Genomic DNA, 71,598 nt, shown 5'->3' with positions numbered 1-71,598 from the left:
TATTTCAATTAATACATTGAATTAATAAACTAATATTATATCAAAATAATAAATTAGCCTGCAAGAGCATTTATGCTCATTTAACTACTGATGCAGTAACGCCAGCGCTTTTGTTCTGCTTCTGAAAACAGAAAGGACAGACTTGTTATTGAAACAAGGGCCATATGGAAAGAGATCTGTTACAAGTTCCATAAAGAGTGGCCAAGGGAGCTGAGGTTGTTTAGTTTGAAGAAGGCAGATGCTGAGGGGAGACTTCATTGTTCTCTACAACTTTATGAAAGGAGGTTGTAGCAAGGTGGGGGCTGGCCTCCTCTCCCAGGTGGCCATGTGCTAAGATGAAATGAAATGGACTCAGATTGAAACAAGGAAGGTTTAGATTACATATTAGGCAAGGTTTCTTCACCAAAAGGGTCACCATGCACTGGAACAGGCTGTCCAGGGAAGTGAAGGAGTCACCATCTTTGAAGGCATATGAAAGACATTTGGATGAGGAGCTTAAGGACATGGTCTAACAGTTGCGTAAAGAGATGTTAGGTTTTGGTTGAACTCAATGATCTTAAGTATTTTTTTTTTCAGCCAAATGATTCTATGATTCTCATTTTGATGCTAGACTTCCTTTGTAATACAGAGCAAGTAATTCATTCAGGGTGTATCTCAGTTTCCTCATTTGAAAAACCAGCATTAATAATACCTCCTGGCCCATATGGCTATTGAGAGGTTTGGTGAATTGGCTTTGAATAGTGCACTGTAATCTCTAATGAAGTGCTCAGACGCAAGGTATTATTTTGAACAGAGAAGAGCTATGTGCCATACCTCTCCTCTCACAATTTTCACGCCACCCACACGAAATGTTATTCTAATGACACACACAGTGTGTGAGGGAGTGCAATGAACGTTAATAGAACTCAAGAACTGCAACTACCAGCGAATTGATTTCTATACTGCTTGCTTTTCTGATTCCTCCTTATTTGGTTTTTGTTTAATTAGCTGTATTTAAAGGCATGTTCAGAAAAGGGATGATTTCCTGCCTTTTCTAGCTGCTCAGTAAGATTCCATAGAATATTATGGATGCCATATAACTTGAGAATGATAAACAGTAGAATGGGTTTGTTTCTTTTGGGGTGAGCATTTGTGCTTGAAAGGTTTTGAGATTTGAATATGAAAATACACCACCAGCTCACCTGGCCATATTTCAAAGTGAATTTTTCTGAAGCACCAAAGAGAAATCTTTCCAATTATTTGTTCATATCATCATATTTATGAATCCTGCAGATTCAGTCCTTTCAGTATGAAATATCATTAAGGAAAAAAAAAAAGAAGTATGAAATGCAGTACAGAATCTCATTGATAACTTTTCCTTTTATTTTAAACATGAATCCCATTATGTCCAGCAACACTGGAAGATTACTCTTTCTACTAGATATTATTTCAAAGCATCTTCCACCTATGGGTTCTTTAAAAATGAAGTCACCATTCACTCCTGTGTTTTCAGAAAGTGTTGTCACAGTAATTGTGAGCCATGTCAGCTTTGGGGCTCTCACTGAAAGTACAGTGTGCTAGTTTGAAGCAGGGTAGAATGTTTTGGTGAAAAGAACTAGATCATAGGCTGTGAAAGGAAAACAATGGTGATGTCTAATCCCCTCAGAGTCTTGCTGAAGAAGAAAGGAAAACATTAGATAACACTCTTGCCATTTTGTCTCACTTTCTGGCTGGGCACTGACTGAGCTGCATCTCCCTAATCTCACCTCCCACTCACCTTTGCTTCTTAACCTCTTGGCTGAACCTCTTTTCTTCCTTAGGATTGGGGTAAGGTTGAAAGGGGCAGGGGGAAGGTGCAGGGGTGGTTGAGAGCCCCTCCTGGGGGCTCAGGTTTCTGAGAGGGGAGTTGTATTTATGTATTATCTTTTACCTTGTATATTTCTGTATATAACTGTATATACTGTAAATAGCTGCTTGTATATTGTGCTAGCTGTAAATAAATAGCTTCATTTATATTCCCAGAGCCGGCTGAGACTAGTCTGGGTAACTTCTAAAGTGTGGGGGTGTGGGGTACACCCAAACCATCACATACAGCCACTCTGTCAAGGCTCCTGTTCTGCCTGCTAACAGGGAACTACTCATGGAATAAAATTCTGGCTGTGCTATGCAGCTGCTGAAGTCAAAAGATGCTTCTAAAGGGCTAACATTGGCTCTTCTTGTCCTCTCCTACTGGATAGTAGAGTCTTCCTGTACCACAAAGAGATCTAGAGATGCTGAAACGTGAAAAAAAATCTTTTCCCTAGGCAGCAGAGTGGCACAACTCTGCTTCTGTCCTTTGCACTGGGCATCTCCATGCTTCAAGAACATAAACAGAGCTTGTTGTGGTCCATGCCTCTTCAGAACTTTCAGGGATATCCTGCTTCCAATCTCCTTTTGGTGGAGAGAGAGAATCAAGAACACTTCTTAGTATAGATAAAACATGCAGAAGACTCAAGTGCAATGTAACTTACAAAGGAACTACAGGAGAGGTGTTTAGTAGAGCAGCTGAGTTTCATGGACTGCAATTGAGACCTGGATACATTAACTTCCGTGCATCATTAATTAACAGCATTATTCTTTGTTATTCTTTGTTTCTTTCAGATACCATTGATGAAAGATCCTGGTTGGATTCGAAATGTTTGGTCTCGCAATCTAAACGTAGGAATTCAGTTATTCATTTGCTTTTTAACTCCAGTGTGTGCAGGCCTAGCTTGAAGCCTGGGGGAATCGTGTGAAAAATAGTATAAGGCAGTGGTTAACCCTTGTCCACCTTCTGGTACTGAACTGAGCATGTCTAATTGTCACCCTTTGGACATTGTGTTACTGTATGCACCCTGTGATATTACTATTGCTGTGAAAGATTAAGTGGCTCTGCGAAACTGGTGGCCCTCACATGTGGCTGGTATCAGCAGGATGAGGATGGAAAAAGCATAACAGTTTGGAAATTTGGCACCTGACCTGGGCAATAAGCACAGAATTGCCAAGCCTGGGCCCCCCAGTTTAGGAAGGACACTGAGATGCTTGAGCGTGTCCAGAGAAGGGCGACGAGGCTGGTGAGAGGCCTCGAGCACAAGCCCTACGAGGAGAGGCTGAGGGAGTTGGGATTGGTTAGCCCGGAGAAGAGGAGGCTCAGGGGTGACCTTATTGCTGTCTACAACTACCTGAAGGGTGGTTGTGGCCAGGGGGAGGTTGCTCTCTTCTCTCAGGTGGCCAGCACCAGAACGAGAGGACACAGCCTCAGGCTGCGCCAGGGGAGATTTAGGCTGGAGGTGAGGAGAAAGTTCTTCCCTGAGAGAGTCATTGGGCACTGGAATGGGCTGCCCGGGGAGGTGGTGGAGTCGCCATCCCTGGGGCAGTTCAAGGCAAGGTTGGACGTGGCACTTGGTGCCATGGTCTAGCCTTGAGCTCTGTGGTAAAGGGTTGGACTTGATGATCTGTGAGGTCTCTTCCAACCTTGGTGATACTGTGATACTGTGAAATGTGAGATGCGAGACATGTTCCAATCCAGTGAAAACACGCTCAGACATCTCTGATGCTGCTTTCCTGGAAGGCAGAGAGCACATCTGTGAGGGGTGGTCTTGGGACACAGGAATGCACTGAACAGTAGAAGCACATAGGAGAATTAATGAGAGGTAAAGAACAGCACTTCCAACCACAGCTGTAGAACTGCTATTGCTGAGTGATTGGAGAAGGAGGGAAAAGAGCCTGATGATTTTCTGTGACTCTGGACTGTATTCTTCAGTGACCTACTCTTACAGTGATGGTGGAACATAATATGCAGAGGCTGCCACGTCTGAAATCACAGGTAGGATCACAGCACCAAGCAGAGCTATGTAGACATATCCGCCTGGCTGAACTATTGGAGTCACTGTACAAGCTTGCGTAGGTTTCACAGACGTATTAGCCCGGGTGGAGTCTAATGTCAGCATAGCTGTACTGCTATTTCATGTAGATCCCACTCAGGTGTTTCCATGCAACCTACACAGTGCAGTGTGGGAAATACTCTATGCTTTAGGGAAGAACCCTTCTGATGCAGGAGTCTACATGCACGGAGCTCCTTGGCATGGTTGGTAGAACTTGGCAGATTTTCAGTTTGGGTCTGGCAGAGGTAGGTCAAGATTTTTGTGAAGGATGTAAGCTTTATGGTGAGTTTTATATTACAAATGTCATGCAAATTGGACAGGTGGATAGGTCAAACGTGCAGTATAAAATGATGGTGAGGTTGGTTCTTATGGCAGGGGGTAGGTTTGGATATCTAATTAAGTAGCTGTGCAGACAGGAAGGTATATGGGAACTCAGGAAACCAGGGAGGGAACTCCAATTAATAAAGTACAGTATAAAATCTGAAAACTAAACACATGTGAAGCAGTGCTACAGTTGTGATCTTTCCTTTCCAAACTGTGGGGACATTCAGATCAGCATTCAGGTGAGATTCTGAACTAGGAAGCCAAAACACGTCATGTGAATGTGTTCAGCACCTTTGAGAGAATCGAGGGCAATGCATTCTTGCATTATGCTTTAAGAGTCAGTTCACATTTTATTCTGGGAAAGTTATTGTTCAATATATTATTATTGCACCATTTGTCTTAGTTACCTCATAACATGGTACAGAAGAACATGAAGAAGACGAGGACGAAGAAGTTTGTACCATGGATGTGCTGTATTAAAAATGCACTAAAGAGAAAGGAGATCATGAGAAAGCAGGAAATCACTAACAGTAAAAAATCTCATAGATGTTGCAGACTTGTTTCTGCTAAGCTGTGCCTGTGTCTGCACAGCCATGTTAGCAGTGTGAAACAGAAAGTGGTAAAACTGTATCAAGCAGGCTCTGCCACAGGAAGTAGAATTACACTGGATAAATTTCATCTGACCTGGGCAAGGTAGACAAACAATCAGCCTGATCCCAATCTCATGCCAGCAATATGCAAAACACAAGGGTGAATGAGCTGGGCTGTCACCTGGGGCTGTAGGGGAGGGGCATCTGCTATCAGCAGGATGACAGCACATGGAGACTTTTTTGTTTGTGAACAAATTGCAGTGTGGGGGTGGGCATGGGAAAAACAGAGTGTCTGAAGATTTCAGATCAGAAGCAGACATGTACCTTGATGTGACTCTGAGCTACCTGTGGGTATGACTTTGATTTTATTCTATTAAATAGATGGGGTTTTTTTTTGGGGGTGGGGTATTTTCTAAGCAGGCCTTTGTCTCTTGCACTATGCAGAGCTTGATACAAAGCACTATCTGCTTGCCTGCTCCTAGTCTTGCTTTCAAAAAAAAATTCCACCTGTTTGAAATCACGAGCAAGACCCTTTGGTTATGTAATAGAGTTCACTGGCTTGAATGGGATTATGTTGCTTTGTGTGAACTGAGCATCAGGCCTAAGAGTTGTCAGACTCTAAACTCACTGGGACAGGAACTCTTTGTGCATGATATGCTGAACACAATGCCCTGACGTGGGAATAATAGTAAAACAAGCTGAAGTTGTTTTTGTGGCAGAAGCTCCTAGGTTTGACTGTTCATGGCATGCAGGCTTGTCTGCAGTGGATAAAGTGCACAGTAAACTGTAACAAGGGTAGCAGGAACGAGGCAAAGTCTCTGATGAATGCTCAGATTTGCATAGCAGAATATGTAAAGCTTACAGACCGCCAGGACAAAGGCTTTCTATTCCAGAATATTCGAGACATAATGAAATGGATTCCACTCAGTTCATAGACTTGTTTTAAGAAACATCTTTGCCAAATTAATAGAACAGCAATAAATGATTTTCACAGGATGTCAATTCCTGACTGCTGACATTTTCCTCAAGATTACTCTGAAATTATTCTGGAGCTGGTGAGGGGCCTGGAACACAAACCCTGTAAGGAGAGGCTGAGGGAGCTGGGGACGTTTAGCCTGGAGAAGAGCAGGCTCAGGGGTGACCTCATTGCTGTCTACAACAACCTGAAGGGACATTGTAGCCAGGTGGGGGGTGGCCTCTTCTCCCAGGCAACCAGCAACAGAACAAGGGACAGAGTCTCAAGTTGTGCCAGGGGAGGTCTAGGCTGGATGTTAGGAGGAAGTTCTTCACAGAGAGAGTGATTGGCATTGGAATGGGCTGCCCAGGGAGGTGGTGGAGTCGCTGTGCCTGGAGGTGTTCAAGTAAAGTCTGTCTGAGGCACTTAGTGCCATGGTCTAGTTGACTGGCTAGGGCTGGGCGTTAGGTTGGACTGGATGATCTTGGAGATCTCTTCCAACCTGATTGATTCTATGATTCTATGGATTTTATGTAAGGGTAGGACCTAAAGAATGATGCATAGGGCAGGCAAAGTTGATTACACATTCATTTGCAGTATTTTAATACCAGGCTAACTAAAACAATTTCAACTTTCTGACTTCAACACTGAATTAGATTTCCTTACAATGGATTGTTGCTGCCTGAGAGCCATTCAATTACATCATGCTTTCTGCCCAGATTACATAGCCATAATTTCCCTTTAAGAAAGGTGTTTCACTTGCAAAACCTTTTGTGCATTTTATGCTTGATGACTATTTTATATTTCAGAGTCTTTGTTCAAATATTAATATTTAAATGATGAAACTTTCCATTGGGGTAAAACTCTAGTTTTTTCTCAGCTTTCAACACAACAGCAAAAATCAGAACAAGAAAGTATTTTCTTTCAATTCACAGACTATAGCTTCTCCATCAAATACTTCATTTGCCAAATCCACATTGGCTGATAGATTCTTTGTCATAAGCCTAGTTTTCAAAATATGCTTTTTCAGACTGATGCAGATGAAATGCTGTTTAATTGCAGTTCATAGAATTAGAGAATCAGTCAGGGTTGGAAGGGAACACAAGGATCATCTACTTCCAACCTCCCTGACATGGGCAGGGACACCCTACCCTAGAGCAGGCTGCCCACAGCCTCAGCCAGCCTGGCCTTAAACACCTCCAGCCATGGGGCCTCAACCACCTCCCTGGGCAACCCATTCCAGCCTCTCACCACTCCCATGCTCAACAACTTCCTCCTCACCTCCACTCTGAATCTCCCCACCTCCAGCTTTGCTCCATTCCCCCTAGTTCTGGCACTCCCTGAGAGCCTAAAAAGTCCCTCCCCAGCTTTTTTCTAGGCTCCCCTTCAGATAGCGGAAGGCCACAAGAAAGTCACCTTTGACCTAAGTTCTAAAATGACATTAATTTCTATATTCACAGATTGTAGTGCTATAGCACTACTGGAGAGTCTACACTCATTTTAACACAAAGAATATTTCAAAGGAATGATTTACTACTGAAAGACCCAGGGCATTTTTCCCTACTTACAGAACTTTGAACTTAAAACTGAAATAAAATGTAGTACTATTTTAATGATTTTTTTCAAAGCTAATCACATCTATTGGCACACCAAATGCAGAAATCATAAAAATGATGCCAATTCCTCAGATAATGTCACATAGACATGCATGTGGTTACAGAGGAGGTAAAGATAAAAACTATGAAACTGGAAAAAAAAATTGCAACTACCTGAAGGGAGGCTGTAGCCAGGTGGGGTTGGTCTCTTCTGCCAGGCAAGCAGCAACAGAACAAGGGACACAGTCTCAAGTTGTGCCAGGGGAGGTCTAGGCTGGATCTTAGGAGGAAGTTGTTGGCAGAGTGGTTGGCATTGGAATGGGCTGCCCAGGGAGGTGGTGGAGTCTTCGTCCCTGGAAGTGTTGAAGAAAAGCATGGATGAGGCACTTAGTGCCATGGTCTCGTTGACTGGATAGGGCTGGGTGCTAGGTTGGACTGGATGATCTTGGAGGTCTCTTCCAACCTGGTTGATTCTATGATTCTATGATCTTTAACATACCTGACAGACATAATGAGTTCTATTTAAGTCCTCAGCCTGAATCAGGAAATTATAACAGTAAGATTAACCAGGGAAAAAAATAATTTTGCCTAAGCCAGATATATTTTAAACCAGTATCATTGTTATATACAGTTCAATTTTTGCTTGAATAAATTCTCTCAAGCATTCAAAGGATGTCTGTACTTTAAAACCAGAACAAGAGCAATCTTTGGCATAAACCATAACCACTAACATCCTCAAGAAAGGCATAGGAAAGAAAATGCCTTTTTTTTTTTTTTTTGTGGCAGGTTATTCCAAAACAGTATCTCTCCTCTCCCTGTGAATCACCTGATACTGAGTCCAGAGGTTAAAAGTCAGCAAGATCTGAAATCTGTGCTGCCAGATTAAAGTGTCCTCACAGCTCAGCACACAAGAATGAACGAGGAGGCAGTGTAGAAAGACATGAGGTCCAAAGTTCGTAGGCAGATTTGCACCCTTAACTTGTACCCTTATGATGGCCTTGCTGTTACAGAAAGACTTGGAGAGGGAAAGCAGGAACCCTTCAGATAGAGAAGCAGGATCCACTTCTGCTGTGGAGGCTGAATTAGGAAGAGTGCCCTTTTAAATTATATTCATACACATTAAAAAACAATCACACAAACAAATAACAAAACCTAACACCCAAATCTGGTTAGATTCTCCCCTTTCAAATACTCAAGACAGTTGAGTTTTAGAAAGAGGAAAGAAAAAATAGGGATTTGGTCATGTTTTCTCCTTCCTTCCCTTCCTTCCTTTTCCTCTTTCTTTCTTTCTTTCTTTCTTTCTTTCTTTCTTTCTTTCTTTCTTTCTTTCTTTCTTTCTTTCTTTCTTTCTTTCTTTCTTTCTTTCTTTCTTTCTTTCTTTCTTTCTTTCTTTCTTTCTTTCTTTCTTTCTTTCTTTCTTTCCTTTCCTTCTTTCCTTCTTTCCTTCTTTCCTTCTTTCCTTCTTTCCTTCTTTCCTTCTTTCCTTCTTTCCTTCTTTCCTTCTTTCCTTCTTTCCTTCTTTCCTTCTTTCCTTCTTTCCTTCTTTCCTTCTTTCCTTCTTTCCTTCTTTCCTTCTTTCCTTCTTTCCTTCCTTCTTTCCTTCCTTCTTTCCTTCCTTCTTTCCTTCCTTCCTTCTTTCCTTCCTTCTTTCCTTCCTTCTTTCCTTCCTTCTTTCCTTCTTTCCTTCTTTCCTTCTTTCCTTCCTTCCTTTCCTTCCTTTCCTTCCTTTCCTTCCTTTCCTTCCTTTCCTTCCTTTCCTTCCTTTCCTTCCTTTCCTTCCTTCCTTCCTTCCAAATTAATAACATAGGAACAAAAAGGAGAATTTATGCCCCAAACTTACAGAAGCCTCCCCTACCAATTCACTGGCATGGGAGAAAGCAGACAGTGTCTGCCTGCCCTCCTGACAGGCTGATCACAATCCTCTAATCTATCTCTTTCTTGAGAGGAGAATAAAATTCTTTTCATTGAGTTTATATGACAGACTAAACTAATGACAGTACCTGAGATAATGAAGAATTTTTTCACTTGAAAGACAAGTAAAACTTCTTCTCATAGCTACAAACACCTAAAAGAGTGCCCCTTCCTTCAGCAGGAGCCACACACTGAACAACCACCTTTATTCCCTGCTCTGCAGAGAAGTGAAGATATGTTTTGTCAGAGTGAGAAGGGCCAGACATTGTTACTTTTATGACAAAAAGCTGAATTCAGACACTTTCTGCTCTCAGTGGACTTACACAATGAACTTCCAAATGAGCTCTATTAGCACCTCCCTCACGTTTAGTCTACCATAAGAAACAGCTTTATGCAAATTATCACTTTTATCACCTGCGTATCTTCTGTTGGCTATGGCTGCTACATCTTTGCTACAGCACAGTGAACCACTCAAGATGTCCTTCTTTTTGACCAGTACCTTTCAGAAGCTGTTTGCTTGGATAATTCAATATTGGTAGGCAGTCTGATGGAGAAATTGCAGACATGAGGCTAAGAGGAAAGCAACAACCTTCTTTACAGGAGCTGGTTTTCAAATAACTTTTCTTCTTCAGGACTAGGATTGCTGTTTTAGTTTGCAAAAGTTGAAGGAATAGTAAAGAAAAGATGATACTCTGGGAAGTCGAGTAGCTTTGTTTGAAGTTCTGAAAGCATGTTTTGTTCTAAACAAATAATACTGATGATTTTGCTTTTGATTTGCTGTGCTTTGAAAACAGTATTCTGGGCCAAAGTTTTAGTAGTCATGAATAGATAAAGCCCCTAGGGTTTGGGCTGGAAAGCATTTAGGTTCAAAACAGGACAGAGAGGTTTTCCATGGAGCTGTGTATGATCTCTCGCTTCTTGTATGTGTGTGCATTTAAACATCAGTATGTGTTTTGCCTGGGCAGAGTACAGATCTGTATTTGAACATGCCTATGCAGGAATTCTAGGCTTTGGCTGAAGGAAAAAAAAACATGTTGATGATTTCATTGTTATATCCTTAATCTCATACACTGTGATTGCTTTGTTTTATCAGAGCTCAGGATTTTCTGAGCTTCTTTAGATCACATTTCGAGAGCTCAGGCTTGGTTGTTCACAGATGCAGAGCTAAGTTACTTTACTGGTAGAACTGGATTTCCAGCAGAGTTGATCTATTTAGCTTCTTTGTTTCCTAATTTAAATATTCCTACACATTTTTACTTTGGCCATCTTTGGAACACAAGAGTCAATAGATGCCTGTTTCTCAGAGCCAAGTATTTTGCATCTGAGAACTGAGTTGTGACTGTGGAAAGAGCTGCTGGGATATAAAGCAAGCATTGAGGTTTTCACATTTTTGCAAGTTTGGATGTGAACCTAGAGGGAAAAGAGAGGCTCCTGTGAGGACCTTCATCAGCAAGAATTGTTAAATTCTGAAAAGGAAAAGGAAAAACTTTGGTAGTTCATTTGCTACAGCTTCCAGCTTTTGGACTATGTTTTCAGTGAGGGAAGAGAAACTGTGTGTGTATCTGTCACAAAGCCACGTGCAAAAGTACTCAGTTCAAAATCGTTTGGTTATGCAATGCAATGACGGAAGGAGAGCTGATAAGTGTATTATCACTACAGACGAGCATTTGGGTACAAGACCAGTGCCTCCTGCTTACCTCTATTTCCAGTTGCAATAGCTCCTGGGAAATCTCAATCCTGTATTTGCTTATTTCATGTAATGATCCTCCCAGTTTCCCTTTTCCCTTGTTACTCCTGCACCTCATTGATGATTTAAAGTTTACTATAGTACTTCTGATGACATCACAGTCCTCCTGAAGGCGTTGCCATTATCTCACCTCTTGACAGGTCAAAGAAGGAAGATAAAAAATTATTGCAGAAGCATATTAGCTAATATGCATGACTGTCAGCAGGTAGTTATGATATTCTTGAACTGTGACCATTTGGAAAGCAAAATCTGAAAAGCTGAAGTGGCCAAAGTGCAAAGGAGCACAGGCAGGGCAGACTTGATGGATGGTGCAGGCCAGAAACATCTGATTAAATGTAACACATTCAACATACTGCTAAAAGCAGCATGGTCTCATATGGAACAAAGCATGTTCTGTTGGTGGTTGCCTGGGAGAAGAGACCACCCCCCACCTGGCTACAACCTCCCTTCAGGTAGTTGTAGACTGCAATGAGGTCACCCCTGAGCCTGCTCTTCTCCAGGCTAAAAAACCCCAGCTCCCTCAGCCTCTCCTCATATGGCTCATTTAGTGGAAGAAATTTCAGACATTACTGGTAACACATTAAAGAAATATTTTGTTTGAGTGCTTATTTTGCTTACTGGCAACATACTTGTCAGGAAAATTTATAGTCCCAAGCTAGAACTGAAGATGGCTTCCCCTACCCCTCACCCCACAATGAACTTATGCAATGCTCTCTAGGAATCTGTTCTGGAATTTTATTAAACTCTTCTGTATTTGTTGATGAATTTATTTACAACTGAATTTTGTTAACTTAGAGAAGATTATGCAGCTCAGATTGCTTCTTACTAGTAACTAAGTAACCAGTTCCACAGTAAGAGCCCGGATCAGAAGGCTATAGCTAGAGTGTCACAACTGTACAAACATAGAGTGAATACGCTAACTATAGATTCTTTGGGACAGAAATTGAGAGTTAGGTAATAATTGACTGACACAAACTTACTAGCATAGAAGTGGAAAGAAAACCTGTCACGAGCAGGTCCTTCAATGGTTCGTGGACTATTTAAATTCAAATCTTGGGAAACAAATTATGCTGCTCAGCTCAATGCCTCCAGAAAGAAATCTGTCAAAGGGGTAAGGTTACGGGAAGAAAATGGTCCAAACATTCCTGAGTGTCTTGGGAATAACACCAAAAGGGACTGTTCTTTTGCAAGGGCATAGCATGCCTTCTGACCATAATCCCTCAGCCACCTAGTTGTGTGTGTAACTTCAGATTACTTTTTAGGAACCGTTCCAAACATACTATGTTACAAACTTTGCCTTAGGTCAAGCCAAAACCACAGCCACGACCGTGCTAAGGTTTGGGTGGTATGGAAGATTATGTACTTGGTGCTCTATAGAGAAATCACTGGTGAGATGTGTTATGTCCTGAAGTGCAGCTTCAGTAAGGATTTCAGAATCAGTTGGCAGAGGTTGTTTCAGAGAAGTAATTTGAGGAACACTGCCCTGTACCATGGTTACACTGTCGTGAGGACAGAGTACAAAAGCACAGAAGGACGAAGTTGGTGTCCTGCTGTTAACAGAAGCTTGCTGTTGCTCTGTAAGTATTTGGCACTTTCCCCAGCACCTTGTGTGTATCCTGGTTATATTTACCCTGCTCTGTAGGAAGATAAAGCATAACCTCACACATGGAACCAGGAAAAAATGTATTACATTATTCCGTGGGTTATTTTACATCCAGCAGCACATGGCTGTGCGTGATAAATGACTAAACACAATGCAGTGTTTCCAAAGCTGAGGCTCTACTTTCTGGATTTCTGAAAGCAGCAGGAAAGGGTAGGTATTTTCATTGTAGTATAGTGGTGAAGGACTGTAGTTGAGCAATATATTAGAGCAGTCCTGGAGAGAGATAAGATGGAGGATACCGCCCACTCAGAGGGAACAAAATAAGTGATCATGTTCCACAAAAGTGTGGCATCCAGCACAGGCAGAGCTTCTTGTATTTACAGCAGAGAAGGGATTGTTTATCAGCACTTCTCATTGCCTACTGACTGCTCACTGACAAGAGATCAGGTATGATGTGCTTGAGAAATGAAAGTGCAGGTATTTCTGGGCTCTGTTGCATATTGCCTTGAGCTCTGTGGTAAAGGGTTGGACTTGATGATCTGTGAGGTCTCTTCCAACCCTGATAATACTGTGATACTGTGATTTCTTCCTCTTTTGGATTGTAGTGTCTGGGCAGAAACTGTTTTTACTGATTTTTTTTTAATTCTAAAGCTGAGTTGAACTCTGTGTGAGTGTGCAACTGGGAATGGAAGATAGTAAGAGGTAGGAATCCAAATCTGTGAGTGTGCACCAGGCCCCATCACACAGTGGCCCTGGTGTAGCTGTGCACTCTGGAGCCAACATAGAGACAGTTAACAGAAATACAGGAGGAAAGCATCCTGGAGAAAAACAGTTTGAAAGATTACAGTTAGTGATGAGCTAGTGGAGATAGAACTGAGATTTTTACAGTATAACTGGGAAGTTAACAGAAAAGTGAAGGCTTAAACGCTTGGCAAGGAACTCGTACCAGGCTTCAGCTGTGTGTACATTTTGGGGACCAGAACATGTAGATGCATGAAATCCAGCTCCAAAAAAAAAATGGTTTTCAAGCCCAAAATTAGTAGGCTGTTCTTCAGCTAAGGGACTTTGATTTTTTTTTAATGTGTGTGTGTGTGTCTGTGTGTGCATCTCCTTTGTGTTCTTTTTTTCCCTCCTAGTCTGTTTCCTGCTCATTTGTTCTGCTCTTAGTGCCGTCCTCTTCTGCCTTCTGTAGAGACTTGGAAAAGCCTAGAAGGTTCCTCTATCACTGAATTTCACCAAGGGTATCTACTTCCCTTTTTAGCTGCATAAGTCACTCTGAGTGAAAGGAGGTTACATTATGGCTTAAGTGGAAGCGAACCACTATCAGATTGTGGAACTTTACTTCACCACATTTGTTTACAGCGATAGAACATATGAGGCTGAAGTAAGCAGCCGTGAGCTAATGTGTTGTGGGAACCTCTAGTCTGACTTGCTGCATTTCAGACCCAGTTCAGGGACAGCGATCTGCTGGAGAGGGTCCAGTGGAGGGCTACAAGGATGATTAGGGGAGGGGAGGGCACTGCCTTATGAGGAGAGGCTGAGGGACCTGGGACATTTTAGTGTGGAGAAGGGAAGACTGGGAGGGGATTTAATAAATGTTTGTAAACATCTGAGGGCTGGTCAGAAGTGTGGGGGGGACACGGACACACAGGCTCTTCTCACTTGCTCCCTGGGATAGGACAAGGAGCAATGCGTTTAAGTTGCAGCACAAGAGGTTTCACCTCAACACAAGGGGGAACTTCTTTACTGTAAGGGTCCCAGAGCACTGGAGCAGGCTCCCGAGACAGGTTGTGGAGTCTCCTTCTCTGGAGACTTTCAAGGCCTGTCTGGATGAATTCCTCTGTGCTAGATTGTGCGGTCCTACTCTGGCAGGGGGGCTGGACTCGAAGATCTCCTTGGATCCCTTCCAACCCCTAACATCCTGTGAGCCTGTGACCTGCCCATCAGAGTGAGCTGAACGCTTTTCTTTCCAGCTCTCGACCATTCCCATCTACGAACCTGAACAAAGACGCCTCCTTTGTTAAACATGTCTGACATAGACACTAACGAGCTGGTAAAAACCCCAGTATTTCCGTGATTATTGTTTCGAGATTGAAGCCGTGGCTTAACGAAGGAGACACAGATGCTACCTCGAGCTGTCGCCGCTGCCCGCTTGGCCTCGCAGGCTGCCCCGCAGCTCTCCGGGTGAGACCTTGAGAGGCGAGCGCGGGATGCCCTTAGCGCACCAGCCCCCGCGCTGACGCAACGTCGCAAGGCCGCGGCTGCTTACCACGGCCCCGCCCGCGGTCCCAGCCCAGCGCCCGCTGCGCCATCACCCGGCTACCGACTCCGGTGCGAGGGCGGCGGCAGTGTCGCTGTCCGCTTCCCCCGGCGGTCCGTAGACGGTAACTGAGCCGCCCGCGGTACCGCTCACGGCCTGTGACAAGCTCAGGCTCAGCCCCAATCCCAGACCCGGGGCCATCCCGGGCCGCTCTCCCCGCCCTATCTTTGCGCCACGCCCCGCTGTGCGTTCCCCGGGCTCTGCGGTCCCTCCTCCGGGGCGGCACCGCCGGGCAGCCGGCTGTGTCCCCGTCCCTGTGGCCGCAGCGGGCGGCGAGCACAAAGGCGGCGGCAGCGGAGAGCAAGCCCGCGAGAGGCGGCAGAGGTGGGTGCTGGGGCTCTGCGCGGCCTCTGCGCTGACAGCGGAGCAGAGAGAAGGGCAGCACTCTTCCCTAACGCCGAGCTGGGCGGCGAAGGCCAGGTTTGCCCCGCCGAGAGCTGAAGCCGCAGGAGGCAGCGGGTCCAGGTCCCTCCGGCCTGGGCGTCCCTCCGGACCTGCCGGGGTCTTAGGGCTGCTGTCTGCAGCAGCTCCTTTTGCGTGGCGAAGAGTCTGGATTTTGGGAGTTAGAAGATGCAGCGGAGCTGTTCGGTTCATCTGGGGTTGACAGTGCGTTGTGCGCGGGGTTAGATGAAAAGAGATCTGATGCCTTCCGGCTTTACCTGCAGAGGGAGCCGGGCAGCGGCGGGGAGGTGTCGGTTTGGGGTCCCTGCCCTTGCAGAGCTGCGTGAGCTGGTGAAGTCCCCCGGCCCTCTCTGCGCTACTTCCTGTATTACGTTGAGGATGATGTTTTGTGTGCCTGTGGCTGGCGACTGCTGATGCAAATTAGTGCCACTGCTTAGCTGGGGCTTTCCCTGTGATGGAATAATGGCAGCGGTAGCAGGCCAGAGGGATTTAACGGCAGAGCAGAGCCCGTCTGGCACTGGTGCATTTGCCTCGTGTAAAAATTAACTTTCAGATCTTTTGGTTTTCTTTTATGTGACAAAAAGGTACCCTACGGCCCCTCCACCTCCCCCATTCAGAGCAGCTATTGCTTCTCCTGTTTATTACTGTATCTCTTTTACTTTCAAGTGGAGAAAGAGAAAACAAATCTTGTGGAGAGTGGGGAGGAGACAGAACTGTAATACTTTTGTCACCTCCATCAAAAAGAGGCCTGTACTACTAACAGAATGCCGGCATTGATGTTGCGGACTAAATGACAGATCATTTTACTTTTCATATGTAAAGTGGTTGACCTTGGTAGCTGCCATCTATTAACCACTGATTTGGTTCACAGTCTGGAGAGTGTTCTGGAGTCCTTCTGTATATTTCATTTTCTGTTTGGCTTTATCTGTGTCCCTGCTCTCTCAGCAAACAAATACTGGCAAATATTTAGTGTACATAGATAAAGTTTTGCTGTGATGAGTGTACCTAATTAGTAGTCAGATGAATGTACTCCTAATACAGTAAGTCAAGCCTAATCCTGTGAAAAGAGCTGGAGGAAAAGTGGGGAGACAGTGAAGGAGATAAGATGGGAAAGACCCAACATGATTGTTATGATTTTAGGCATAAACCCATGAAAATAGCTTCTAATGGTTTTAGATAGTTGCTGCTGTCCCAATAGCTGCAGTTCACTAGTGCAAGAAAATAGACTACTTAATAATATGTACTTACCTGACTCAGCATAGAGGGTTGGGAAAGTTTTATTTTTGGACCTTTTCCATGCCTGAGTATGTGCAGGTGCACACATTTTTATCTATGAACACACAGCAGTCATAAGAAACACAACTGAAACACAGTAAGAGCTTACTTTAAGCTCTGAGAATGTGGAAAATGTAAAGTTATAGCCTAACAAACAAAACTTGTTTTTCAATCCTACTGAAAGAAAGGATGCCAAGTCACATGAGATATTAGCATAAAGTACAGCTACTGCTGTGTTTCCACTCTCATTTGTGTTCCTCCTCTGACATCAGAACAGTAGAACAGAGCAGCACAGTATGTGTTCTACCATATAGTCTCCATTTCTTTTAAAGAAGTTCTTTTTCAGGCATCAGCTTGTATTTTTCACTTTATTGTGAAGTTTGATCCTATTTATTCAGTGTCAGCATCAGCCTTTGTGTACATTCCCTCAGTGCACTGTTGGAGGAAGCACTGTATAGTTGGGAAGCTGAGGCACAGGCATATCAAGGCAAATGTGGAAGGTTTCCCTGGAGATCTCTGGGAAACAAGGCAAGTTTTCAGACACAATTCAAAGATTACCTGAAATGTCAAAAGAGGTGTCCTCGGTACTCCACACCTCTGACTCTTTCTTGGCTTCTCTCTTTAGTCGATGCTAGCAATTGTATGGGTATGTGGTGAGTCAAATCACCCCACTGGTGCAGCTGGAAGCTATTTTTGCTTGGCTTTAGTGGTGTTAGTTTTCAGTGCTGACACAAGGGCAAGATTTGGGAGAGTTGGCAATCTGTGGTTGGGAGGTTGGTGTGGGAACCGTACTTGTACACTTCAGCTCAACATGAGATCATTCTCTTGGACTCTTGAGTGCCAATCCGATACCCTGACTGTGGGACTGTAGGCCAGTCCTCCCTTCATTTAAATGTGAGGATTCATTAGAGGCAAGTTTTGAGTTCTCAGTTTGATTTTTTTGTTTTAGCTGGTCTTAAGAAAGTACTCTGCCCTTTACAGTGACTTTGGTAAGTATTGGACTGAGTCATGGATTTGGAAGGTAGTGCAATACCAGAACTAAGTGAAATCATCTCATAGTCAAGATCCCTATCTCTGAGTGGGTTCTGGGAGGGACTGACAGCTTAAAAGTTTGACATCTGCTCTCTTTGACTCTAATCATTATAAGAAGTCATAGTTTTTGGCACTGCTGTTGGCTATCTTGGAATAGGAGTCAAATAGTTCCTAATTGAATTAAGCCTAGAATAATCCCAACCCTAAAATATTTCTGGAGATTTGGCCAGTGGGAAGCAAAATGCTTTTAGTCTGGTGTACAGCCAGCCTCATGCTGTGTGTTTTGTTTTCTGATTTGGCAAGTACAAGTGAATTGCACCTGTCTCCCTGTTGACCAGATGTATTGTCAAATCATCTGCAGAAATGCAGTCTGTCTCCTGCTTCTGTGACTGTGGGAAAGTCTGGAAATACTGTGCATATAATCAGGTTTGTACAGAGTTTGCCCTCCTATTTACAGAACAACTGGAGTCATGCTGCTCAGCAGAGTGCTCTGAAGTTCTCCCTCAACAATTTGTTTAAGTTTGGGTCATGGCTGCATATGGTGCCCTTTGATGTCATATGTCCAGCTTTCCTTTCCCAGGAAAAAAAGGATATGCAAGGAAAGGGTTTGTCTATGTCTCAGTCCGATCAGCTTGGCATGCTGTAGTTGTGATATAGCCACAGTGATTGAACCTGCTTGAAACCAATGGGAATCAAACACTCTCTGAGATTTAAGCCTTAATTTCTTGCCCAAGTTCATATGGAAGTCTTGTGGAAAATTAGAGACACTCCTCCTAAAGTCCTGTGCAGTGTCACTATAGAAAGTAAATCCGGGCTCTGATTTTTGCACTGAGAAATGCACAGCTTTAAGGTTCTGGCTAGTTTACTCAAAGTGAGATGGGAGTTTGTGACAGTGACCTTGGGTTGGATTGATGTAGACACTGAAAAACAGTTAAGAAAAAGACTCAAAAGTTCATAGTGATTTTCATTTTCCAACCTGAAAGGAGTTAAAATGTTAAGAAGTTTGAATGTTAGTCACACAGCATTAGAGACTTTACAATGTGTTGACCATTTACTAATAAATTAAATAAAAAAGCCATATAGGGAATCTTCATCTGAAGTATTTCCTTTGCTCTACGTTTTTATCATGAATTTGTCAAGAATATGCCAACAGTAAAATTAATTGCAGTAGAGGGAGTTGGTCTTCAGTACTGCAGAGTAAATTGAATGGCTTCAGAATGAAGAAAATGAGCGCTTGATATGTAATGAAAGAGTGGCAGTGAGCACTTACCTGGGAGTCTTTGAAATACTCTCATTTACTTTTTTTGTAAATAAAGAATACTCTTGAAGGGTCCACAGTCTTGATTCCCAAATATACTGCTGTCTCTCACAACTTCAAAACAGAATCCAAGGGAAGCAGATGGATCAGATTTGTGTTAAGTTCACCTTTGCTGTGAATATTCCTCTCATGGCCTACAAAACCGATGCAGAGTCAGAACTGTGGAACTCAGGAGAAGGGGTTAAGAGAGACCTAAATGTTACATCCCTGCTAGTGAATGAAACCATGCCAAAGTCTTTTTTTGGTGGTCAGACCAGATAGTACCTTCTGTTCACATCTATTCTATAAAGCACTCAGCCTTTAAGAGAAGGTGACTGCTCCTAAATTAGCTGTTGGAATAGTCCCTAGTTATTTATCTCATTAGCTGTACCTGGGAATCTCTGGGAGAGTGCTTGTTGGCCCGTTTCTAAAATGTACCAGAAGCAGATTTTGTAATTCAATACACTTCATTAGAGATGATCAAATAGTAATGGTTGGGTCTGTGACGTGATACAATTTTTGGTTTACTGCTTTGGACATAGACACAGTGACAGTCTCAGTTCCAAAGATTACAATTGCCTGTTTCTTAACCAGTCCCAACAGGTGTTTGTCCTGCTTTTTTAAATTTTGTGTAATGGAGAATTCAAATGTTCTGGAGGAAGTGTCTTGCAGTTCTTAATTACCCCTACAGCAACCTATCTAAATATTTTTCTTCCAAAACTCATCTTTAAAGAATGTTGAGTAGCAGTCGTATGCCTAAGTATGTGGATATTCAACCTCTTATTCATTGTATTGTAGCATCTGAGGAGACACTGGGTCTTGCAAAGGAAAATAGGCCTTTAGTTGCTATGACTTTCAGTATTTTGTTTTACAAAATATGGTAAAAAAAAAAAAGGAAATAAAATGGGAAAGAGCTGGTCTGTAAAAAAGGGACACACAGTATCATATCATATATCATAGAATCATGTATCATAGAATCAACCAGGTTGGAAGAGACCTCCAAGATCATCCAGCCCAACCTAGCACCCAGCCCTATCCAGTCATCTAGACCATGGCACTATGTGCCTCAGCCAGGCTTTTCTTGAGCATCTCCAGGGATGGTGACTCCACCACCTCCCTGGGCAGCCCATTCCAATGCCAATCACTCTCTCTGGGAAGAACTTCCTCCTAACATCCAGCCTAGACCTCTCCTGGCACAACTTGAGACTGTGTCCTCTTGTTCTGTTGCTGGTTGTCTGGGAGAAGAGACCAACCCCCAGCTGGCTACAACCTCCCTTTAGGTAGTTGTAGACAGCAATGAGGTCCCTCCTGAGCCTCCTCTTCTCCAGGCTAAACAACCCCAGCTCCCTCAGCCTCTCCAATTACTAGCTTTTCCAGTGGAATTAGGACATCATCTGGTATGCCTGTATCACAGAAGTGGATTATTTAGATGGCAGTGCATTTGATCTCACTGTGGCATCTAGGATTTTTAAGAATTTATTTAAGTCAATCTTTGCTAAGTTAATTAATAAGGGAACACTATTTATTTTTCCAATGATTTTTCCATGGAATGGTCAATTCAGAAAAAAATGACTGCTGTCTTTAACAGTCAAAAGAGTTGGAGATGTTCTGAACCTCCTGGCAGGTGATGCTAGAAGATACTTTTAATTTCATAACTGATGCATAATGTAGAGCTGTGTAGTGTCTCCTGGCAGAGAACACAGGCTCAAGCCATTTGAAAGCCCGGACAGAAGTAGTACAGACTGTTCTTACTTGTTGCAAGCTTAGATCTAAAGGATTCTGAAAGTTTTTCCAGAAGCAAGAAAAATATTCTCTGCCATGTCCACTAGCATGGTACAAGAACAAACGTACTAAATGTAGTATAATAACAGATAGACACTGGGGGCTTAACCCATGACGTGAACTTGTGTTTATTGCTGAAGCTGCTGCTGTCTGGTTAGTAAGTGAAAGACTTCTTGGAGTGGCCAGAGTAAAATGTTACTGCAAAACCACACGCAGTCTCTTTGGGCCTTGAGGAATGTTGTTTTCCTGGAGTGCTGACATAGTATGGACTAACTTTACGTTTGGAATATAAACTTAAAAACCTCAGACTCCAAACAATCTCAGCTTTGTTTGACTTGTGTAAAAGGTGGGATAAAGGGTTTGCATCCATTAGAGTTTAGTTTCTGAACTCTGCCCCATTTTAACTACAGCATCTTTTATTCTCTACATTTGAAATAAAAAACCAAAAACAACAACAACAAAAATTTCAGCTAGTTTCCTGAGGAAGTGGGTTTTATCTCATTAACCTCCCAGCCTGTCTTCTAATTCTGCAGTGATTTTTATTGCACAGACAGGTTTAGCTCAGCTTAAAAGAAGTGTCCATCATCAGCTGACAGTTTAAATGTGGCACTTTCTTTTTAAGGAATAGGAGATTTTCACTGTGTGGAAGCAAGCTGTGCTGTGCCACTTGGTCTCAGAGGCTGAGGATGGTGTCTAACTTTTTTGATTCACAGATATAAAAATAATCACTGTGTTTTGAGACAGGGAAGGCAGTATAGCTAAGAACAGAAATAGTTGCAAAGGAGTTTAGAGGATCTGCTGATGTAACTCGTTAAGAGAATGTGTGAGTCCTCATATTTGGATTGTTTACTCATAACTCTCCTGAACAGTGAAGTGTTATGAACTGTCCCAGCAACTTCTTCCCCACCAAGGAAGTTGTGGCAGTTTTGCAACTAGAAATTTTGTCACTTTAGCAGACCAAGCATTAACTGGGACGAACTACAGCATGCAATTTCGAGTCTAATTGTAGCCTTCTTTAAATTTAATCTTAGCTCAGTAAGAAATATGTTTCTTATTGCACATCAGGTTTGAAGAGTCTTCAGCAGCAATGGAAGTATTTTTCCAAAGCATAGGATAGTTTGAAAAGTTTGCCTACATCTGTCACCCTGGGGGCTTGTGTCTGAACTAGGCCTGTGCCTCTGTGGTGCCAGCTGTTTAAAGAATTCTGATGATGGCCAGCAAGATAAGTAAGGGGCTAATAGTTTATGACTCGAGTGACTGAGCTAGTTCTGTTGAGTCTTCAGGATATTCAGTTACCTGTAGAGGGATACAGAGGAAAGAGAGACAGTCTTAAGAGGTATGCAGTGATAGTGCAAGAGGCAGTGGATGCAAGTTGAAACAGAGGAAATTCAGATTTGATATTGGGAAGAAAATTTTCACTGTGAAGACAGGCAAACAAAGTAGCAGGAGTGCAGACAGGCTGAGAAATCTCCATCCTCGAGTACATTGAGAACTCAACAGGACCATGATTATGGACAACCTGCGTCAAGCTGACCCAGGTCCTTTCAGCAGACTTCTGGACCCCGTGACCTGTAGATACCTCTTTCCAACCTATTGTTCTGTGGCAGAGTGTAGGGTGCAGAACGAGTTTCAAGTGCAGTTCCCTATGAAACAGCTTACTGCTGGATTTGGAAGCTGTGTTTCTATTGTGCAATAGGAGCCTAGAAGTGTTAATAACAGTTGAATGCTGGTAGAACTAAATATAATTGCTCTTTCTGCCAGGAAATTATTGTGTATTGACTTTTCAGTAGGTGATACTTTCAAGATGCCTCAGTTAATGGCTGTTCAGAAGTCCTTCTTCAACAGTATTTAGGGATTTTAATATTTAGTATTTATTCTTTCACTCTTTAAAATCTTGTATACTAAATACTTCAAAAAAGAAATCTGTTTGGTTTCCAAAGTTAGTGCCTAGTTTTAACCTTAATATTTTTATGATTCAGCTCCCCATTTGTCAGATGGGGAGACTATTCTTGCTTTTCAGGGGCAATGCATGTGATGACTATCATAAAGCCCCAAAAGTTCTAAATAATTATTCCTTCAGAACATTGTCTCCTGGTACACATGTATTGTAATAGAAACAGAAGAAAGCAAAGCTTCAGTCCATCCTACGCTGGGAACTTTAGGAACCTCTCCCCGAGATGATCATTAATTAGAACATCTGTGCATGAAGAAACCAGCCTCATATATAGCATTTCCTAACTTTCAGGTTTTTACTGTAATGGCTTTGCTGTATTCTCTTAATAGTTTTTTGTTTCTAAGTAGAGATCAGAGTTAGAGCTACTTTTACAGCATTTCACACATCTTTTTGTTGGTTATGAAAACACAGCTGAAAGAGTCTCTATTGTAGCAGATGCTGCTGCTGGTTAACACATGCCACACAGCTCAGCGCAGTGACTGTCTCTCAAGCACTGAGGTCAGTTCTGTCTTCATTGCCATCAGTGGGAGTTTTAGCCTTGCCTTTGCTCCAAGTGGCTTTTTTATTGATGTCCAGGAGATGTAGTAAAGAACTTGTATGTGAAGTGTGTGCTTTAGACTGAACGCATAAGTACTTTGCTGAGATTGCTGTCTTGGAATCTGCAAGAGGTGTTAGAAAAGTAGTGGAAACAATAAACACTGGAAGTCCTCAAAATCTGTACTCCTCAGGAAGGTATTTAATTCATATTTTGAGAGCCCTTAAAAGATTTTTTGAACTTTTAAGTATGTCTAAGTGTGCATGCTGTCTGGTCTAGAGGACTAAGTGTATTAATGGCTCACAAATAGGATGTGCATTAACAAGTAAAAGCAGGAAACTAAATGCTAAGTATTAAATAAATTCAGGAGCAGGGCAAATAAAGCCAGTCAACACATGCCTGATTTTTAATAAACGTGCTGATACTAAAAGACTGTTTTAAAAGAAGAACAGTAAAGCTGCATTAGGAAGCACTTTGAAGTTCAGATGAATTCTGAATTGAAAATTGGTTGTCAAACCTTAATGCATATCTCTTTTGCATATACATCACAATAATATTTTAATGAGAGAAATCTCTGTGAAGCTGGAAAACAGTCTTTGCCTTCAGTGAAAAATTACATCTGTTTAAAAGCATTCACTTGTCCTGCCTTTGTAAGCTTGTGGAAATGCAAGAGAAAAGTGTATTTGGTGTTGCAGGCACAATACATGGTACGAGGAGATGCTATTTTGGAAGTAATGCTTTTCTTCTCAGACATAATTGGAGATATTTATGAGCTGCAGAGTCTAAAAGTCTGACAGTTCTATTGAATGCAACTGATTTTATGAGTGTTGAAAGGTTGTTACAATTCTGTCACTTTCAAGGGTTTCCTTTGCTTTTGTCTTTAAATAATTCTCTACAAACATGTGTCAGCTGTAGATAAATTAGGTGGGAAAACCTGCTTCTAGGGAAAGTTGTTAATTTGTGGGATAGGACAATATCCCACTTCTGGAAACCTGGTCTTACAAATGTCCCTAAAATATAAAGCAGGGATTAAAATCTTACTTCTCTTTTTGTCTTTCAGGTCCAAACCATGAATTACGTTGGACAGTTAGCAGGGCAAGTGTTTGTAACTGTGAAGGAGCTCTATAAGGGTCTGAACCCAGCCACATTGTCAGGATGTATTGATATAATTGTCGTACGTCAGCCAGATGGAAATCTTCAGTGTTCCCCTTTCCATGTGCGCTTTGGGAAAATGGGAGTTCTGCGCTCCAGGGAGAAAGTGGTAAGAAAATCAACAATTTTGATTTGGATATGTGCTTCCTGTGAGTTAACTCTGTTGGCATGGAAGTTACTGAATGTTCTGTGATATGCTAGTCGAGGGTTTCTTTAGATACTCTTTGTGAAGTGCTCAAATCAAAGGGAGGTTCAATTAAAAACATTGTTACTGATTCTTGCATTTCAAAGTATAATTTGCTAGATATTGACTATAATAGAAGATTAGACTCAACCAGGTTGGAAGAGACCTCCGAGATCATCCAGTCCAACGTATCACACAGCCCTGCCCAGTCAACCAGACCATGGCACTAAGTGCCCCATCCAGTCTTTTCTTTAACACCTACAGGGATGGTGACTCCACCACCTCCCTGGGCAGCCCATTCCAATGGCAGATTGCTATCTCTGGGAAGAACTTCCTCCTAACATCCAGCCTATACCTCCCCTGGTCCAACTTGAAACTGTGTCCCCTTGTTCTGTTGCTGGTTGCCTGGGAGAAGAGACCAACCCCCACCTGGCTACAGCAATAAAAATGAAATGAACCATGGCACTTGTAACATTTATTTTCAACTAAGCAGAATTTTAATGTGCTAATAGTTAAGAGTTTTATCAGATTAATAGCTAATCAGATTAATAGGTAATAGTTATATCAGATTTTGTTAGTGACTGTATTAAGATCCTTTTGTTTAACATGTCCAATGATAGCTACAAAAAGTGAGGTATTATTTTCAAATAGCAGAATGTTGAGGTTAATTGAAGCTACAAAAAGTGCTGAGGACCTTGAGATAAATATTACCAGGCTAACAAGGCTGAATGACTTGGCAATGTAATAGCAGAGGTGAAGTTGCCAGTGAGTAATGCAGGACAGAGTATTTTAGGAAATAATTCTGTAACATCTATTGTAGCTTATAATGTAGCAGAAAGATCCTAGTGTCATCATGGATATTGTTCAGTTCTTACTTAATACCAATATAAAGGATGGATAAACACTGAAAATGTTACTGTGCTAGTAAAATAATGTGTCCTGAAATACAACATAAATATAGCCTTGTCCAGGAGCTGTTATAAGCAAAAAGAGAGATCCTCTTGAGAAGAAATGGAAATATTTGAGGTTGTATAGTGGTGAGATAAGTGCACAGAAAAAATAGACAACCTGAATTGTGTTGAGGATGTAAACTAAATTTCCTTATTTTTGCTTCTTATGGTGTAAAAAGAAGTCTGTTAAATGAATTTTAAAGACAGCATATCAAGAATTTGCATGTGGAAGAACTTCTTGCACAATTCTCAATCAGGCTATAACCTGAAAGAGCAATAAGATTTGTGTGGCGAGTAAAGCGTTGAGAATTACCTTTAAAAGGATTCAGGACTTTATGTAATGGTTATAAGCTTTTCCCAGTAGAAGAGCAAGACAGCAATTACTGTCTTAGAGTTAGAAAACCATTTTGACATTTGATGGCCTTGAAGCAGAGAAGGTCACTATTTTATGTTTATTATTATGAATTTCCTACACTTCCCTGAGAAGCATTTACCCAGTGATAGGGATAGGATAACTGCACAGGGACTGCTTACCTCAAATAACTTTCTATTTATATAAGAATGTGTTTTCTTTCAGGTTGACATAGAAATTAATGGAGAGGCTGTAGATTTGCACATGAAACTAGGAGACAATGGAGAAGCCTTTTTTGTGCAAGAGATGGATAATGATCAGGTAAGAGTCAAAACTATTAAAATTTGTTAAAATTTAGTTCCCACTTTTCAGAGCCTGTCTTGAGTTTAGGAATTTTGTTGAAAAAAATGTACCTTTACCCATTTTATAGTTTTGAAAGTTTTTTGACTGTTTTCCACTATGGACATTCAGTACTATGCAGTTACTATTTTTTTGTTGCTGAGATTTAGAAGAATCTAAAGAAAATAATAACATAACTGAAAAATAAGTCATAGTTCATGTGCATGACACAGTGTGAACAGAAAGAACATGTGCAGAGTTCACATGGTCTAAAGATGTGTACAGCAAAGGTTAATGGACTGTTTTTAGCAGAAGTTTTTACTTTGAACAAATGCACTCAAAAAAAATGCCAGTAAAATTGCACATGCTCTGTAAATACCTGTGCACACAGTAATCCTGGTACTTACCAAAGATGTGATCTTGCAGCTGTTATTCATGTAGAATTATATATAAATGAGAATATTTGCTGTTGAGCCGTGGGATTAAATACTGGCCTGTGTAAGTTATGGTCACGCTCATTTTGAATGTGACCTCTGGAGAAGAGGAGGCTCGGGGGTGACCTCATTGCTGTCTACAACTACCTGAAGGGAGGCTGTAGCCAATTGGGGGTTGGTCTCTTCTGCCAGGCAACCAGCAACAGAACAAGGGGACACAGTCTCAAGTTGTGCCAGGGGAGGTCTAGGCTGGATGTTAGGAGGAAGCTGTTGACAGAGAGAGTGATTAGCATTGGAATGGGCTGCCCAGGGAGATGGTGGAGTTGCCGTTCCTAGAGGTGTTCAAGAAAAGACTGTCTGAGGCACTTAGTGCCATGGTCTAGTTGATTGGACAGGGATGGGTGCTAGGTTGGAGTGGATGATCTTGGAGGTCTCTTCCAACCTGGAGGAACTAATATGTTGCATGTTTTCTTTTGCAGGAGGTAATTCCTTATCATCTCTGCACGTCTCCCATTCTATCTGAGGGAACTGCTTTAATGGAAGCTCAGCTGAAGAGGAACTCTATAGACAGGATAAGAAATCTGGACACCAGTGCATCCTCACAAGTACCAGTCCAGTCCCATGGATCACAGCCTTCTACTGAAACAACCCAAGTCTGTAACTCTATGAAAAAAAGAAGGAAAAAGAGGAGGAAGTCTAGCCATAAAATAGACAGCTTAAAACGAGAAGATGTTGGAGACACATCAGAAGATGAAGACATGTTTCCTATAGAGATTAGCTCAGAGGAAGAAAAAGAACCAATGGACAATTCAAGGTATCACAGTAAAACTGATATATGTAATGGAAAACTACTGCTGAGTTAATGCTCCATTCCATACCTTCCAAAACTAATTCCTCTCTAAGTCAATAGACATGGGTGATGTACATGTTTCCTTAAAATCTTTAGGCTAGAAAATGTTTGTTAATGTTGATATCACGATTAATGAGACTTGTGAAATTTACATTGAAAACATAAGTCCTCCATCATGCTATGACCTAGAAGGTGTAAATCAGATAACTTTTTTCTCTCTCCTTTTAGTTCAGATTATACAAATTCTTTGCAGTAGAGTTTGTTGTAGTCTGAAGTGTATAAGAATTCAGTAGTGGAGTGTGGTTTTTAAATATTACACCTTTCCCTATGTGTAGGATCCCTGTTCCAGATGTGTGTGTTGATGAGGTATCTGACAAAAAGGCTCCTGCAGTGTCTACATTTTCCCAGTCTGCCTCTTACCCTCATTCAGATGGAGAGTGGTCACCTCTTCAAAGGTACATTCTCTGATAGTACAGTTGTAATTATCTTTCTCATGCTGTTAATGTACTGTATGCAAGTGCTATATGAAGTCTTACTAAAACTCTTACTATTAGATATGGTCACTGTCAGTGCTTAGCTGAGTGATTTTCTGTATTTATAATCAGATAGTGTACAAAAACTTCAGGTTATCTTTGTCTTTGATTCAACAAATTCAAATCCACAGAATCTGAAGAATAAGCTGGATGTTAGGAGGAAGTTCTTCCCAGAGAGAGTGATTTGCCATTGGAATGGGCTGCCCAGGGAAGTGGTGGAGTTGCTGTCCCTGTAGGTGTTAAAGAAAAGACTGGATGGAGCACTTAGTGCCATGGTCTAGTTGACTGGATAGGGCTGGGTGCTAGGTTGGACTGGATGATCTTGGAGGTCTCTTCCAACCTGGTTGATTCTATGATTCTATGAAAGATGATCTACTGAATTGCTGTTAGACATGTAAATATTTGTTGTGTGAAAACAACACATACATTAATTTGCTTACTCCTTGTAATGTATGTGTCTTTGTGTGTGTGTATGTACCATATACCTTTGATGTCAAATCAAGATGAGTTTGTCCCTCCTTTCTTGTGTTTGAGTAACACTGTCAAGAAAGGACTTTTTTTTCTTAATGTCCATTGCATTGCAATTCCAAAGTAGCCTCTGCACATGTACGTGTGTCCTTGTGTGCAGTGCCTAACATCCTCATGCAGACTATTGAAGTGGAGCAATATTTGCAAGACCTCATTGCAACAAGTCTAATCAATATTCTTCCTATGTAGTTGAGGGGCAGAATAAGGGAGAACCAAGAGAGTATTCCAGAGCAAGGGTTTAATTTAAATGTTTTGAATTGCATTCTGGAAGAGACTTTCTCCACTGACTGTGAACCTCAATGCAATTAGCTTCACCAGCCTGGTGATAGCATGTGTCAATACCCTGCTCCATCAATGGCTTTTTTGAACTGTATGTTCTGTTTGTTTCTTGATTGCAGTATTCTGGATTTTGAAAACTCTACGTGTAAATTCAGCATTCATGTAGCTGCACAAAGAGCTTATGTTAATCAGCACTTGTGAATAATGTCATCCTGTTTGTCTTTCTGCCAACATGCTGTGCTGTCCAGTAAGCCTATAGATTGCAAAGGGCAGTCTTCTCTTCTCACTGTTCCAGCAGATGGAGGCCTATCTAACTCTTGCCCTCAACAATCTTCTCACTTTTCTCCTCCAGACAGGTAGAATAGTTGTCCTCTCTCATTTCTGGGCTGCTCTTTAATTCTATTAACATATTAATAATACACTTCTAACACTTCATTAGTATGTGAACTTTGCTGAACTATAGCTGCATTTATTGCTAACCCAGACACTTTGAAAGAAAGTGACACTGAAAACCACTTCCTCTGCTTGCTTCTTTGTGGGCATTGATTGGAGGTAAGTTACTCTGAATCATCTGTTGAATGAGGATGGCTAATATAAAACCAAGTCAGTGAAAAACTGGAGATGATTAAGAGGTTAAAAAAAAAAGAAATAAAATAGGAAGACTTTAGCTAGTGAAAACCTAAATTGCTCTGAAGACTGACATTTCCATGTGGCTTTTAAAATCCAGTACATGTTTTAATGACATGTTAGTCCCATGGTTTTCCAGAGTTGCTTTCACTTAAATTGCAAAAGGAAAACAAAGGCCTTATAAATTCTTTTCCTTTGCTCTTTCTTTGGGGAAAGGAGAGTCTTTCTGTATGCTGAATTGGAATGTGGGAACATCTTAGCATAATGATGACACAACAGAAAAGGCATCTCATTTAAGGTTTAGGAGACCCAGACTTAAGATTTTGTTGTAGGGTAGAATTCCTCTAACTCCAGACTCTTATCTACAGAACTAAAAGTGGATATAGACACTTCTAAATTATATCTTAAATTTGAGATGTCTCATGCTTACTCAGCCAAGCCCTTTCTCTCCATTAAGACATTGGAGAGAAGTCGTGGAAAGTCAGTTAAAAAGTTTGAAGTAGGTGGCTGAATGTGATCTCTGCAGTTCTCCATTAATGCTGAGGAAGCTTTGAATAATAAACAATGAGCAATTTAGCCTGATTTGTCTCAACCTGAATGCTGTACTAGGTGCCTAAGGCTGTCTAAAGCTTTCTCAGCTTCTAGGACTGCCCTCTTTAACCTGATCATGTTGCAGTACCAAGTCAAGGTGAGATCTTGGGATATTCAAGGCTATTTCACGTGAAGAAAGGGCAGGGACACAGGTTGAGCTAGATTAGTGATGAAGCCACTCTGGGTGGCTTCATGAACTTTGCTCTGTAGGTACCTGTTCTGCAGTCTGCATATACAGCTAAATAATCTTAGCTGTATAAAATTTCTTGTCTGAGTAAGGTACTGGCTGGGTTGCAACTGTTTTCTTCTATATGAAATAAGAAATTCCATTATGTCCACTTCAAAGAAAGTACAGAGGCTCTCAGCTATGGCTGTGACAAGCATATGATGTAGGCTTCACTCCTGACTGTCTTGTCCTGGTTTATTTGGCCTCAGTGAAGACAGGACTTTTTCCCAAGCACATCTTTGCTTTCAGTGGGAAATACTGCAAATATCAGCTTCATTTGCTGTTGCAGAACTGCCAACTACAGGCCACATTCCTTATTCTTTGTCACTGGATTACACTGAGTGCAATTGTAGCTGTTAAAGAATACATAGGATTGTGAGGCAAACAATCAACATTTATGAGATGTGAATCCAATATGCTGATCTAAGTGACTGAAGTTTTAATTCTTTATTGTGTAATGTTGACAGGATGGGTGGCTCCAGTTTCATCTGCAGTATCTCAGCAATATATGTAAGGCAAGAGAATTTCAGCTGGGCTGGGTCAGTGCTTAATTTAGGGACAGGGGAACCGCAAGCATAGATCAGCCCAAGGCAAACATCTTGGTGGTATAAGAAGACATTTTGAGTCTGATCCATGGATACATTTGCAGGATATTATTATTACTGGGTGACAGATTCTGCATGGTCTTGGTATTGAGTCTTACTGGCTCCTGGTGCAAGCATAACATAATTCAGAGTTGAATTTGATCTAACCAAGCTGGGGAAAAAAAAATAAAGGAATGTGATTGTGAGCTCTATTAGTCTTCAGTCTCATTTGACTTTGGTGGCAATAGTATGAATTGAATACCAACCAAAATAGTGCTAGTGCAGGTAAAGAAGGTGATACCTGGCATTACATGTAGAAGCAGACATACTGTGGCTCACACACAAAAAATTTGGCTTTGTTCAGGGGATTCTGAGTGAAATTGTGACTTGCATTATGCAGAAGGCAGAGTCAAAACTGAAGTTTATGATTCTACCCTTGAAATTACTGAATCATTATTTATTAATGGATGACTTGCATCACACTGAACTTGAACATGTGGAAAAATATCTCACAAACAGATACTTTGCTAATCAGTTACTAAATATTTTGAGTAGTCAGCAAAATAGGCTTTTTAAATGGAAAGAGCTCAAATTCTTTGTCTAGTTTCCCTAAAAACATGCATCCAAGGGTAGAACTGATCAAGTTAGTAGAAGAAAATAATCAGCTGTATTCTTTAGATTATTTTATTACTTAGTCAGGATAAAGTATCTTGTTGATGTGAGTTATGTTTGCATTTCACATGTGTTATAACAATACTAACATCATATTAATCTGCTGCTGCTAGTACCATCCCCATTCTTTTTACAAGAACATAAATCCTCCTGAAATGTTCAGGTCCAGTGCTTTTGTTCCATCTTTTTCAGCTTCTCAAATGCTTTTTCTGTGACAATGCTTACTAAAAAATGGATGAGACCTCTGAATGCCAGTTTAAGAGGATTCTGAACTGTATAAACTGTTTTCTTCCTGCTTTTACACTTTCAGTTGGCTAATGATTACTTAGATCTTCAATGCTTTGGCTTGGTGGAAAGTACTTAAGGCATCGTGGTTACTTCTGGGTTTGTAATAGTTTATGTTTATTTTTCTTCAGCCCATCGGATTCAGGCCCTTCTACTCCTAAAAGTGACTCAGAACTAGTCAGTAAACCTGTGGACAGAAGTGGACTGAAGAATAATCCTCAAATGCATTGGGCTTGGGGAGAACTACCCCAGGCTGCAAAGGTATCCAACATAATTTGTTTAATTCCTTGTAGTATCTATTGTGTTTTAATGGGGTATGTGTGTTTATTCTAGTGCACACTGCTAAAGAAGGAATGAATCCTGCTTTTACATAAAATTGCAATGTTTTATGGAAGGAAATTGTGCTTTTACTCTGCAGGAGGCACAGGAAAGAACTTGTGCTGTGGCTGCTTTCAACACCAGTGGCATACAGTAGAAAATGAAGAAGTGCCTGAGACCTAGGCTTGTAGAAATTAGAAGCTTAACTAATACATACTATCAAACCCAATCTCATTTGGGAAATCACTGAAAGCCTGGATGAGGCACTCAGTGCCATGGTCTAGTTGACTGGCTAGGGCTGGGGGATAGGTTGGACTGGGTGATCTTGGAGGTCTCTTCCAACCTGGTTGATTCTATGATTCTATGATTCATTAATGGTGTTAGGTGGAAATGAGATGCTTGTGTTAGTGGTGTGGTTCACAAGAATTAAAATAGCTTGCTTGAGCATATAAGTATTCTGAAACACCTGCAGTTCTGTGTCTTTGTAGGCTGGGACATGCTGTTCTCTTGGCTGAGTCAACTGGCTTGATGCCTGCTGCTTGAAGCCAGTTGGCCCAGTTAGATCTGTAGTGTTCAAGCAACATTGTCTCCCAACATTGTCTCCCATGGTGCACAGTAGCCACGTGCAGTTGTGTACATTGCAAATCAGTCAGGTACTGCCTGGCTCCTTATGATAGCTATGGAGTCAACACTGATACAGAAAAGGGAGACTTAACTGCTTCTGCCTGCTAGAGTGTAAGAAATAAAAGTCAGTTTTAACAGAATACTGCAACTATGGGGCAGGGCTTGCCCCTTCTGCGGAAGGTTGGCTTCTCTACAGAAGGGAATGCAGGAGTGACAGAGTCAGCAACAACATAAAGAAACAAAAGTCCTGCTTTGCAAGATAGGGAATTTGGTATCCTCCTCAGAAAGAAGACTTCTACATCTGTCTGGTTTTGCTATAGTTATGATGATGCTATTGTAATTTGTCTTTAATTCATTATCGGTATATAGTGAAATAAGCAGGGATGGGAATCCAGAATTCTTAATTCCTTCAGAAGAGCTCTGGCATCATCTTTAGTAAGCCAAAGATGAGCTGTCCCATCACCTCTGCATTATTCTCTGGCTTACGTACTGGAGAAGAAAACTGGGAGCTATTTTCTGTACATAGAGAACTGACTGTAGTGCACTGGTCCAGGCAGGAGTCTCAAAGTGACGTTTTCAGTCATAGAATCATAGAATGTCAGGGGCTGGAAAGGACCTTGAAAGATTATCTGGTCCAGCCCCCTTGCCAGAGCAGGATCATTTAGAGCAGATGACACTGGAACATGTCCACATGGTTCTTGAATATCTCCAGAGAGAGAGACTCCACAACCTCCCTGGGCAGACTGTTCCAGTGCTCCATCACCCTCACAGTGAAAAAAATCCTCCCCTAGAGTTTTATTTTAATTCCAGTGTCATGGATTACCATACTGCCTGGTGTGTATTGTAAATCTTATTTCTAGAGGCTTTTCCCTCTTCAGTCTCTGCCTATGTGCCTAGCCAAGCTATTCAGAATTGGTCTGGCCATAGCTGAACTGGGACATGCTGTGGATGATGTTAACCTTTATGTAAGCATTTGTTTGCTATGATATGAAGGTTGTAGCAGCTATAGAGCTGCTGCTGCAGGAGCTCAGCTCCCCTCTGCAAGAACAGCTCCTGTCCCATGCTCAGAGATAAAGAATTGTTAGTATTAAGTGATGTAAAATCTGATTCGAGGTTATAGATGAATGAAAGTATACCCCTGTCTGGGTCATTGAGAGCACCCTGATTGTGTAAGGTCTCCAGCCTGTGCTCCCTTCATGTGTTCATCTGGATTACCTTCTGAAGAGCAGCTAGCATTTGTGCAGGAAGGGAGATGAGTAAAGTGGCATCTCTGATGTGCTCTCAGGCAGCTGAGTGGGAAATGGAAGACTGTAGAGTGCACTTCAGAGCAACTTTTTCCTGGCCCCAAGATAGAGATGCATGTTTTGCAAGCCAGCACAGAGCAAAGAAGTCCTTTTAAGGCTGCAGCTGTCAGTTAAGCTGGTGGCATTCTGGTCTAGTTGGTTAACTTCAGTGAGATCAGATTCTCGAGGTAACAGAACTCTGTCTGTTGAATTTTTTTAAGAGCTTTTCTTGATAGCAATCTGTTTTCCTCACAGGCCAGTTCTCTGGGCAAAGCAAAGGAACCCAGCGTGGTGGATGTAAATCCTTCAGAAAGTGCTCACTTCCGAGTCATCCAAAGTTCTGTAGAGGAGTTCAGCTCTGTGTCCCCTCTGCCTGCCCTTGGACAAGTAGATGCAGCAACTGCTGATGAAAGTGAATCTTTACCAGCTGAGGCAAATAAGCTGACAGAGTCTCCAGGAGCAGCTGTACCACCTCTGTCTGCCAATGAAGAAATAAAACAAGCTGCAACTTGCTCAGCCCAACTAGCTAGCAAGACAGATTCCCCTTCTAGGAAGAAAGGTAAAGCTCTTGATTCTACATTTTTATATGATTTTCATCTTTAATTATAATGAAGCACCTCATTGTCATATAAATTAATCTGTGCCCTGAAGGCACTTTCAGATCTGGAAAAGAATAAACTTTGAAAAGAATCTTCAAACCCTGAACTGGCATCAGACTGTTCACACAAGCCATGTAGTAAGATAGAAGATTTGTCTTGGTCTGGGATTTTTGGCAGCTCTCTGCTGCCCAAAACTGCAAAACTTGCTCCAAACTCATCCACATTTGACAGATTGAGAATTTCATTTTTTGGTACAAGTACACTACAGATCTGCAGGTATACCTGCTCTGAATACTCTTTGAGTTGTTTCATATTGCTAGTAATTCTGGAAACTCTCTGCCCTAGTACAAATGTGTAGCATGGTTTTTACACAACCAACAGATTTGCCATGAAGTAAGGTGCCTTTGTTTGACATGGGCAATTTCAGTTCTGTGTGGTACAAATTCTGTCCTGAATTTGTGAAATATAACTCCATCCCCTTTTCTCCTCATTAATTTTTGGACTTTATGTCCATGGTATCTTATTCTAAGTGTTAACAACCTCCATATGACATATATTTACTTACATATGTTTAAGTTTAGAGCTCTGATTATTCAGTGATATCTAAGTCCTATGTAAGCCTAGTTTGTGCAGCTGCTTTTTAATCAGTAAACATACAAGTTTCTTAGCCCCATTTCCCCATGCATTCCACCATCTTTGAAGACAAAAATGACTTCCTCTTCTTTTTGTGCAGCTGCTTTATAATCAGTAAACATACAAGTTTCTTAGCCCCATTTCCCCATGCATTCCACCATCTTTGAAGACAAAAATGACTTCCTCTTCTTACCAGTCAGTCTTACTTGCTTTTCTGATGTTGGAAATTGGAACAGAGAGAAGTTGTAGGTTTTAGAATGAATTTCAAATCAGGTTTTGGTCTTACAGTAGTTACTTATCTAGATGAACCAGCAACAGGACAGTGATGACTTTCTGTTGTTAATAAGTTGTCTTGTACTCTGCAATGGTGCATGTGCACATACAACACTTCAGTTATATGTGCTAAATAGTGAGTCATCTCCTTTGCAAGCCAGTCATAGGGTATTCATGACTGTAGTATAATCTGTTGAGTTAGTGCTCTTTTTTAAGTGGTGACTGAAGATTAATTTTCAAGGACTAAATGCTCTTAATTGGCTAACTGTGATCATAGGCTTATGCAAACAGCCTAAAAGCAAAGTTTTCTGTGTGATGTTATCCTGCAGCAAATACTGACTTCTAATTTCCAGTGGTTTTGTCTGGAATAGGGAGTCTTCAGCATATCTCATAACTAGTCCCTGCTGTCCCAATTGTATATTCAAAGCCTGAACAATGTATGTGAGCAACTTGTTTTGAAGTTTTTGGCAGTACCATTTTATACAAATTCAGTTCACAAACTGTTATAACTTGTCTGGTTTCTCAATCTTAAAATGAATATTTAAACAGTAATAACAGTTCTGGCTTGTTACTCAGAAAATGCTCATTAATAGGCTTATTTGTGCCATCCCTTACAGAAAAACGAAGCCGGCATCTTGGTACTGATGGTGTCTATTTAGATGACCTCACTGACATGGATCCAGAAGTTGCTGCACTTTATTTCCCCAAGAAGTATAAGTCCTTTGCTTATATTTTTTTACTATATAAAGAGCTCTTGTCACCTTCCAAATTTAGATCAAACTCCTGATTGCCAACCAGATAGGACCTGTTATTTTTTTTCAGAGTGCAAGCATAAGTGAATGCAAAAGGAAAAGAAGACTCTGTAGAGAGGAATATTGGATCTTTTGGGAGGCTCTGCATTTGGGCCTGAGAAGTGTACTTGAAATCGATTTTTCCATTTTTTCAATTAAGCATCATGTATTGATTGTGGATTGTTCTGTAACATGCACTGAAGCTTGTGAGTGCTACTCACGTGCCCTGGGAGAGCCATTGGCCTTGAGATATATTTATCCCCATGTCCTTGCTTATTACTGTGAAGAACATATCTTTCTGTATGAGCAAAAAGCTGTTGTTCTGCTCTGGGTGATCACCTGTAAATATGGATGTTTTGGAAGACACATTGATAGACTTGTTTATGAAAATATTGCACCCTCAACATACAATTTCCAACTTGTACAGATCTTTATTAGAACCTCTTATAACATTTATAGTCCTCTTTCCACATCATGCTCTAGGCATGTCAGAGGTCATTGAGCAACAAATAAAGCAGCTTTATTTTTCTTGCTTGCTTGAACTCAGCTGTTGTAATATTAGCATTTCAATAAAACACACGGATTATTACTAGGGAGAAAAAAGTTGGATTTAAAATTCCTTTCTCAAGTGCATTCATATAAATCTGGACTGGAAAGCAGAGTTTGATGAGCCTGAACTTTCTGATAATAGTAAGCACAACTATAGATGGCTTTTAAGTGTGTCTGATGATTTATTGTTTCTTAAAATGTTTATCTTATTAGTTATTTTTGGAGTATATTGTTTGTATATGCATAAGTACACAAACATCTACATCCTTTGTTTTGCATTTAGCTATCAGTTTATATCATCAATACAAATTAGAATACAGTTATATAGTAATACAATTATATAATCAATACAAGTCGAATTCAGTGATTCTATGATTCAAATTAAGCAATAAACTAATTTGTTTATTCTTGTTCTGTGGTGGGAATAGTTCTAGAATGACCTCTGCTTACAGCAGCAGCATTCTATCTACTAAGACTGTAGTTTATTACCTTATTTTTCCTATCTGTTCTAAATAAGTCAAGCTGTTTGGGCAAATAAGTAGGAGCAGTTTTATGGGAAAATGAAGCAAGTGCTTGTTGAAGGAGAGAATTTGGGAATGAATTTATGAAGACTGAGTTCCTGATTTTTCTTTTCCAGCGGGGATAATGCCCAAAGCAAGAACACAAACGACCTGGGGCTGCAATCTGCCAGCCACTCTCCGCAGTCTGTTGGAAGCTCAGGTGTTGACAGTGGGGTTGAAAGCACCTCCGATGGAATTCGAGATTTGCCCTCTATTGCCATTTCTCTTTGCGGAGGCCTTACGGACAACAAAGAAATCACCAAAGGTACGGAATGCCCTTTAGACTACCAGGCATGTGCTGGCAGCCACGTTTTAGCAACCTAAGCCGAGGAAGCAGTGCCCTCCTGTGGCTGTCCTTTAGAATGTGTTGAGTGGATCAGTACTGCAATGCTAAATCTCGGTTTGAAATAGTGATAATAAGACTTAAGATTTTAAACACATTTTAGTAATTCACGATATGCAGTTTTTTCTTGAAAGCATTTTATTGGTATTTTTATTTCCTGATAGTATAAAGTTTTGTGTCCCAATAGTGTTATATGTTTGCCACTTGGTGCAGTATATAGCTAGGAAATTGACAGCTGTCAGTGTCAGGAATGAAAAAAGTGGTCTATTAATGGGGATACTAGGAGGGGGAATTTGAAACTTTAACCTAAGTTCCTATTCTACCTCTAATGTCTGTTGTGACTTCAACATAAATAATTTAGAATGCTCTCAGCCTTAAACTTCCAGCTGCACAATGTGAAGATAAATGTGTTAATAAGACTTGCACTTTCTGCAGTAAGATGACATCTTAAAATCATGCTATGCTGATTGCTGTTCAGAAACTGGTTATTAAAACATTTCAGTTGTACTGGGATTCACTAGACTTGTTCTGTTATCTGGATGACTTTTAAATTACATACATTTCATGACAGGCATCACAGCCAATGCAGGGGACCTTTACTCGTAGCTATTTTCACTTTGCTGCAGGTCTGTGGTGAACAAGTGTTCATTAAGTTTCTGGCTGTGGGTTTACATGTACATTCAGCCCATAAGTTTCTGCACTTTACTTGGACAGAGGATCAGGGAAAGGCATGACAAGTTATTTCTTTGCCTTGCTTTAGAAGCCTGATTTTTCTCCTTTGCAGTTGTACCCCTGAGTTGTCACTTAGATTGTAGTTTTAACAGGAAAGACACCCAGCAGCTGGCAAAGAAGCCTTCAATATCTTCTGAGTTTGAGAATCCCTGAGCATCTTATTTCCATACTACTGCTAATCTCAGCACTCTAGTAATGAAGAGCTGGCCCTGAATGTGAAAACCATGTGTCTGAGAGATACTATGACTTGTAGGTTTGCCCATCTTGGGCATCTATAAATGCATGATTCACATGTGTAATTTTTTTCCCCCCACAGAAGAATTCTTAGAACATGCAGTAACATATCAGCAGTTTGTGGACAATCCTGCTATTATTGATGACCCTAACCTTGTGGTTAAGATTGGAAATAAGTAAGTATTCTTTAGGAAAAAAAATCTTACTGTTGTAACAAAACCACTTTTGTGGCATTTCAGAGTTCAAATTAGCTTAAATGTAGCTGAGAAATAGGTTTTGAATGCTCACAGATTAAATTCATCCAGGAAGAGTCAACTCTGTAGTGAATTCAGTCTCTTCTAGTCGCATTTACTTCTTTAAATTGGAGGTAAAGCGCAGTTTCAGATGACCTGTTACAGTGAAGTTACACAGTTTGAATTTCAAGGAGCTAGTATTGAATGCTGATAGTCTTGACACTCAATTGTCTGAGTGAAAATGAAATAAGATGTGAACTTTCTGGTTTGCCCTGAGTCAGTTTGAATAATTAATATTTCCAGTGATATGTCAGTCTGCTTGCAAGCACTCTGTGCTCAGCCATTTGTACATACTGGAGATTTTGCTAGTATGCCTCTGTGTCAGAATTCACCCACTGAGTAAGAGCCACAGTTTTGAAAGGCTAAGACATTATTTGTGTGTATAAATTGCTGGCAGCAGTGCAGCGCTGTGGACTATGCCAAAAACATATTTTTGGAGCCTGTTTTTGCTTGAGAGCTCCTTGCACTATGCATACAGTATTACAGAGTAGAGACCATGGCATTGTAGGTCTGACGTTTGTGATGCAGGTGAGAGTTTGACCTGTGCTAAAGGGGCATCATGTTTTAATCTGCTAGATATTAAAAACTAGATGGACTGTGAATTGGAACCTTGGGATTACAAAATGCAGTAATTGTCTCTCTTTCATGCCAAGGTACTACAACTGGACAACAGCTGGTCCTCTTCTGCTGGCAATGCAGGCGTTCCAGAAACCTTTGCCAAAGGTAAGATTGAACATGAAGGTTGGTCAGAGGAGGAATTGTGATAATCTGCCATTTGTTAAGACAGGAAAGGACAAAAGAATCTGAACATCAGTAACATCTATCCACCCATTACCATTCATCTAACATGATAAGTGCTATATAGATCTAATTTTGGTCTGTGTTTGTTTGCAAGGCTAAGATAATTACAAATATTTTGAAGGAGAAAAAAATGTTTTCTACTTTCCTTAACATATATTGTAACATAAATTATATTGACCCCTGGTAGTGCTTGCTGCAGCTGAATACTTGGTGGTTGCTTTCCATTTTTCCTAGGTAGAGCACACATTATAAATAAAAATAGAGATCAGGAATTTTAAACTCAGTGAGTAAGCATTAAATACTAGATAAGCAAGGCCTGTATCTTGCTAGTTCTTTATTTCTTGGTTGATTGTTCATAACCAACTCAAGTAGGTAGTGGCAGGTACCAATGCCTAGATGACATCTGTGTTCCAGTGAGTTCTTTGGGAGCAGGGAACGCTCTCACACATGGGTGCCCCATTCTGGATACAGATTCAATACTTTACTATAGCTTAAACACTAAAATAATCATGAGAAAGGTATACTGGAAACCACAATACCTATGGCTCACATGCTACAGCCATAGGGAGAAGCTACAATGCTGAATAAGACATGACAAACAATCCTGAGTATCTCTATTGATCAAAGGGCAGGCTATACTCACCCTATCCTGCTGGCCAGCAGAGCTCCTGAGGTGTGTAGATAGCAGAGCTGGTCAGCTGCCATCTCAGAAGGTAGATATCCCCACTGGGAACTGCACTGTCATGCTTGTAAGAGTGGTGCTGCTCCAACTCTCCTACCCATGCTCTTGGTTTAGATGTGTTCAGAGTTCTGTGATGTGTCCAGTGCATCCCAGAACTCTGAACCAAGGAGAACCAAACTCTTCCTTTATTTTGGAATATGTTGCATATCATCTTTTCCTTCTGCTCATGAGCATACCTTCAAACCCTGCTTCCCCTGCATCTTATCTTTAGTAACCTAGTGGTTGTCGGCTCGTTGTAACTTCTGATCAAACACAAACCAACTCTTTCCTCTTACACATCTGTATGTGTTAGGTTATGTTAAATTGAACATAGTTCAATTCTGTGTGAGCTGATGCCACAAAGATACTCAGTACAGAAATCCAAACTACTATATAAATGTGTATAGAGAAGCTGGCACAATTTCTATCCTAGTAAGCCATGGATTTTATGCATTTTTGGAACCTAAACTTTCCTTCTGCCATTTGCAGCCCTTCATATATCTTAGGGTTTAATCTATGTGTATTCAAATGCTACCTCTATTGCCATAAATGTGGAATAAAAATGTATTCAAAGCCCAGCATCCACTCTACTGCCATGTTCTTACTTTGTGCCATATTAGCAGTTATATGCAGTCATATGTAGCTGCACCATAGCCTCCCAATATAAAGTAAATTGATCCTAAAAGTCCTGAATGTGTGATAAACCTGGCTTGAATTTCAAGGATGTCACTGAGCCAAAATTTTTGTGTGTTACTGCAAGTATTCTAGCCCTCATCAAAGGTGGAATTAATTTTATGGAACTCAAATGCTTGGTCTGTATTTTTTTGGCTTTTCTACCAAGTGATTCAGATTTTGATAGGTGCCTGTTGGGTCTCAGTGGTAATAAAAATAATGCAAGGTAACTGCATTTTTAATTAAACACTGTAATGCCTAAGCCAAGTGTTTTAGGTTTTACTTAGGACTGGTAAATGGAAAGAACTGATGTGAAATATTTTTGCTGTGAAGGGAAATGACAGTTCTTTCAACATTATGATTACACCATTATTCATAGAGGCTATCAATAAACTTTTCCATGAGTGTGAAATTCTTTATGTTAATTTAAAAATGATTAAATTATATTCCACATGCTGATGACTTTCAAGACAGTGTACTTTTAATTTAATGGAGAAGCCAGTGTATATAGCTTTAACAGTCTGTATGATTGGGAAGGTTTACATGGCTGAACTATACATCTGAAACTAAAATTACTCATTTATGTTACCAGTCGTTCTACTTTCTCTAACAAGTCATTAGACTTGTTAATTAGGGTTTTTATTTGCTGTACTAGTGGAACCAAGGAATAAAATATTAAGATAGTTTATCAAAATGGGCTTTATGAAATGATTGAAAACTGGGGTCTTTGCAAAAAGTCATTCACCTTCTCCAAAATACACCAGCCCATTTCTAATTTTAAGTGTGCAAATTATCTCACTGGAAGTCAATAGGCCATCTGCTTGAAGCTGTCCGTGTTTGAGAACCTCTTAAATTGTAGTCATTGTTCTCAACAATGGCATTCTACCTGCAGTGCTTCATCTGTTCCTTGTTTTCCTTATTTTTCATTTAAAAAGTTAGAATCATAGAATCAGTCAGGGTTCGAAAGGACCACAAGGATCATCCAGTTCCAACCCCCCTGCCATGGGCAGAGACACCTCACACTGGATCAGGCTGTCCAGAGTCTCATTCAGCCTGGCCTTAAACATCTCCAGGGATGAGACTTCCACCACCTCCCTGGGCAAGCCCTTCCAGGCTCTCACCACTCTCATGGTGAAGAACTTCTTTCTAACATCCAGTCTGAATCTACCCATTTCTAGCTTGGTTCCATTCACCCCAGTCCTATCACTACCTCACAGCCTAAAAAGTCCCTCTCCAGTTTTCAACTTATTTTATTCCTCTGTCCTTTCCTTACTCATATGCTTTAGATACTGTAGAGAACCTATGGAAAACTAAGAAAAGGGATGCAGTGTCCTATACATTAGCTGAATTCAGCCTCTCTCTTAACTGCTAAGAGTTCTTGCAATTATTTATTATTAGTTAAAAAAAAAAAGTAACCAACATCACAGGTTTATTTTGGTGACTGCTTACAGTGAAGGTTGCCATTTCAGAAAGCCAGCAGCCAAGCTATTCTAGGGCATACCAAAGACACTGACCACCTTTACTGCAATCATTTCCCCTTCTGTCTTTCACTTCTCTTATTGCAATGAGTGAGGCTGCAATCATTCTGGATATTGAAATAAACTTTGCTGTACTGACATCTGTTGTATGTAACCAATGAAATGTAGCCATGGCTTAAAAAAATACAGTTCTGACATTGTCAGTCAAATGAAACTCTTCAAAGCTAGTATTGTCTTTGCTTTTTCACCACGTGGCATTTAAATGTGAACTGTAGTTATTTGTAAGGGAGAGTAAACATCTGGCCTGTGGTCTGGTTGCTGTTCTGCATGTGAGCTCCTTCAGGAAATAATATTTTTCTTTTTTTAAAATATAATTTGCACTAAATAATTTCAACTAAAAACCAGCAGATTCTCCATCCTAGACATTATACTAATATCTACTTATGCTTTTTTTTTCCCTCTTCTTTGATTTTTATCTCTTTTTCATTTTCCTTTTAAAAATACCATAAGTATTCATGCTTAAGTTACTTCAAAGCAGCTCTGGACACCATTAGGTTTTGCTTCAGTAGAATTTATGGTCCACAGACAGTATGTTTACTTTTATTCTATTTATTATCAGTTAAAATTGTGTATTTGGCACTTTCTTTCATTTACATATATCAGGTTGTCCTTTGTTTTGGTTTTTTTTTGTTACCATCCATTTATCACAGGCCACTGTGGAGTCTATAATGAGGGACAAGATGCCCAAAAGAGGTGGAAGGTGGTGGTTTTCATGGCGAGGGAGGAACAGCACTATTAAAGAGGTAAGTTTGAGAAGCAATCAGTTTCCTTCAGCTTACAGTGGGAAGACTGGATACCTCCATATTCATCAGATCTTAGTTTGGTAAGATACACTTTAAAAGATATTTAAAGAGGGTTTGAAATTTGACTTCTGAAAGCTTTGAATCATACCCTTCCTAAAACAGCTGCCTGCAGCCTTTTAGTTCTGTATTTATTTTCATTACACAATCCTGAGGCAGTATTCTCTAATGGGTTAAATTTCTGTTTGGGAACCTGGAATTGAAGAGCTGTGCCAATAATTTAGTATTTTTCTGCAGAGTACCTACCTTTACACAGTTCCCTTTGATAGTTGAAGAATGGACATGTTTATGAATAGTGTGAGCTGTAAAATTCAGCAAAAACCAAGATGGAAAACTGACTGTGTATTAAAGTCTTGAATTTCTTTTTTGAGCATTAAAAGTTTGTGGTAACAAACTTAAGTCTATGGATGAACATGAAAGAACAATTGAAAAAGAAAAAGTTTTAGATGAAATATTGATCTCCTGTCTAGACATATTTAATCTTTAAAGTTGGCTAATAAAACCTCTTCATATTAATTTTTACTACTGAAGCATTAGTACTTGAGGGGAGAAAATAACTTCTAATAAATCTAATAATTCTATTAAATGAAATAAGCATTGTACTGATCTGTGGGTATGGACTTCAGGGTGTGATAGTTTTTACAGTTTGAACTTGCTAGAATTTCTGAGTGGAGGTATGTGGTTTTCTCTTGAGCTGTAGTGGCTCTAAATGAATAAAGGAAGATGTTGTTATAGGTTGTGTCTCTCAAAGTCATTTGCTATTTAGAAATCTTGTGGGATGAAGTTGATAGATCTTAGCATTTATGGCAAGGTAAAAGCAGTTTGGAAAGTCATATTGGACTAAAAATTGTAATGATTTGATGCAAGCTGATTTTTTGTTTTTTTGGCTTTTTTTTTTGTGTGATTTTTTTTCTTCTCTGGAGTTCTGCTTAGCTAGATTTGACCTGAAAAAGCAATTTAAGGTGCATGAACTGAGAAGCTGTGGGATTGATCCCAGAGACTTGATGATCTGTGAGGTCTCTTCCAACCCTGATGATACTGTGATACTGTGATCTTCATCATTACTAGATGTGAAATTGGATATTTCTGTACTTCCTTCATGCAAAACTAAACTTTAATTCTTCTGATTTTTGTATTTGCAGTTTTCAGATCTTCATGCATCCTTTACAAGCACAGGAGATGCTTAGCTTCTCATATTTGTATTTTTGCAGGAAACAAAGCCAGAGCAAGGTACGAGCAGGAGTGGACTCTCAGGAGAAGACTCTTCACAGATGAATATAACAAACAGGTACCACAGAAATTCTCTGTCCCTGAAATGAGCAGGGGTTACCATGAAAGCATGATACCTTTCATGTTTGAATAAAGAAATGTGTCAGTGAAATGCACTTAATTTATTTTTCATTGCACCAAATAAGAGCAGGTAGGAAGACTCTGCCCATGAATGGAGCAACTTATGATGTTGCAGAACTTAAGAGGGCACTCTCTCAACAAAAAAGTATCCACAACAAGTTTCTAAAACTGATTATAGCAGAACAAACCCCAAGGGTATTCTGATGTCTATTTAAACAGAATTGTGTAAAGGAACTCAGGTTTTATGACTTTTCATCTTCACAGCCTGGGTAGGGTAATCCTGAAAATTCTGGAAATGAATAATCCCCTGATCTATAGCTGCTAATTGAAGGAGGAATTTCCATCACTTGGATTATTATTTTTTTAATTACTAAATTATTTGGGGGAGGAGAGGAGGGGAAGAGAAAGTCAGCATAACAAACACCTTTCTTCTTCTGAGAAGTGAGGAATTTTTGTGGTTAAAGTATCTGATGAGTATTAATCTTTACCACAATGAGATTTTTGAGTCAGTGTGGCACATTAATTTATATCTGTTAAATGTAATTAATGAAAACTAGCTTACAGACAAGTGAATGGCTAGAACAGTCCAAGTATGAATAATGGGGAAGATGCCTGAATGAAAATTCAGCTCTTCATTGATATGTTTAAAGCTATGAAGTGAATGACCTCCTGTGAGACAATGCTTGGGAGTAGAGAATCGATGACTTAGTTGGTGACTCACTGTTAATGCATTTTTAATGGATAGTGAGATGCATTTACTGACATGATAACATCATTTTCTGTGTGTGCAATGTTTCAGAGTAAAAGATGAATCTTCTTCAAGTGATGAAGACCCTAGAGCTGCTAAACAAAACCTTGGGGCATTGCAGAACAGTTCAAGTCATCTCTCAATGTTACCTGGAATCAGTTACAAAAAGACACTTCGACTCACTTCTGACCAGCTTGTAAGCTAACTTTACAACCTTGCTCTGAAATGTCACTTCTGATACATGAACAATGCAGCTATTCAGGCTTGCAAGGCTTAATTAGCAATTACATCTTGCATTTAATTCTTTTTCCTGTTGTATTTCCTGTAAAGAAATAGTCTTTTCCCTTCTCTTTTCAGTATTAAGCATGAATACAGTACTTTGCAGCAAGTGCTGGAGTTCAGATGTTGAGACACATGGGCTCTCATTCAGAAAAATACTTAAATTGCATAGGATGTATTTGTCACCTGAATAAGTGTACTGGAACCACATTTTATATTATATATAATGAGTATATATTAAGCCACAAGTCTTTCTTTTTAGTTTATTCCCACTGTCCTTTCCTTTCCCCCTCATTCACAGGCAGACAGTCACATTTTACATAAGTGTACTCTTCTATCAGTAACTGCTGAAAAAGCTGCTTGTGAATTTACTGAGTCTAGGCTATTAATTTCCTTGGAGCCAATTCCTTTCCTCTGTGACAGAGGTATTTTGACTAATGGTGATGAAACTGTTGCACATTCCAGTTTTATCTGGAAAAATGGGCTACTTAAAGGAAATATTTCTTGTCTTATCTACACACAATTAATTTTCTTAAGGAAACCCATGCAAAGCATGCATCATGAAACAGTCCATCATTTACTGCCTGACTAGTTTTTAAGAAGTGTAGAATTTTTCTCAAGAGACAGATGGGATGTGTTGGTAATTTTCTATAGCAAACAGAAAGCAATTATTACACAAATACTTTACAGAGTCAGGAACATCTCAGAAATTACCTGAAGCAAAATTACTTATGAAACAATGAGTGAGACTCATCAGTTACCCACCAGTTATCCTACCTTCTCACCTCCTTTCCCCCTTTTAACTAATTCCAAAATTGCAGTGAAATATAACTAAGAGACATTTAAAGTGTTAAACTCCTGCAGCATTTGTGAAAATAAGTAGTCAGGTCCACAAACAGAATGAAATCAGCAGTCTCTGCCCAGTGTGTGTCACTAATTTGCCATTGGAATGGGCTGCCCAGGGAGGTGGTGGAGTCACCATCCCTGGAGGTGTTGAAGCAAAGCCTGGATGAGGCACTTAGTGCCATGGTCTAGTTGATTGGCTAGGGCTGGGTGCTAGGTTGGAGTGAATGTCTCCAATGGATGTCTCTTCCAACCTGGTTGATTCTATGATTCTAATTGACACAGGAGACAGTGCTAAGGAGGGTCAGGGAAGTAGGAGAATTAAGCAAACTTGCTGGAGACTGGAGGGTAGTTGGTCATATGGTATGAAAGGTGGATTATTATGGGAAAGCCATGTAATACAGTGGAATTCCCATGTAAACTGCCTTAGAGTTCATGAGACACGTTCTTATGCACATTTCTGTTTGCAGATGTATCTGTATCTCAGAATGGAAAACTGTCATAGTCTGTCCCTAGTCCTTTATTGTTTATAAAATTTTGGGAATATTTTTCTCTCAATTATTTTTTCTTTTTTTTTTTCCTTCCCTTTTTTTTTCCCTCTCCTTTTTTTTTTTTTTTCTTTTGTTTCCTTTTGTATCTGTGACCACAAACCAGACCTTTTTGTCTTGTTCTGCTCTATAAACCAATGCCTAATGTACACAAGGCAGGGCAAACTCATGCTGTCTTTATTGAGACAATATCTCTGCTGAAAGCAGTAAGATTCAGAGTGACCAAGGCAATGCTCAGGTCTTGGCTTGTGTTTGCGCTGTGTCAGTTTCACATGCTCAGTTTGATTATCTTGCTGATAATGTCTTGCAGAAAAGCTTAAAGCTGAAAAATGGCCCCAATGATGTGACCTTCAGTGTTACAACACAGTATCAAGGCACTTGCCGCTGTGAAGGCACCATTTACCTGTGGAATTGGGATGATAAAGTTGTTATTTCTGACATTGATGGAACAATCACACGGTGAGTTCATGAACAGGGAGAGGCTTTGTCTGCAAGGGTGAACTGTCCTTTGGACTGGCTCTGGGGTTGTTTATCCTGGAGAAGAGGAGGATCAGGGGTGATGTCATTGCTGTCTCCAACTACCTGAAGGGAGGCTGTAGCCAGGTGGGGTTTGTCTCTTCTCCCAGGTGACCAGCAACAGAACAAGGGGACACAGTCTCAAGCTGTGTATAGGCTGGATGTTAGGAGGAAGTTCTTCAGGGAGAGAGTGATTTGACATTGGAATGGGCTGCCAAGGGAAGCGGTGGAGTCACTGCCCCTGGAGGCATTCAGGAAAAGCCTGCATGAGGCACTTAGTGCCATGATGTAGTTGAATGGTTAGGGCTGGGTGCTAGGTTGGACTGGATCATCTTGGAGGTCTCTTGCAACCTGGTTGATTCTATGATTCTATGGCTAAAGGAAAAAGAAATTGACAGGGAACGTTGAATCACAGAATTGTCATGCTTTTGTGTTTGGGAAAGAGTGTATGTTCATGGTTTCTGTTTTTTTTTTAACCTGGCTTTCAATCAATGCAAGAATCATCATTTGAATTCTTAATTTAATAAAGACACATCTCGTATGTGTCCATCTTTTGCCACCTATTGGTGTTTCATGATAGTATTTACAGCAGTGTTGGAGGACCTTCTGCAAAATCATAACCTTCCTGCTGCATCACACTAGCTACATTAAAAACACCAGGTGAATCTTGCTTTAAGAGACATTACTAGGGCAGTCAAATGAGAGGTAATGTTATTTAGAAGATGACTGCCAAAGCGATATCAGAATTAGAATTTGATGGAAAGTTTCAGATTAAGACTTTGGGTAAACCACACATGTTTGGAGTGTCCAAAAGAATTCACTCACTCAGTGATTTTTAGTTATTTGTTTAGTACTGGGGAAAGCATTTGTATGTGGAACAGGGAAATGCATGGTAAGAATATAAGCATTATCTTTTGACCTTTTAAATGTTTAGAACTATTTCAAACTCCTTTCCTTTCAAAACCAAACTTAGCTATATCTAACTAGAAACAAAGACCAAGAAAAATAATATCTAAGAGCTATGCAGGAGAAGTGAAATAGTTTAAAATCAAACTCTTTTTTCTTCCTTATGATTTATGTATGGTAGGGCATACATAGATTAATTTTGGGTTTTTTTGTTCCAACATAAATTAATATTCTCCCTTGCCTTTTCTTAGGTTTCAGTAAAGTATTAATAAGATCTATTCTCTCTGCTCTTTAGCTGATTGGAGATGAACCACTTCATCTTACAATACCATTGCAAATCCATTCTAAGCCTTAGCCCAGCGTTTTTATCTCTAAGGTGCAAGATATTCCTGGGGTTCATTTGGTTTATTTAGAAAATATTTTGTGGCAACCTCAAAAAGTATGTTTAGTACTGGCCAGCCTACTGCACAGGTCTGATTTGGTAGCCTGTATGCTGTAACTTCCACGTTACCTTAAGGGTCACAAGCTTACCCATGTCCTGGAGCACAAGAATAATTCAAATGACATGGCCAAGAGTGGGCATGGCAGTGTCAGAAGAAAGGGGGAGTCATCATCCTGTTTTGATCACAATCTGTAGTGTTCAGAAAGCCTTATTTTCTTTTGCTGGAAACAAAGTGAGCAGTATTTGTATTAGCCACAAATGTTGTTGTATGTAGTGGGAATTTTTCAGTTCATTTATATGTTTTCTTTATTCAGGTCTGATACTTTAGGTCATATTTTGCCAACTCTGGGCAAAGACTGGACGCACCAAGGGATTGCAAAGCTGTACCATAAAGTGAGCCAGTGAGTATTCAGTAAATCTGTGCATCTGCGCTTTCTTTGTGTTAATTCATTTGTATGTGACATTTAAATTTCCTCTAGGCTTCTTTTAACCTATAAGGGTGACAATTTCATCAATATTTCATCACTTCAATGTGCTTATACACTGTAAACCTCCGCGATATGGTATCCACAGCAAAACCTGCTTTGTGGTATCAAAAGCAAAAGCTCCCTATCAACGAGCAGCAATTGCTCTTACCAACCATCCCAAGTAGATGGGATAGAAAGTACAGCTAGTTCCAAAAACTGTAGTTGTTTGGATGAGTTGTGCAAGTGGAAATTTTGCAAACTGGGAGCTGTCAGCAGCACTAATTGATAAGATGCTGATGTACCTTCCCTTCTCTCCTCATTGAGGAGACTGTCATATGCCTCAGACCTGTTTAGCCTGGAGTGATCACTGTAGGTGAACTTCTGCTTGCCAGAGTTAGCTCACCCGGAGTCATGCAGGGATGTCATTAACAGGAAGAGTATGCTGGTGTGACCTAGAACAATCTCTGCCAAAAAACTGTCCATATTTTCTCTGATAAATAGAGAAAGGAGAAAAATAATCAGACTGCCAAATCAAATGGAAGAGATGTGTGGGAACACCCACAAATACAGGTGTGCTGTTGGTTTCCTGAGTACATTTTTCAATGTTGTCAAGCCCTTGTGCACACCTGAGGATCAAAGACACAGTATGATGAGTTTTGTGGTTAGCAATTGAGTGGAGAAAAAGGAAAGGAGCAAAAATCTTTGATGTCTGAATGAGATCAGATAAAGTATCTGATATTAACTTTTAGAAGGAGAATCACTGATTGCTGTCTGCTTAGGTTGATATTCCTGCTTTACACAGAAAATAAGAGGTTTTTTTAATTACATTAACTGTTCTTATGTATTCACATTGCTATAAATGTTTGAAGAGCCTCTGGTACAGATCACAACATTCATAGAATCATAGAATCAACCAGGTTGGAAGAGACCTCCAAGATCATCCAGTCCAACCTATCACCCAGCCCTATCCAATCAACTAGACCATGGCACTGAGTGCCTCATCCAGTCTTTTCTTGAAGACCCCCAAGGACGGTGCCTCCACCACCTCCCCGGGCAGCCCATTCCAATGCCAATCACTCTCTCTGTGAAGAACTTCCTCCTAACATCCAGCCTAGACCTACCCCGCCACAACTTGAGACTGTGTCCCCTTGTTCTGTTGCTGGTTACCTGGGAGAAAAGGCCACCCCCCACCTGGCTACAATGCCCTTTCAGGTAGTTGTAGACAGTAATAAGATCACCCCTGAGCCTCCTCTTCTCCAGGCTAAACAGGCCCAGCTCCCTCAGCCTCTCCTCATAGGATTTGTGCTCCAGGCCCCTCACCAGCTTTGTTGCCTTTCTCTGGACATGTTCCAGCACCTCAACATCTTTCTTGAATTGAGGGGCCCAGAAATGGACACAGTACTCAAGGTGTGGTCTGACCAGTGCTGAGTACAGGGGAAGAATAACCTCTCTTGTCCTACTGGCCACACTGTTCCTGATGCAGGCCAGGATGCCATTGGCTCTCTTGGCCACCTGGGCACACTGCTGGCTCATCTTCAGCTTACTGTCTATCAGTACCCCCAGGTCCCTTTCCTCCTGGCTGCTCTCCAGCCACTCAGTCCCCAGCCTATAGCGCTGCTTGGGGTTGCTGTGGCCAAAGTGCAGAACCCTGCACTTGGCCTTGTTAAATCTCATCCCATTGGCCTCTGCCCACCCATCCAGCCTGTCCAGGTCCCTCTGCAGGGCTCTCCTACCTTCCAACAGATCCACACCTGCTCCTAGCTTGGTGTCATCTGCAAACTTACTGATGCTGGACTCAATCCCCTCGTCCAGGTCATCAATAAAGATATGGAACAGGACTGGGCCCAGCACTGATCCTTGGGGAACACCACTAGTGACGGCTGCCAACTGGATGTGGCAGCATTCACCACCACTCTCTGGGTTCTGCCATCCAGCCAGTTCTTGATCCAGCACAGTGTGAATCTGTCCAATTCATCTTAATCTTTTTTGTTCTGTTTACTGGAGTTATGCTGAGGCTCATTTATTGCTTTTTTGTTTTACATGAATGAGGAAATGTAAATTATGGGTGATAGAATCTGAATTATGCCGGAGACACTTCTCTGTGCTTTTATTAAGTATAGACATATGTGGGCACGAAAAGGACAAGACAGCCTGGAAATTCTTATGCTGAGCAGTATTTAGTTCTCTGTATAACCTCTGCATTACATTTGGAGAAAATGTTAATTAATTTTTGAAATTGCAGTTGTTCTTTTTATGCCTGCCAGCATTGTCAGTTGTTAGGGCTTTGGTGATGATAAAAATAAGGGAAGTAGATTTGAGCCATGTTGTTTTTCAAATTACAGAGTTAATTATGGAGTAGCTAGATCTTACAGCTAAACACTACATAAATGTTCAGTAGCTGGATTTAGTGACCATGAGTGCACTGAATACTCTTCTCCCAGGTAACCAGCAATAGAACAAGGGGACACAGTCTCAAGTTGTGCCAGGGTAGGTATAGGCTGGATATTAGGAAGAAGTTCTTCACAGAGTGAGTGATTGGCATTGGAATGGGCTGCCCAGGGAGGTGGTGGAGGCACTGTCACTGGAGGTGTTCAAGAAAAGACTGGATGAGGCACTTAGTGCCATGGTCTAGTTGATTGGATAGGGCAGGGTGCTAGGTTGGACTGGATGATCTTGGAGGTCTCTTCCAACCTGGTTGATTCTATGATTCTATGATTTATTTTATGAACAATAATTTATTTGCAGGACTTGCAGAGTAAATTGCTATTACATTGAGCTAACATCACTGGACTCTGTTCTGTCATGAGCAGAACCAAAAGTGACTTCTGCTGAAACATCTATTTCAGTATCAAGTCAAATCAATGAACAGCGTGGCCAGTAGGACCAGGGACATCATTCTTCCCTTGTACTCAACACTGGTCAGGCCACACCTTGAGTCCTGGGCTTCTCAATTTAAGAGAGATGTTGAGATATTGGAACGTGTCCAGAGAAGGGCAATGAAGCTGGTGAGGGGCCTGAAGCACAGCCCTGTGAGGAGAGGCTGAGGGAGCTGGAGGTGTTTAGCCTGCAGAAGAGTAAGCTCAGGGGTGACTTCATTGCTGTCTACAGCTAGCTGAAGGGAGGACGTAGCCAGGTGGCACTTTGTCTCTTCTGCTGGGTAACCAATAACAGAACAAGGGGACACAGTCACAAGTTGTGTTGGTGGAGGTCTAGGCTGGATGTTAGGAGGAAGTTGTTGGCAGAGAGGGTGACTGGTGTTGGAGTGGGCTGCCCAGGGAGGTGGTGGAGTTGCTGTCCCTGGAAGTGTTCCAGAAAAGAGTGGATGAGGCACTTGGTGCCATGGTCTAGTTGATTGACTAGGTCTGGGTGCTAGGTTGGAGTGGATGATCTTGAAGGTCTCTTCCAACCTGGTTGATTCTTGATTCTGTGATTCTCCTGAAACTTCTATTTCAGTGTCAAGTCAAATATTACTTTGCTCTGACTTGTAGGCAGATTAACTGCTGCACACAGGCTAGTCTTTTATTGCAGAGATAGAGGAAGTAGGAGTATAACACTGCTAATACAGCAAAGGCTGTGAATACACCATTGTCTCCTTTATGCTGAGTGTTTTCCTCTCAGAAGATGTCATTGCAGTTAGTTCTAAAGAGTAGAATTCCACTATGCAGGGGCAGATAAAAAAACATAAGGGGTCATAAATTGTAGGAAGACCAGAGATATACGAGTCCACTTTAAGTGTAAATGAGTAACTGCAGTGGAACTAAATGGAATTTACTTCTCCAAGTTTATGGCAGAAGTGTCTTTATTACATTCAAATAAGTCTAGGCTGAACATGAGTCTGACAGTTGTGGTTTGATTAGTATAAAAATAAGCCCACAAAATTATTGATGTCAAAATCCCTGCTTTATTTTTACAGTAATTTCTTTGCTTCTGTTCACAGAAATGGATATAAATTTTTGTATTGCTCAGCACGTGCTATTGGAATGGCAGACATGACCAGAGGCTACTTGCACTGGGTCAATGAACGAGGAACTGTGCTGCCTCAAGGGCCAGTACTCCTGAGTCCAAGCAGCTTATTCTCAGCTTTTCACAGGTAATGCAATTTCACCTTTATGTAGGAAGAAGTTGAGAAGTTGTTGGGGCTGAATTCTCATCTCTTTGCTTTTTTGTTGTTTTTTAAAGTTGGGAGTGATTAAAAGAATTCATGTTGTGGGTTTTTGTGGTGGTTTGAGTGTTACCCTCCCCCCCCGCCCCCAACTTTGGAAATCACCCAGACTAGACTCAGCTGGCTCTGGAAATGTGAATGGAGCTTTTATATTTACAGCTAGCACAATATACAAGCAGGTATTTACAGTATATATACAGTTGTATACAGAAATATATAAGGCAAAAGGTAATACAGAAACACAATATCTCTCCCAGAAATCTGAGTCCCCAGGAGGGGCTCCCAACCGCCCTTCCACCTTCTCCCACCCTTCTACTTTACCCCAAACATTGCCTTGTGCCCCAAGGGAGAATGGAAGGTTGGCCAAGGGAGATTAGGAATCGAGTGGATTAATCAGAGAGACAGAGGGTGAGGTAAGAGAGAATAATGCTGCTCAAAGCCCAGGCAGTGCTTGAACGCCTGAGTACCTTATCTGTGTTTATACTCTTGTCTTATACATCTCAGCAAGCCTATGAGTGAAGTAGGCATCACCATTGTTTCACAACCTGTGATCTAATCCTTCTCACCAAAACATTCTGGCTAGCTTCAAACTAGCACATTTTTTCCTTACATATGGGTGCAAAATTTAATAAAGAATAAATTTTATTAAAGGAAGACCAAAATTCAATAGATACTCAGGTTGCTTAGTTGCTCAGATTGCTCTTAGACATCTGTCAATATACATCTGCATTCACTGCTAACCAGTAGGCACTGCCTGTTGACTTCATGTGTTTAACATGATGTGTTAATATTTAGCTGTGGGACAAACATTCACATATTAATAACAATCATTCTTGTCTTGGCTTGCATGACATTCTAATTGGCATGAATATTTTTTGGTGGGTTTTAAAGAATGTGAAATAAACTTTTTATACTCCTGACTTAACAAGGACAGGTGCAGAGTCCTGCACAATGAGGACCAGTGCAGAGTCCTGCAGAGTCCTGCATCTGGGGAGAAGTAATAAACTCCATCAGTACAGGCTGGGAGGTGATCTGCTGGAAAGCAGTTCTGTGTAGAGGGACCTAGGGGTCCTGGTGGATAACAAGTTAATCATGGCACAGCAATGCGCCCTTGTGGCCAAGAAGGCCAATGGGATCCTGGGGTATATTAGGAGGAGTGTGTCCTGTAGATCAAGGGAGGTTCTCCTCCCCCCCTACTCTGCCCTGGTGAGACCTCATATTGAATAACGTGTTCAGTTTTGGGCTCCCCAGTTTAAGAGGGACAGGGATCTGCTGGAGAGGGTCCAGTGGAGGGCTACAAGGATGATTAGGGGACTGTAGGGCATGGCTTGTGAGGAGAAGCTGAGGGACCTGGGGCTGCTTAGTCTGGAGAAGACTGAGAGAGGATTTGATAGATGTTTATAAGTACATGAAGGCTGGCCAGGAGAGGAGGACAGGCTCTTCTCGCTTGCTCCCTGTAACAGGACAAGGAGCAATGGGTGTAAATTGCAGCAAAAGAGGTTCCACCTCAACACAAAGGGGAACTTCTTTACTGTAAGGGTCACAGAGCTGGGGTCTCCTTTTCTGGAGACTTCGAAGGCCAGTCTGGATGTGTTGCTCTGTGATCTGTGTTAGAGAGTGTTGTCCTGCTCTGGCAGGGGGTTGGACTTGATGATCTCCTTGGGTCCCTTCCAAGTCCTAACATCCTGTGAGCCTGTGACTGTATGTGGTGTTCTATGGGCAGTGTTGAACTGTAAGAAGCAAGTAGGACTAGCACAAATTGTGAAGATCACATCTTCTTCCTAATTCAGTGAAGCATGTGAAGTGATTACTGAAAATATTTTAAGCTGTTAAAAGCTGCCATGACAGGATATATTAATTAGAATTTTTAATGGGAGGTTGTTCAGATGTTCTCCTGATTGAGTGACATGCTACAGCCTGGCTTAGCAGTCATGTTCTAAATACAAGAGACCATGGAGGTATTACAGTGCACTTTTTATACCAATTAAATAATAATGCATTGAAAGGGTAGTTATTGCTATCCTATGCTCTTCATAGATTTCTGTTTATTTAAAGTGATACCCTTTTTGGTATCTTGTTTAGACTAAAGAATGCCAATCTTATAGTGTGTGCTATTGTAACTGTGATGTGTGGGCAATAAATGACTTCATTGTTATCCTTAGTTGTAACTGTTGTGGGTTCTGAGTGCTCTGTGATTGGGTGTATGTGAGACTAAGGAAAGATGATTTTATTCCCCTCTTACACAGTCTCAAAATTTGTTTTTCACATGAGGCTGCCCTTCCAAAGGGCTGTATTACTCCTATAAAGCTTCTGTACTATTCACATCTTTCTTGACATATGTGTTGGTGCTAGGATGTGGGATTCTGAGCTTCTTAAGGGCTTTTGTGTCATGCTGGCATCTTCCTACGTTGTGGGAACTCCAGACTCTGCCACCTGTTCACTTTCCTTGCCAAGAGAAGCTGTCATGAAAGGACTTTTTTACTAGAGATGAGAAGTCCTCTGTTCATTAATGAATTCTATATTCTGTAAGGAGCAACTGAAGAAAAAATAGAAGATTTCTTTATTCCTTAACTTCTGCTAATTAGCAGTGATGGAGGACTCTGACTGTAGAAGTATTTTAACTGTCTGAGGTGCTTCTAGCACATATGGTAATTGCAGATTTGGGTTTTTTTAATAAAACAACAAAAAAGAAGCCATACATAGTGAAGGCTAGTATAATCTGTGACTCATTCTGCAGCTCTTAGGAAGCAGTTTACTTGATGACAATGTATATTTCCTAACTCTTAACTTAGCATCTACTCCATGTAGCCAACCATCCTTGCTCACTAGCCATCTTTACAGCATGGGTTTCTATAGAATCTCCCTTCTTTCAGAGGATTTATGCATTGTGCCCATGATGTAAGCTTGCAAATGCTATTTTGCCTTTAAGAGTACTGGGATTTCCACATTGGGATAAGATTTAACAAGACCAAGTGCAGGGTTCTGCACTTTGGCCACAACAACCCCAAGCAGCGCTACAGGCTGGAGAGCAGCCAGGAAGAAATGGACCTGGGGGGGACTGGTAGATAGTAGCTGAAGGTGAGCCAGCAGTGTGCTCAGGTGGCCAAGAGAGCCCATGGCATTGTGGTCTGGCTCAGGAACAGTGTGGCCAGCAGGACAAGGGAGGTTATTCTTCACTTGTACTCAACACACTGGCCAGGCCACACCTTGAGTCCTGTGTCCAGTTCTGGGCCCCTCAATTCAAGTGAGATGTTGAGATACTGGAACATGTGTCCAGAGGAGGGCGACAAAGCTGGTGGGGGGCCTGGAACACAAACCCTATGAGGAGAGGCTGAGGGAGCTGGAGGTGTGCATCCTGGAGAAGTGGAGGCTCAGGGCTGACCTCATTGCTGTCTACAACTACCTGGAGGGAGGAGACTGCAGCCAGGTGGGATTGGTCTCTTCTGCCAGGCAACCAGCAACAGAAGAAGGGGACACAGTCTCAAGTTGTGTTGTGGGAGGTCTAGGCTGGATGTTAGGAGGAAGTTGTTGTCAGAGAGAGTGATTGGCATTGGAATGGGCTGCCCAGGGAGGTGATGAGTCACCGTCCCTGGAAGTGTTCAAGCAAAGCCTGGCTGAGGCACTTAGTGCCATGGTCTAGTTCAGGGGTCCTCAGACTATGGCTTGCAGGATGGATATGGACCACCAGGGTCCTCAATCTGACTTGCCAGTATTTACAGAGCCCCCCCTGCCTGCCCCCACAATGGGGGCTGGGGGGAAAGCAAGCAGCCACTTCCTGCCGCTTAATCCGCTCACTGGCCTCAGCAGACCCCAAGCACCCGCCAGGACTGGGCTGGAACCAAACTATTGTCTGGCCCCTGACACTGTCTGAGGGACAGTGAACTGGGCCCCTATTTAAAAAGTTTGAGGACCCCTGATCTAGTTGATTGGACAGGGCTGGGTGCTAGGTTGGGATGCATGGTCTTGGAGGTCTCTTCCAACCTGGTTGGTTCTATGATTCTATGATTCCATGATTAAGATTTAATGCAGTGGGGTTGGGGGCTAGGTGAAAGATGTTTGATAAAGAAAACTAAATGTTTTTTCCTTCTGTATTTCATGTGTACTTACTCAGCCTGCCTTTTATATCGTTTCAGGGAGGTGATAGAAAAGAAGCCAGAAAAATTTAAAGTTCAGTGTTTGACAGACATTAAAAATTTATTTTATCCTAACACAGAACCCTTTTATGCTGCTTTTGGAAACAGACCTGCTGTAAGTAATAGCTGAATTAAATTCTCTTGCAGGGAAGTGAAAGGTTGTTATTATTTCTTAGTTCAGTTGCATTAGAACCTAGAAGCTTTAAATGGGAGTAAAGAATATTGTTTTAGTCCCTATACTTTAGGAAGTATAGAAGTTCATCCTCAGAGATTTCACAATGTAGATGCAAGTGTTGATGGAAGAGCAGCAAAGTAACTACATTATATCAGGAACAGTGTGGCCAGCAGGACAAGGGAGGTTATTCTTCCCCTGTACTCAGCACTGGTCAGGCCACACCTTGAGTGCTGTGTCCAGTTCTGGGCTCCTCAATTCAAGAGAGATGTTGAGGTGCTGGAATGTGTCCAGAGGAGGGTGACAAAGCTGATGAGAGGCCTGAAGCACAGCCCTGTGAGGAGAGGCTGAGGGAGCTGGGGGTGTTTAGCCTGGAGAAGAGGAGGCTCAGGGGTGACCTCATTGCTGTCTACAACTACCTGAAGGGAGGTTGTAGGCAGGTGAGGTTGGTCTCTCCTCCCAGGCAGCCAGCAAGAGAACAAGGGAACACAGTCTCAAATTGTGTTGGAGGAGGTCTAGGCTGGATGTTAAGAGGAAGATGTTGGCAGAGAGAGTGATTCGCATTGGAATAGGCTGCCCAGGGAGGTGGTGGAGTCGCTGTCCCTGGAGGTGTTCAAGAAAAGCCTGAATGATGAGGCATTTAGTGCCATGGTCTAGTTGATTGGCTAGGTCTGGGTGCTAGGTTGGAGTGGATGATCTTGGAGGTCTCTTCCAACCTGGTTGGTTCTATTCTATTCTATTTTAGGTGTCAGTTACGCTATTTTCTGTACATTGCTGCAAGATACTTTATGCAACACGTTCAGGAAATGAAATATTCTCTGAAAGAAAAAAAAATAGCAATTGCTTTTACACTAATATTAGATTTTTATTTAATGTTATTTTTGTGTTAAAGGAAGTTCCTGAAAAAAAAAAAAGTCATGATTCTGATTAATAGTTTAAGCTGAAGTGCCAAACTCTTTATGTGGCTTCAGACTATTTCATGAGCATTTTGTTAGGCTGACCTGGTTTGTAACACAGTGGAGAATTTCAGGTGCAGAGTCCCTAGGTAGTTCTGTATTACAGCAAAAATCTTACTGTGCAAAGACAGAATAATGATTTTTTTTCCTCTTCTCTCCTCTGTTTAGGATGTTTATTCATACAAACAGGTGGGGGTTTCTTTAAACAGGATATTTACAGTTAACCCTAAAGGAGAACTTATACAAGAGCATGCAAAGACAAACATCTCTTCGTAAGTATTCTCTTATTCCTAACTCCTTACAGACTAAATGGCTCAGCTCTGGGCAACCTCGTCTAGTTGAGGATGCCTCTGCTTACTGCAGAAGGGGCTGGACTAGATGTTCTAGAGGGGATTTGATAAATGTTTGTAAGTATCTGAAAGCTGGCCAGGAGGGGGGAACAGGCTCTGCTCACTTGCTCCCTGTGATAGGACAAGGAGCAATGGGTGTAAATTGCAGCAAAAGAGGTTCCACCTCAACACAAAGGGGAACTTCTTTACTGTAAGGGTCACAGAGAACTGGAATAGGCTTCCCAGAGAGGTTGTGTAGACTCCTTCTCTGGAGACATTCAAGGCCTGTCTGGTTATGTTCCTCTGTGATCTGTGTTAGATCTAGCCTGCTCTGGCAGGGAGGTTGGACTCGATCTCCTTGGGTCCCTTCCAACCCCTAATATCTTGTGATCCTGTGATTCTTTGAGGGTCCCTTCCAATCCAGACCATTCTGTAATTCTGTAAATTGATTTGCTGTTCTAATCTATGTCTGAGGTTGCCCAAATATGCATTTGTTTTTACTAATGAAATATCCCTTAGAGTACTTCAAACAAAACGTAAAAAATTCAGAATAAAACACAGACTTTCCACTTTCCTTCAGTTAAACTGGACAAAAACCACAATAAAAATGGTTTAGTATTTAGTTTAATATATTCCATCTACTTTAATTATGTAAAGGAATTACTCAGTGCAACCTGATCTAGGTATACCTGTGTTAGCAGTGGGATTGGACTAGATGATCTCCAGAAGTCTCTTCCTACCCCTACCATTCTGTGATTCTATTATTTTAACAGTTCTAAGTAAGAATACCTGAAATGGTTCAGCATTCTTGTTATTTGTATATTTTGCAGGTATGTCAGACTCTGTGAAGTGGTAGATCACATTTTCCCTTTGCTGAAAAGAAGCAATTCTTCAGACTTCCCTTGTTCTGACACCTACAGCCAATTCACCTTCTGGAGAGAACCTCTGCCGCCTTTTGAAACTCAGGATGTGCATCCCACCTCATCTTAACTGCATCTCCAGATTGCTTGCCTCAGCTCAAAGCATAAATTAGCTTGTACTGAAAGGTCACCACTTGGTTTTTGCCATTGACAGTTCAGCTGGAATCTGTGATGTTGTGAAAGTTATATTCTTTCGCTGTGAGCAAATTTAGAAATGCTTTTTCATACATTTCCAGATGATAAAAGAGAAGTCTTACTACGAATACGAGTTGCATTTCTAGCTCTTCATCCAGCTCCTCAAATTGTGCCATACAGCTTCCTTTTTAAAGGTCAAATAAAAGTAATGTTGGAGTTGCAGTTAAAAATGCCATGAGGTCATAACGTGTTTTTGTATCTTCTGCCTCACTTAAGGCATCCTTTGTCTCATCAGAGCCATCTGCAAGCAAAGGAACTGAAGGTGCTCACCGTTCCTGACATCATCTGGTGATTGCATCCATATGTCAAAATTCCTTTCTCTGAAGGAGCAAATGGTTCTTCCATTTTCCCCTTGCTTGACCAACAACTGTTTAAGAGTTAACTACTGGTCTAGATCCTCAGCTATTATTAATTAGTTTAGCTATCAAAGCAAAGTGAGCTGTATTTATTTATTCCAGTCAGTTGTTTTGACATGGTAACACTTTTCTGAGCTGAAAAATGGTGTGCAACCTAAAGAGAAAGCAAATGAAATAAGATGGCCAGGATCTGGCCAGGATCTGGTTGTCTTTTCTTAATTTAAAAGTACCATGCTTTGAGATTAGCAGTTTGGATAAGTGTGCAAGTGGAAGATGCATGGCTGCTGTGGGTAGTGCCCATTTTCCTGAAGTCTTTCAGTAAAGACATCCACAGAATGTGCCTAGTTTCAAGATTGTACTGAGCCAAGAGCACTGAGGATTCTGTCAAAATGGAGTATTTTTATTTGACACATTATTTTGACTAAAATGTGAACTTTGATGTGGTGAATGATGCATCTCAGGTTTTTACCCTATGAATTTAGGTTTCTTTTTATTTTTTGGTTGTGTATTATAAAGAATGGATACTTTTAGTGCAATTTACTCTCCTCCAAGATGCTGAAATCTTTTCTTCATCTTTTTTCCCCCTTATTTGTGCAGACACAAGCTGTAAATAGTGGTTTTGCTATCTGCTTTTGACAGCCTTAAGACCTAACTGTATGTGATAAAAGCAATACTGCAGATCAGTTTTACAAATGGTCTGCCTTTACACAACGCAGTACTTTGATTGAATATAGACATCAAATGACTATATGCCAAATGATTCTCTTATGTGTTTGTAGCTAGGAAAGAAACTTGTTTTTTTCCCCTTTAAAAATGTATTTATAAGTCTAATTATTCTCTGAAACACTGAAAATGGTATCGTGGGATCCCATGTATATTGTAGTCCAGTACGACTGAGGCAGTGGTTCACAGGCTGTGGTCTCTGCCACTTTGTGAACCGTGAGACCGTAGTGCATATTTTGCAGCTGCTTTGTAGTATTCTCAGTTAAGAGTTTAGTAATAGGAAGGCAGAGTTGTCTAGGAGAAATTTTAAGATATAAGTGTGGTCAGTTAGCACCCAAACGTTTGGGAACAGTTGCTCTGTACCACATTTGTTCTGTTTCAGTAAATTCTGGTTTTGCATGTCAAGAGTGATGGCAACATGGGTGAGATGGTATTTCTATAGTAGGAGTTTTTTAACTCCTACTGCTGCAGACTTTGTCTAGAATGTCAGGGGGCCAATTTATGATTTCTCTGTGCCTTCAATAGTAAAGAATCTAAGTGCAATCCTTTATACAGCTGCAGTGTGCAGTGGTGAACCCTCCCTTAAGTCTTCCTTTCACATGGACATTGCTGATTTGGGCAAGGTGCATGCCTGCTTTGGAGATACCAGAAATTTTGGAGATTCCCCTTAGAGAGAGAGGAAGAAATTCATGTTTAATGACCTAGACCGACCATGCTTCCTTGAGAGGTTGAACAAAATGCAAATATCTTTTTATTTAAACATGGAAAAAATGTGGCATGGATATTCTGAAAGACAATCAGTGGGGGCTTGAAATTGCCCAACTGAAACGGTTGCATCTCTAAATATAGCCATGCTTTCCTGTAAATATCTCTACTTGTTCCTGACGATTGAATGAACAGAGGAATATACTAAATGCATCCTATTTTAGTTCAGTTTTGGTCAAGGCCTATCAGTAAGAAGGCCTATCAGCTATATTCCTGGTATCAGCCTATCAGGAATATACTAAATGCATCTACAACTACCTGAAGGGAGGTTGTAGGCAGATGGGGGTTGGTCTCTTCTCCCAGACAACCAGCAACAGAATGAGGGGACACAGTCTGAAGTTGTGCCGGGGGAAGTATAGGCTGGATGTCAGGAGGAAAGTTCTTCCCAGAGAGAGTGATTGGCATTGGAATGGGCTGCCCAGGGAGGTGGTGGAGTTGCTGTCCCTGGAGGTGTTCAAGAGAAGACTGGATGAGGCACTTAGTGCCGTGGTCTAGTTGATTGGCTAGGTCTGGGTGCTAGGTTGTACTGGATGATCTTGGAGGTCTCTTCCAACCTGGTCTATTCTATTCTATTCTATTCTATTCTATTCTATTCTATTCTATTCTATTCTATTCTATTCTATTCTATTCTATTCTATTCTATTCTATTCATCCTATTTTAGTTCAGTTTTGGTCAAGGCCTATCAGTAAGAAGGCCTATCAGCTATATTCCTGGTGTCAGCCTATCAGGAGTATACTAAAAGCATCCTGTTTTAATTCACTTTTGGTCAAGGCCTATCAGCTGTCGGTTTTATTGTTCTTATCTTTAACAGTAGTTAAGGTCTGTTTTCCCGAGGCGTGACACACAGTAACTGCCTCTAGAAAGGATGCTCCCTGGAACCTCACCACAATTAAAGACTGTGATGCGTTTGTTTATGAGTTTATCTGTAACCTCACTGCAATTTAATCCAGAGAGTTTTGTTGCCATTAGTATTTCAAACCAGATGGTAGTGTGAATGAAGTCCTGTCAGATTTGTAGGCATAGTGCAGTGCTGGTACAGGCGACCCTGAGGAATCCGCTGTGGAATCTCCATCCTGGAGTTTTTCCAGTCTTGGTTAAAGAGTTAGGGCTGACTTGATCAAGTGTTGGCAATGGTCTGCTTCGCACATGAAGTTGAGCTGGATGACCTCCAGGGGTCCCTTCTGACCAACATTTCTGTGTTTCCGTGACGTTAACTGCCTTACTTCTGACATGCTGTATACCCTTTGTATCTATCTGCAGGCTGAAATAGAGATTAACAGTGGAACGAGCGTGGGGTTCTGTAACTAACGTTCAATCAAATTTGCTCACAGAAAAGACTCCTGAAAATCACTTTGGACCTGCCAGAAATTTCACCATACTTCTTCACAGTACAAGATCTTTTGATTTGGTGGCTGAACAATTTAATGCATACTATTTGATCTGCTTTGATTGTTCGTGCAGAAGAAAAAAGGGATAGCTTAACAAATTCCTACTCTTTCTGTGAAAGAAAAAAACCCATCAGCCTCTCTTGCAGTGTAATGCTGGTTTCTGTTACAGAAAGAATATTTGGCTAACACAACTAGACAGACACAATAAATCCCAGTATATTCTATTTATATAACACACATAAACCAGAGTATGCAGCAGTGAGGAGTGACTAATGTTCATTTTTGTTTTGAAGCCGATGACCATACCGCTCCAGCTGTGTCATGTGAGGTAAAGAACACCATGCTTGTTGCGTTAGTTACGTGGAAGATTAAGTGTTGCTGCTGTAATAACGGGGAGGGAGGGAGGAGAAAGGAGATATTGGGTATTTTTTTATTTGTAGATATGGATTATTGTTTCAAAACCTATTTATATACAGTATTGCTCTGTATACGCATGTGCTACTGCTATCATGAAAATCATTTTAACACCTCATTTTGATCTGAATGCATCAAGGGTAGAAATATATATTGTAATAAAGGCAAATGTATTTTTTTTCTGAGTTTTCTCTTTTTGTCTGTATGCTTGGATAATGTCAGAGTGCTTTTGCAGATTGGCTGACACTCTGTGAAGTGTGGTTTTTGTAGCTGTGGTCTCAGTTGTCTGTCTTTTGCTGAGGCTATCTGGTGTAACTTCAAGCACTTGCAAGATTTTTGCTGTTCAGATGCAGTGTTTGACCCAGAGCCTTTTCCAATGGAGAGAGTTTATTGAGGGAGATGGAGCCAGAATCTGAACTCTGCCTGTTTTGAAATAAAGGAAGAGCACCTCAGAGCCAAGAGCACTTAGACGGGAACTGGAGCAAATTGGGCCAGTCAGGAGTACTACTCCACCCCATAATGCTTTGGGATCTTATTCTGAGTGTAACCAAAGGAAAAAACAGGCATCTGTTTTGAATGGGGAGTGTTGTCATTCATGGCAATGAGCTCAGATAGCCCATCCCCCTCTTTTTTCTTCTCTTGTTTGACATTGGCCATTCCATTGGTGAGAAGCAAACACCCTTTCCTCCTGTCTGTGAGAACACAGCACTGCCTTTTGCTCCCTCTGCCTGGTTTGCTCAGCAAACTAACTGCAGCATAGTGATCCTGACAGCCCTATATTAGTTGGTATGAAAACAAAGATGTTTGGGGTTGATAAGGCTCTATGCAGCTGAAGTTCTGTGTTTAAAAATACAAGAGCAGCCGTATTTGGGCAGCCTGCAGTCAATGCTGCTTCAATCTTCTTTATTTTCTGTGTGTCTCTGGCTTGTGTAAACATTTACACTGGAGCTCTGGAGACAGGTTTTGAAATGAAGGTGCCTTTTTAATTAAAAGATAGAAAAATGTCTCTCTTGCATCAGCAAATCAGACTTTATATGGACATGTTCATTGCTGCTGGAGTTACCCCATTGACGCTAGAGATAGAAAAACCTGAGGCAGCAAGCCTCCTGAGAGGGAAAGAGGAGAAATTTATAGTGCTTTGGGGTTTTTTTGTTTGGTGCCAAAGTAGGGAATATTCCCAAAATGCCACATGAAGTTTTTTTCCTCACAAAGAAACAGTCTTAATTCAATATGCATTGCAGATGCCATCAAGCACCACAGGGTAGTTCAGTGCAAGAGGCAGAAGATATTGGTGCTAAGAGCTGGTGTCTAAAATTATAACAGATGTCACTTTCAGCTCTTCTGTGAATGCATAACAAGGTGTAGCCTAGATGTTGTTCTTGCTGTAGGGTTTTTTGTCCTGTTCATAAAAGTCCAGCAGTGTCTGGTGTTGAAGGGAGTACTCCCAATGCTGCAGCCTCACGTGGTCCTAGCTATTTTGCTTGCAGTAAAACCCAGACCTTCATTTTGTTCTGTAGAATGCTGGAGATTCTCAAGGCAAGAGCTAGCTGTAAATTAGATATGGAATACTGGCTCTGAGGAAAAGCCAGCAGTGCTGCAGAGGAATTACAGCTGTTGGATGCTTTGGGAAAGAGATCCTCATCAAGACTTTTCCAACTATTGGAGTGTGAGGAAGAAAATGAAGTCAAAGTGAGCTTTCTTTTCTGTAGCTAGGTGGGGATCAGTCTCTTCTGCCAGGCAAGCAGCAACAGAACAAGGGGACACAGTCTCAAGTTGTGCTGGAGGAGGTCTAGGCTGGATGTTAGGAGGAAGTTGTTGGCAGAGAGAGTGATTGGCATTGGAATGGGCTGCCCAGGGAGGTGGTGGAGTTGCTGTCCCTGGAGATGTTTAAGCAAAGCCTGGATGAGGCACTCAGTGACATGTTCTAGTTGATTGACAGGGCTGGGTGCTAGGTTGGAGTGGATGATCTTGGAGGTCTCTTCCAAAGTGGTTGATTCTATGATTCTTCTAGAAGGATCTAGAGAAGGGAACAAAAGCAGAGTAAATGGCCAAAACTCAGCTTCTTGTTTCCATCCCCAGACTGAACCTCGGTGGTATGAGGTCAGCTGCTGAGCTCTGCCTTTGGCCTCTGAAGCAGTCTCGCCTGCAGTCCCCTGTGTCTGCGTTTCACAGAGAGGTGAGAAGGCCATTTTGGCTTCATTTGCTGAACAGGAGAGAAGCGTGGACCAAAAAGGAAATCCATGCAAGGCATGCCACTAGCAGCAAAACGAAATTGCAATTGCAGCTCAATCTGAAGCTTAGATAAGGAGAAGGCTTTCTTTATATTTTTCATAAACCTAGGAAGCAAAGTTTTCACCTGCAATATATACACCTCCCTAGTACCATGGGTGCACCTTTTTAATGAGCCTTGCTTCAGAAAATAAATACCTATGTACTTTATCAGCCTTTTTTAAGCTTGTGCTTAAGTCACCTTTCCCTCCACTCAAGTTTATGCACATTCTTAAGCACTTTGCTGGATTAAGCCAACTAATGCCAAGAAAACTGCATACTGGGGAGAAGCAGATTCTGAGCTGAAGAATTGATCTGGTTTTTCTAATGGTTACCCCTGGACCTGTTTTTAGCCTCCAGCACTGCTAGGTGTTCTGCCTGCTGCCAGCAATCTATTTATTGATACAGGAAATCCATTTTGCCTTGCCTTGCTTTTAATGAGTTTTGCAAGCAAGTGGCCCCTTCCTGTGACTCATTCTGTGTTTTCTGAGAGGGAGGTTGTGGTTTTAAGTTTCACTTTGGAAAGTAACCGCTGTGTCTGCTTTCCTTGTCTCCTGGAATCTCAACAAGAGGAATACGTTTTGGAACAAAGAAATGCAGATGGAGTAGAACAGTTCATGTTTCCTTGCAATAATGTATAAACATCCCTCTTTTTGGACAGTTAAAAAGACAAAGTGAAAATAGGTCATGTTTTAACATAACAGCTTTAGCTTAGAGAATTGCTGTTAAAGGCAGGCAGAAAAGACATTTCCCTTGATATCTCAATACGTGTTGGACTTTTGATCTATAGCCAATAAATATCTACAAATCAAACGGGGGAGGCCTTCCTCTGATCTTACTGACACAGGAGCAACTCTGTTAGCATCTCAATGGCTGCTCAGATATGCACTGCTAGGACTGCAATCTGAAGTGTGAAGAGTGAGGGCTGCAGAATTCTACCCGCTTCCTGATCCCTCTTATCCCTTCAGGATGCTGGAGGCAAAGAGGTAGGAGATGTTGAATGTGTTTGTTTCTAACTTTTGCCAGAATTAGTTGACAGAGGGAGGGGATCCTCTATAAGCTTGAACCGTTAGCACTGTAAACTTAGAATAACGTTAAAAGCAGCCATAAATACATCAAAATCAGTGACCAGGACAGTTTCCATTCCCTATTGCTAGATACAACTATTTATATTTCAGGCTCAGTGACTATGCCTGCACAGATAAATCACTGCCCAGGAAAAGGCAGGAACTGCTCTTTGGCTTCCTTGCCACCTGGCACACTTTGGCGAGCGTCCAGCTGCCTGCCTGCCAAGTTGGGGCAATCGCTGGCCTCAGGCTGCGCCCAGGCATTGCTTAGAGGAGCACTGGATGGCCTGGCTGAGGTCATGCTTGGGAACATGCTGGCAGCATACTGGATAGGTGATCATGTGCCAGAGCCTGAGTTTGTGCCCTGCCAGTTTGCTGACATGTCCGTGCTCTACCTGAGAAGAGCTGAATCCAGATCTTGGTTCCGGACTGCAGCTCCTTTCCCCATGTGCATCCCATCTGGCCAGATAATGGGAAATTGAGACCTTTCCTTCCAGAGGCTTGGGATGAGCTCAGCTCTTCCTCTGAACTTGAGGAGGTGCTTCAGTTCTTCTGTAGTTCAGTTGCTCTTCCTCTGAACTTAAGGAAGTGTTTCAGTTTTTCTGTAGCTCAGTTTTGTCTCAAGAGAAAGCACTATTTGGGCCTGAAGTCCTTTCACCTCTGTCTAGGGCAAACCTGGGAAATAGTAAAGGAGGTAAGGATCATGCATGCAGTTCTGCAAAAAGGCTAGAATAGAAATAGAGGTTCTGCTAGAGCAGGCTTCTTACAGGCAAAGTGTGGCTGGGAATGTACAGAAAACCATAACTGAGAGCAGATAAACATATCAGGAAAGAAGAAATTCAACAGATCATGTTAGAAATGTGACCTTTAAGTTAACCATAGAATCATAGAATCAGCCAGGTTGGAAGAGACCTCCAAGATCATCCAGTCCAACCAAGTTCAAACTGACAGACACAATTGTAAGGAAAAGCTGTGAGGCTCAGAGACTGAAGCAGCTTTATTGGGAAAGCACTAAAGTACTGTACTCAGCACTGGTCAGGCCACAACTTGAGTCCTGTGTCCAGTTTTGGGCTCCTCCATTCAAGAGAGAGAATGTGTCCAGAGAAGGGTGAGGAAGCTGGGGAGGTGCCTGGAGCACAGCCCTGTGAGGAGAGGCTGAGGGAGCTGGGGGTGTGCAGCCTGCAGAAGAGGAGGCTCAGGGCAGAGCTCATTGCTGTCTACAGCTACCTGAAGGGAGGTTGTAGCCAGGTGGGAGTTGGTCTCTTCTGACAGGCAAGCAGCAACAGAACAAGGCCACGCAGTCTCAAGTTGTGGTGGGGGAGGTCTAGGCTGGATGTTAGGAGGAAGTTGTTGGCAGACAGAGTGATTGGCATTGGAATGGGCTGCCCAGGGAGGTGGTGGAGTCGCTGTCCCTGGAGGTGATGAAGCAAAGCTTGGATGAGGCACTTAGGGCCATGGTCTGGTTGATTGGCTAGGGCTGGGTGATAGATTGATCTTGATGATCTTGGAGGTCTCTTCCAACCTGGCTGATTCTGTGATTCTAAGAGGAAAGATGGAGGTGCAATATCATCATACTTGCTTGGCTGCAGGGATTCAGACATCACAAGAAATGCAGTGCCCTGTATCACAGACTTCCTTTCTGATCCATGTACTCTCTGACTGGAAAAAAAAACCATGAGAACTGCTTTTTGTTTCTCAAAGTGTGATGTGGTGGGATGTTTTTTGTAGGGGTTGTTTGTTTCTTGTCAGTAACAGATTGTACTGAGATATGTTGACTTGAGGAACAGCTCAGCTCTTTCACACCCACGTTACTTTCTAATGCACTCACTGCAGAACCTGAGAGCTTGCACAAGTTTTCCACCTCCCCCTCTGGACTGCTGCTGTGTGCAAATTGTTAGTGTGGAATCACTTCCATTTTCTTTTGACCCAGTAAATTCTTGTAAACCAAGGCTGTGATTTCATGGGCAGCTGACCCCTGTCTCCTCTTTTGCTCCTAATTCTCCATCCCACCCCCTTGCTGTAATCCTGGGACAGTTTTGTTCTACATTAGCAAATTAAATGAGCTCAGAGGGAAGCAGGATATTTTCCTTTTGTCTATCTCCCGTGAATCTTCAACTGGCATTTTGTTATCTCCACCTCCATCCTACACCTGACCTCTTTGTTTGTGTCACGTGCTTGTAGTGTGACCTGACAAAGAGATGTGCCTGGTGTCTATTAGTAAGTTTGAGAGTATGATCATAACCACACCCAGATGAGATCCTGCGCAGCGACATACCACAAGTAAAGAAATTGCAGGACCAAAACCATCTGCTCAAGATGAAAGGACTGATTGGGAAGCAAAAACCCTCATCCCAGGTCATGAACAGGATCCAGCCCCTGTCCTGACACAGACATCTTGTGGTGGCTGAGATGAATCTATCAATGTACTTAGTGCCTCGCTTCTCCATGCACAAGATGGTTATGATGGCAGTTCCTCTGTCCTAGGCATGCCCTGAGAGAGGCTATTAATGCTTATGAGATGCTACAGTAGGAAACTGAGGAGTATGCAAGAAACATTTTGTAAGCACCACCAGTGGCTCAGTTTCTGGGCTAATAGTCAAGTTTTGTCTTTGTTGGCCCATGAGAGGGAGAAGAACACTGTCTCTCTTTAGAATTAGGAAACAAAAGGTAGCCTTTCTAGCTTCAACTTCAGTTTCCTGAGCACTGTGTCAGCTTTCAGTCGGTTCAGAATGTGGATTGAGAGGAAGCGAAGAGCTCAGGGCAGATTCAATTTGTCAAGCTAAAGGCTTCTGGCTTTCAATCTCGTGAAGTGTCACCGCTTTGCTAATGGCTTCTGGCACTGCTGGCCTCTAGCATGTTTCATTATGATCCCTGCAGAAAGAGACCCAGAGAACCATGCAACAGAGGAACTGAGAAAATGGTCATAATTGATATAGCAGGTGTAAGGCTCTTTGGATTTGCTAGATGGGAAAGAGTCAGTGAGATGTGTAGAAGCACCAGATGAACATCAGTCATTGTAACAGGGAGCAGTGTAGACCAGGGCACCCTGGCGTCGGTGGGACGAGTCCAAACAGCTCGGTGGGGTGCTCTTGGGGTCACTGCCTAATGTTTATTTGGTTGCTGGTTATGTTCCAGCTGATTTTGTGATGTGAGTCTAAATCCTTCAACTGCACATCCAGTCTGTAATTTAAGCCTGCCCCTGCCTCCTGATTTACACAGGCAGTGCTGCTTTGTGTAAGAGCTGCTGCACTGATTGATATGCGAAACAGGAAGGTAGAATGTTTGACTGTGGAACGGTATTTAGAGAGATGCAGCATCTGTGTCTAAAGTGAGAGATAGTTACAGGGTTAGACAAGTAGGCCATCAATTACAGGAGACTGAGGTTAGAACCATCTGGCTGTTTGTAAAAACACCAGGTGTTAGCAGAAGCAAATTTCCTGTGTTGCAACACAGGGGAGAGCGACAGGCAAGAAGCAGCCCTCCAGAATGAATCTCAGCCCTGAAGGAGGCTGTGTCTCATTTCCTCTTTCAGTGCTGTTTGGTGTGTGTGGGGAAAATCACCCAAATAGTCTGACTCACCTGTGTCTCCTGTTTGGTGCTTCCTGGGGCAGTTCTCAGGCAGGGATGGGGACCCTCTCCTGCAAGGAAGACTGAGCAGAACTTATACAATCATAGAATCAGTCAGGGTTGGAAGGGACCACAAGGATCATCTAGTTCCAACTCACCTGCCATGGGCAGGGGGACCCTACCCTAGAGCAGGCTGCACACAGCCTCAGCCAGCCTGGCCTTATACAACTCTAAGGATGGGGCCTCGACTCCCTCCCTGGGCAACTCATTCCAGGCTCTCACCACTCTCATGGTGAAGAACTTCCTCCTCACACACAGACAGCTTAGACAGATCTTAGCTTTCAGCCCCAGCTGCATCCTGATTCTTGCTGATGGACTTAAGCATCAACATTCTGGTTCATATACTCAACATTTATGGTCCTCTCGAGGCCCTCCTTGCTGCCAGACCCATGTTACAGATGCAGCTCTGTCTTGGTTTTCCTCCTTACCTCAAATTAGTCCACCTGCCAAGCCACAGGCAGCAAAGGTAG

At 41.6% G+C, this 71,598-nt stretch overlaps 1 protein-coding gene across 5 annotated transcripts; it reads left to right on the top strand.

Annotated features, from left to right (window-relative positions):
• The first annotated feature begins 15,143 nt into the window (after window positions 1-15,143).
• Window positions 15,144-60,691, top strand: LPIN1 (lipin 1). Of its 5 annotated transcripts, XM_064146448.1 has the most exons (22): window positions 15,144-15,250; window positions 24,264-24,464; window positions 26,067-26,162; window positions 27,094-27,428; window positions 27,800-27,919; window positions 29,053-29,160; window positions 31,921-32,050; window positions 34,270-34,573; window positions 36,137-36,230; window positions 37,497-37,684; window positions 38,811-38,904; window positions 39,675-39,744; window positions 43,204-43,281; window positions 43,404-43,496; window positions 44,765-44,841; window positions 45,703-45,847; window positions 47,632-47,780; window positions 49,500-49,586; window positions 53,590-53,742; window positions 57,948-58,062; window positions 59,244-59,347; window positions 60,235-60,691. In XM_064146448.1, exons 2-22 carry the CDS (start codon window positions 24,273-24,275, stop codon window positions 60,392-60,394), a joined length of 2,892 nt encoding a protein of 963 aa, XP_064002518.1. In that variant the 5' UTR covers window positions 15,144-15,250; window positions 24,264-24,272; the 3' UTR covers window positions 60,395-60,691. The 5 variants fall into 5 exon arrangements, with proteins under 5 accessions (XP_064002518.1, XP_064002516.1, XP_064002515.1 ...); XM_064146446.1 differs by lacking the exon at window positions 29,053-29,160 and having other exon boundaries at window positions 15,169-15,250; XM_064146445.1 differs by lacking the exon at window positions 43,204-43,281 and having other exon boundaries at window positions 15,169-15,250.
• Window positions 60,692-71,598: the final 10,907 nt, after the last annotated feature.

This window comes from Pogoniulus pusillus, chromosome 7 (assembly GCF_015220805.1).
Source record: "Pogoniulus pusillus isolate bPogPus1 chromosome 7, bPogPus1.pri, whole genome shotgun sequence".
NCBI classification, from domain to species: domain Eukaryota; kingdom Metazoa; phylum Chordata; class Aves; order Piciformes; family Lybiidae; genus Pogoniulus; species Pogoniulus pusillus.
This window is presented reverse-complemented; position numbering and strand designations above follow the sequence as displayed.

Excerpts from the sequence above, each read along its gene's own strand:
- LPIN1 (XM_064146448.1), top strand. The coding sequence starts at position 24,273 with ATGAATTACGTTGGACAGTTAGCAGGGCAAGTGTTTGTAACTGTGAAG. Across the intron at positions 29,161-31,920 it reads CACTTTTCTCCTCCAGACAG|CCCATCGGATTCAGGCCCTT; the intron begins GTAGAATAGTTG and ends ATTTTTCTTCAG. Across the intron at positions 32,051-34,269 it reads AACTACCCCAGGCTGCAAAG|GCCAGTTCTCTGGGCAAAGC; the intron begins GTATCCAACATA and ends TTTTCCTCACAG.